General features: G+C 49.2%; 8 protein-coding genes and 1 pseudogene across 10 annotated transcripts; 6 read left to right on the top strand and 3 right to left on the bottom strand.

The window, feature by feature from the left end:
- Positions 1-9,870: 9,870 nt before the first annotated feature.
- On the bottom strand, positions 9,871-14,793 carry LOC101759829 (heterogeneous nuclear ribonucleoprotein Q). Of its 2 annotated transcripts, none has more exons than XM_004978567.4 (9): positions 14,649-14,793; positions 12,929-13,309; positions 12,744-12,851; positions 12,016-12,156; positions 11,756-11,932; positions 11,454-11,658; positions 11,050-11,369; positions 10,859-10,938; positions 9,871-10,325 (listed from the first exon to the last, which is right to left on the bottom strand). In XM_004978567.4, exons 2-9 carry the CDS (start codon positions 13,280-13,282, stop codon positions 10,145-10,147), a joined length of 1,566 nt encoding a protein of 521 aa, XP_004978624.1. In that variant the 5' UTR covers positions 13,283-13,309; positions 14,649-14,793; the 3' UTR covers positions 9,871-10,144. The 2 variants fall into 2 exon arrangements, with proteins under 2 accessions (XP_004978624.1, XP_004978623.1); XM_004978566.4 differs by having other exon boundaries at positions 12,929-13,613; positions 14,649-14,784.
- A 973-nt stretch (positions 14,794-15,766) lies between these two features.
- Positions 15,767-17,158, bottom strand: LOC101759423 (probable sugar phosphate/phosphate translocator At5g25400). Its single transcript, XM_004978564.2, has one exon. It carries the CDS (start codon positions 17,083-17,085, stop codon positions 15,922-15,924), a length of 1,164 nt encoding a protein of 387 aa, XP_004978621.1. The 5' UTR covers positions 17,086-17,158; the 3' UTR covers positions 15,767-15,921.
- A 1,133-nt stretch (positions 17,159-18,291) lies between these two features.
- Positions 18,292-20,980, top strand: LOC101759021 (50S ribosomal protein L24). The gene is made up of 5 exons (XM_004978563.3): positions 18,292-18,482; positions 18,584-18,679; positions 19,732-19,835; positions 19,936-20,072; positions 20,631-20,980. Exons 1-5 carry the CDS (start codon positions 18,423-18,425, stop codon positions 20,711-20,713), a joined length of 480 nt encoding a protein of 159 aa, XP_004978620.1. The 5' UTR covers positions 18,292-18,422; the 3' UTR covers positions 20,714-20,980.
- Positions 20,981-24,909: 3,929 nt separating this feature from the next.
- Positions 24,910-26,896, top strand: LOC101777256 (probable indole-3-acetic acid-amido synthetase GH3.8). The gene is made up of 2 exons (XM_004980094.3): positions 24,910-25,384; positions 25,459-26,896. Exons 1-2 carry the CDS (start codon positions 25,005-25,007, stop codon positions 26,894-26,896), a joined length of 1,818 nt encoding a protein of 605 aa, XP_004980151.1. The 5' UTR covers positions 24,910-25,004.
- A 402-nt stretch (positions 26,897-27,298) lies between these two features.
- Positions 27,299-29,393, top strand: LOC101776849 (annotated as a pseudogene).
- A 4,590-nt stretch (positions 29,394-33,983) lies between these two features.
- On the bottom strand, positions 33,984-35,519 carry LOC101776445 (atherin). Its single transcript, XM_004980093.1, has one exon. It carries the CDS (start codon positions 35,517-35,519, stop codon positions 33,984-33,986), a length of 1,536 nt encoding a protein of 511 aa, XP_004980150.1.
- A 13,551-nt stretch (positions 35,520-49,070) lies between these two features.
- On the top strand, positions 49,071-51,601 carry LOC101758612 (phosphoglycerate mutase-like protein 4). The gene is made up of 6 exons (XM_004978562.2): positions 49,071-49,503; positions 49,925-49,975; positions 50,078-50,188; positions 50,278-50,436; positions 50,787-50,862; positions 51,074-51,601. Exons 1-6 carry the CDS (start codon positions 49,201-49,203, stop codon positions 51,301-51,303), a joined length of 930 nt encoding a protein of 309 aa, XP_004978619.1. The 5' UTR covers positions 49,071-49,200; the 3' UTR covers positions 51,304-51,601.
- Positions 51,602-51,629: 28 nt separating this feature from the next.
- On the top strand, positions 51,630-54,145 carry LOC101757916 (phosphoglycerate mutase-like protein 4). 2 transcript variants are annotated; one of them, XM_022829595.1, is made up of 8 exons: positions 51,630-51,769; positions 52,069-52,452; positions 52,570-52,620; positions 52,696-52,812; positions 52,913-53,038; positions 53,160-53,235; positions 53,346-53,595; positions 53,831-54,145. In XM_022829595.1, the coding sequence occupies exons 2-7, from the start codon at positions 52,360-52,362 to the stop codon at positions 53,549-53,551; spliced, it is 669 nt and encodes a 222-aa protein (XP_022685330.1). In that variant the 5' UTR covers positions 51,630-51,769; positions 52,069-52,359; the 3' UTR covers positions 53,552-53,595; positions 53,831-54,145. The 2 variants fall into 2 exon arrangements, with proteins under 2 accessions (XP_022685330.1, XP_004978618.1); XM_004978561.4 differs by lacking the exon at positions 53,831-54,145 and having other exon boundaries at positions 53,346-53,768.
- A 3,898-nt stretch (positions 54,146-58,043) lies between these two features.
- Positions 58,044-59,704, top strand: LOC101775634 (phosphoglycerate mutase-like protein 4). The gene is made up of 6 exons (XM_004980092.3): positions 58,044-58,403; positions 58,521-58,571; positions 58,647-58,763; positions 58,849-58,974; positions 59,096-59,171; positions 59,282-59,704. The coding sequence occupies exons 1-6, from the start codon at positions 58,311-58,313 to the stop codon at positions 59,485-59,487; spliced, it is 669 nt and encodes a 222-aa protein (XP_004980149.1). The 5' UTR covers positions 58,044-58,310; the 3' UTR covers positions 59,488-59,704.
- The last annotated feature ends 651 nt before the right edge of the window (positions 59,705-60,355 follow it).

Below are 60,355 nucleotides of genomic sequence, written 5' to 3'. Positions count from 1 at the left end.
GCCAACATTGGTGACCCTCTTCTTATCAAAAAACTTTGGTACCCACAAGACAGACTTGTTGCATACATCCCTGAGAACACATGTGATCCCGCGTGCAGCCATTAGTGGTGTAGATGACAGCCAAGGGAAAATGGTTGGGTGGTATGTAAAACAAAGACAGCTTTGTCGAAACATTTGAAGGATGGGCGAAAACAAGTGTTACGGGCAGACCAAAGGCTGGAGGAATTCTTGTTGGTGTCATAGCTGTGGAGACACAAACCATGATGCAGCTTATCCCTGCTGATCCAGCCCAGCTTGATTCCCATGAGCGATCCGTTCCTCGGTTTTCACAAGTGTGGTTTCCCCCCCCCCCCCCCCCCCCCCCCCCCACACCCCACCAGAATCTAGTGCAAAAGCACCAATGCTTCACAGAGCTGGGTGCTGAGTTGCCGCAGCCCGCTGCTAGCTGATGATCACCAACTCACCCCTGTCAATCTGTTATCGATTCTTGCAACCTACAGTTGTCATCTTAAGCTAAGGTGGGATGGATCGACAGTAGACACATTACACTCCACAAACAATAGAAATTAGAAGCAGGTTAAATTCAGAGTAAACTCATTATCCGCCAGAATTCAATTCCTCGCCGCACTGAACACACCTAGTGATCAAACAGACACAAAAGGTAGTCCATAGCAGCGAGCACAGCACAACTATTCTTGAAGCCTGATGAATAAAGTGCATCACAAGCTACATCTGCGGTTTGCAGTATTATTGGTTCTACATCTGTTTGTTACAGACGAGTAGTAAAAATAAACACTAGTGGAAAGAACAGTTTCCAGCATTCGCAGGGTAGGCAGCCGGGGTACTGCAAATTGCAAAAGAGGCATTCTTTGTGCTAGGTTCTAACTTCTAAGCGCTAACAGCAGCGTTTGCAAACATCAGTACGGACGGTGCCGGGCCCTGTAGCTGTTGTTTTTTTGAACGGAAAGGGCACGAGAGTGTGCCTATTCATTGATATAGAGGGGATACAACCGTCGGAGCGGTCTAGTGATTAAAAGAAACGGAAGGAAAGGGAGGAAAAAACGAAAAAGAAAAGAAACGGCAAAACGGCGTATGGGGTCGTAGCGTTGTGATTACGGTAACAGGGCCGCTAGGTCTCTCGCTCCCGCTGTGATCCACATATTGGCTGAGGATTTTATCTTTGCCAGTAGTTGCGTTGTCGATGAGCCCTTGTGGCGGAAGACACGTGAGTTTCGTTCAATCCATAGCTCCCACATAACCAGCAGGGTTAGGCTTCTATACGCTTTGCGTGGGGTCCCTGGTGTTGAGTTGATGCCAAGCCACCAGTCAATGGCCTTTGTGAGTTGGTTCCATTGCTCCGGTTGCAGGTTACCTTGTGATAGCCATTGGCCTATGAGTTTCCAAATCTGCTTTGTGTATCTGCATTCAGCTAGTAGGTGATGCGCTGTCTCCATCGTGCAGCGGCATAGGGTGCAGGTGGGAGTATAGTCCCAGCCCCGCTGTGCTAGTCTGTCCGAAGTCCAAACCCTATTTTGGAGGATGAGCCAGGCGAAAATTTTGCATTTTGCCGGTGCCCAAGATTGCCACACTGTTGCCAGATCTGGCGTTCTGATGGTCCCTAGTAATTGGGCCCTGTATGCTGAAGCTGAGGTGTATTGACCGCTGTTGGTGAATTTCCATGTAATTGCGTCCTCTTGGTCCGGATTGAGCTGGTATCGCTGGATTAGGGGCCATAATGTGACGAATTCGCGGAGAAGAGAGGTTGTGAAGCCTGTTCTGTGCTGTAAGTCTCTAATCCAGCTGTTATGGTGGAAGGCCTCCCGTACTGTTTTCTTTTTCCTTTTGGTTTTCGCGTAGAGATGTGGAGCGATGTCCTTTGGGCGTCTCCCTGCGACCCATGCATCTAGCCAGAAGCGTGTGTTGGCTCCATTGCCGAGTGTGATCGTCGTACATGCCGCAAAAAGGAGTCTATCTTTTTCGTCACAGGGTGTATCTGTTCCAATCCACTTCTTTTCCGGGGAAGCCCATGCATGCCATAGCCATCTCAGTCGAAGCGCTCTTGCAAACTTGTGAAGGTCGAGGATTCCGACGCCGCCGTGTTTTTTCGGAAGAGTTGTCCTCTTCCAGTTGATTTTGCATTTGCCTCCAGTAAGTTCTTTGTCCCCTGCCCATAGGAAGCGTTTCCTAATTTTATCAATGTCTTCTAGTACCTCCTTGGGCGTTCTTAGGGCCGTCAGCGTGTAGATGGGTTGTGAGGATAGCACAGATTTGGTGAGACATAATCTGCCAGCATGCGTGAGATTTCTGCCCTTCCATTTTGAGAGTTTGCTCGCCACCTTGTCGATCAGAGGCTGGAAGTCGATGCGATGTAGGCGGTCGACCGTTAGTGGGAGGCCAAGGTATTTTATCGGGAAGTTCCTCCTTGCAACCGGGAGGTCACTGAGCAGCTCCTGGAAGGTATCGTTTGAGCAGCTGATCGGTGTGACACTCGTTTTTTGGATGTTCGTTTTGAGTCCCGTCGCTTCTCCGAACTTTTGGAGGAGAGTCTTCAAGTTTGTGATGTCCCGTATGGAAGGTTTGACAAAGATCACGGCGTCATCGGCGTACATGGATGTTCTCATAACTGTTGCACGGTTGTTGAGTTTTTGAAGCAGTTTCGTCTCCGTGGCCGCTGATAGCAGATATTGTAGAGGGTCGATTGCAAGGATGAAGAGGAGCGGCGAGAGAGGGTCGCCCTGGCGGAGTCCTCTCCCATGTTGTATGTGGTCGAGCGGAAATCCATTGAGGGAGACTCGTGATGTTGACGTAGTGAGGATTGCCGCGATCCAGTCTCTCCATTTTGGTGGGAAGCCTCTGTGTTGCATCAGGGTGAGGAGGTAGTCCCAGCGTACCGAGTCGAAAGCCTTGGATATGTCAAGCTTCATGAGCAAGGTCGGTTGCTTACGTCTGTGGAAGCGGCGTGCTAGGTGCTGGACGTATAAGAAGTTATCGTGGATGCTTCGTCCTTTTATGAAGGCGCTTTGGCAAGGTGAGACAAGTTTGTGCATGAGAGGAGCTAGTCGCAGAGCCAGGGTCTTTGTTATAATCTTCGCTATGGCATGTATGAGGCTAATGGGTCTGTAGTCTGCGATGCACTCCGCCCCTTCTTTTTTGGGTATTAGGATAATTGTGGCTTTATTGAGGAGGTTGAGATCGGCGCAGCGCGAGTTAAAAAAGGAGGATACCGCCGCCATAAGGTCATTTTTGATAGTCTCCCAACAGGTGGTGAAGAAGAGGCCTGTGAAGCCATCTGGTCCGGGCGCTTTGTTTTTTGGCATCTGGGAGACGGCCTGTCGGATCTCCTCTTCAGTGAAGGGGTTGTCGAGCGTTGATAGGTCGACTGTCGGGAGAGCAAGGGCTGGCCAGTTGAGGTCGAGCGTCCGACGTGGCGGATCCTGCATGACCTTTTGGAAATGATCTTGAACGATCTGTAGTTTGTCATTATGGTTAAGTGCCCAGCCGTTGTTGTCGCGACGTAACTTCTGAATGTAGTTTTTTCTTCTTCTGCCATTAGCTTTAAGGTGGAAAAATCTTGTGTTGGCATCTCCTTCTTTGAGATAAGTTACTCTGGAACATTGCTTTTTCCTGGCTTTCTCTATGACGGTCCACCCCATGAGCCTCTGTTTCAGTTTGCCCCGTAGTAGTGTTTCTGCCGAAGATAACGCGCGTGAATCCTGGGCCTCGTCTAGGCGTAGAATCACCTCCTGAGCCATGTGTATCTTCATTCGTGTATCTGAAAGCATTGATCTGCTCCAGTGTCGTAGCGCCTGCGACGTGATATAAAGTTTATGTCCCAGTCTATGGAAAGGTTCCGTGTGATGGGTCGGTGTATTCCAGGCCGTGGAAACAATTTTTTGGAAATGTGGCAGCCGTACCCAGAAATTTTCAAATTTGAAGGTTGCAGGTCGTCGTATATCAGCGTGGTTAGTTAGTAGCAGGGGGCAGTGATCCGAGTGGGATGAAGATAACGCGTGTAACAGGCTGTTGTCGAATCGGAGATCCCAATTTTGATTACAGAAGACACGGTCTAGGCGGACTAAAGTTGGCGTTCTTCGTTCGTTACTCCACGTGTATCTCCTGTTTTGCAGGTTGATTTCCTTTAAGCCGCAGTAATTGATGGTGTTTCTGAAGCTATTCATGAGCCGCCGGTTGATGTTCGTATTATTTTTATCTCTTGCCCGGTAGATTAAATTGAAGTCCCCAAGGATTATCCACTTGGTGTCGTCGGAGGGTTTAAGAGATCGCATGTGTCGTAGAAAGGATTCTTTCTCATGACGTCGTGCCGGGCCGTATACCGTAGTGAGTGTAAAGGTGGTCATGCAATGACGAATGGTGACCTCTGCCGTTATGGAGAAACGGCCAGTGGTTATGTTTTGAAGCTGTACTGCCGTATCATCCCAGAGAAGGAGGATTCCTCCTCTCGTACTTGCCGCCGGCTTGTATGCGAAGTTGTCTAATTTGTAGGTGCCCAGAAAGGAGGCCAGACTCGAGTCGATGGATTGTAGTTTAGTTTCTTGCAAGCATGCAATTTGGCACGGTGTCGATCTCATGAAGTCGTGCACTGTTAGACAGCGGGCTGGTGCGTTTAGGCCCCGTATGTTCCATGATAGGATAGCCAGATTGTCGTATGTCATGGGGCAGGTGTTGGGCGCGCGGGGTGTAGGTCATAACGGTGATCGTCGCAAGTTAAAACGGTATCATATGTGTAGACAGGTTCGATGACGGTTGTTGGCGTGCGAATGACGTGGGCGGTCGGTCCTCCTAGCTTTAGGGAAGTGCGCAGGTTCGTGGTACATGGAAATGCCCGAAGGTCGACGCCAGCAGGGCATGGAAATGTAGGAGCCCGAAGGTCGCAGCCAGCAGGGCGTGGAAAGGTAGAAGCCCGAAGGTCGCAGCCAGCAGGGCTTTGCAGTACAGATACAAATAAGAGGATAACTGTCATGTAGTAACGATAGTCGCAGGAAGATGTTCTTTTCAAGCCCATTAATCAAGCTGTGGCTCCGCCGCGGCCGTGCCCGCGTGGTGCAGGAGCGCATCTTCTATCATGCCCGCCCCATCGTCGTCCAATCCAAAGATGGTCGTCAGAGCTGCCACAACGGTCTCCGGGAGAGGGCCCTGAAACATGGATAGGAAGTCGCGAAGGACCTCGTCAATGGGGGTTAGCTCTTCGTTGGTTAAACCCAGTTTCTTGCATAGGTTTCTTTGTGCCTTTTCGGTCGCCGGCATGGTTGGCTTCTTTGCGAGTCGTGCACTTCTTCGGACAGCCTTCATATCGAAGGTGCGACGCTGTCGTTGGTGACGCATTCCGGGTTCCTGGAGTAGTGATGGGGGTGGGATACGGAAGAGGGAATCCATCACTCTCAGGTCATGATCCCCCTCCCTTACATTGCACGGTGGATCTCTCTGGGCGCTGAGGGGAGTGAGGCCCAAGTCAGTGGGCCTTCCCTGGCTCATCTCCTGGCAGGCCGCGTGGGCAGATTGTCCGGACCCCGGGCCGGCCTGTGACGCCCCATGGGCCGATGAGGGAGTTGCTCCGGCCAGGGCGAAGTGGGCCGTGGGCACCCCCTTCCCCGTGTCACCAAGGTAGCTGTCGCGCGGCCCAGGGGAGAAGAAGGCCCGATGGCCCAGCTGTGTCGGTGAGGAAGGTGGCCCAGGTAAGGCGAGGTGGCCCGCGGAGCCCCCCCCAGCATCCGGCCATCGGAGCGGCTGGAGCTCAGCCCAGGCGACGTGGGCCGCTGGCCCAGCTGAGGGGTCTGCTGCAACGCTGCCACAGGGGAGAGCAGCCCTACCATGGAGCCGGCGGCGCGGTCAATGGCCGTGGCGTCAGGTACCTCCTCGACGTCCGCCGCAGATGGCGCTGGAAGGAGTGCCACCCGCTGCAGCGCTGCCCCGGTGAACAGCGGACCGTCGTTGAAGACGGCGTCGCGGGCCATCGTGGATCGCCTCTGCTTGGTGCCGACGAACATGGCGTCGAGGGCTTGTTCAACTTCCGCCACCGTCGGCGGTGGTGGCGCCGGGAGCAGCGCCGCCCGCAGAGTGTCGAAGACTCGGGGCAGAGGTATCGTTGCGGACCAGGCCTTTTCCCCGGAGGAGTTGTCCTCGAAGTCGAGACGGTCGGCGATGGCGGAGAATTTGCGGATGAAATCGCCGGCGTCAGTTCCCCTGTTTCTGCCCTTCAAAGCAAAACCATTAGTTGGTGATGTTACCTGGACGTTCCCCGTCAGCGCCGACGCTTGAGCTTGGAATAGGGCCCGCAGGTGAGACGGGCTGAAGGTGCTCTGTTCCCGGGCGTGGTGATGTCCTTGCGGCGGCGCGTAGTTGCGGCGGGGCGGGGATCTGGTGCGTTCACGGCATCCCGAGGCTGCGCAGCCCCAATAGGCGTCGCCAAACTTGCGCCCGTGACCCGGGTGGTTGTAGTCGTGGTGCACGTCGTCGTCGTCGTCGTCGTCCTCCCCACGCCGTGGCGGCCAGGTGAAGCCCTGCTTACAGGTCGACTGGTCCGCCCGGTGCTTGGTGCGGTTCCTGTCGACTTGGCGATGTTGTCGTTCCCGCCCTTGGCCGCCGACAGCCGCGCCTCCGTCGCCGGGAGTTCCGCGGCCGCCGCCTGCGGCCCCGGAGGAGCCGGCTCCTCCGCGGCGGTAGGCAGGCAATCTTCCATCTTCATGGTCGTCGCGGTTCCGTTGCTCAGGTTCCCGCGGCGGTCGCGGCAGCCGAGCCGGGAACCGAGAGCGCGCGTCCGGAGGGGCGCCATCCACCAACCCATAGCGCCATTCGTACCAGCGACGAATTGGGGTGATGTTCTCCGGGTTGTTGACGGCGTGCTCCAGGTTGCGCGCCGCCGCCGTGTAATCTTCCAGGAGGGGCATGTGTATGAACACTTCATAGCGTGCTCCTTGCTGCCAAGAAGTGGGGGGAGGTTCGACCGAAACAGAGAAAGCAGATGATTTGGTCGCCGGACTGTGGACGAAGGCGAGCCATACCTTCTTCGGGATTTCGCTGGGGTCGACCGTCCATGCCCAGAGCTCGATGTGGCGTGAGTCCGCCGGCTGGACGAGGTCGGTGACGATGTGCTGGAGCGCGCATTTGTTGCCGATGACGCGCTCGACGATCTCCGGCGTCCAAGCATGGCTCGGGATTCCGTCGAGGCAGAGCCGTACTCTGTAGAAGATGCGGAAGCCGAGAGCGTGGGTGAGGCTACGCCATGGTCGGAGGCAGATGTCGATGCCTCCACCGGTGAAGCGTCCGCGTCGCCGTGCCTCCGCCGCCTGGGTCTCATTGTCGAAGCGGATGAGGTATGGCTCCGGTTGGTGTAGGGTGACGCTGACCTCGCCATGGCGTAGCCGAAGTTCCCTGCTGAGCAGCCCCGCGATGTCCCGTGCGCCGGCACCCGGCGGCAGATGCAGCGCCCATGGGACGAGGGCGCAGGCCTCCCAATCTCGAGCGTCGTGGGCGAGGTGGAAGGAGTCGGAGACGAAGACCGTCTCGACCTCCGGGCGCGTATGCGGGTCACCGATGGCCATCGCGTTGGAGGTCTTGCGGCTTGACGGCGGGAGAGGAGCAGCCGAGGAGGGTGGAAAGCACGGCGCTTTGGAGGCCGGGGCGTTGCGCGAGTTGGTGGATGGGCGAGGCACAGCAAGGGTGGGGCGGTGGCTGATGGAGGCGCGGTGGCGGGGTGCTGCGGAAGTAGCGGTCTTTTCCTTGCAATCTCTCTCCTTGTGGCCGGAGCGCCGGCAGCGGAAGCAGCGCACCGGGTCACGGCATAGTGCGGCCCGGTGGTCGGGTGCGAGGCAGATGAAGCAGCGTCCCTTTGTCGCGCGGTTGAAGTTGAGGAGAGCAGCGGTGGGTGGCTTCCTTGAAGAGGCCTTGTACTGACGGTCACCTCCGCCATCCCGTCGCGGCAGCTCGGGCGGCGCGCACAGCCGCGTCCTGCGGCGCGTCACCGGCTGCCACTCCCGAGACGGCTGACGCGGCTGGATCTCCGGTGGCGTGGCGCGTTTGATTCGGGTAGCGGCTGACGTCGTGGAGGATTGAAGGCGCCGTATTGCCGTCGTGTCGCCGTAGTTACTGCTTCCGCCTCTGGCAGGGGGGAGGGAGCCTTCAATGTAGCGCCGGGCGAGCGGAGTGGGAGGGGAATTGAATCTCCCCCCCCTGACCGCCTCCGCGTAGGATGGTCTTTTGCCAGGTTGGCTCTCTGGTAGCAGATCCGTGGTCGGGGGTCGAAGATCCGGTGGGGAGATGCGCAGATCCGGTGATTCCGGCACCCAATCGTCGCCGACGGGCGCCGGCCTGCCATGGCGGGGTGGCGGAGGCGGGGATGGGGAGAAGAACTGCTCCCAGGACGAGCGGGCGCGCGGGGAGGTAGGTGGTAGGGGGCACAGCGGCTTGGGGTCTTGGCGGCAGGGGGGTGGGGGTCCGCGGCGGAGGTGCAGGGGTGGGCGGTGGTCGGTCAGCGCCGGCGCAGGGCGGAGCGGCGGGGAGGGGGCGAGGTAGGGGGCCATCGAAAGTCTGCAGAGCCCTGTAGCTGTTGTTTGCTATTACTACCGTGGTTGCTTGAGATTAGGAGTTGTTTGTGAACGGATGGTGGTATGGGAGAATGGAGACTGAATATTCGGGGCTTGTGGTCAGGATTGCTCTTTTCATGTTGCTCAAGCTGTGATTTTCTTGAACTCATCTTTTGTGCTAATCACCTGTTGATTATTGAACTAATCTTGTTGTGCTCTTTTCTATGGAAAATCACCTGTTTCATCTTTTTTGCTAATCACCTGTCAGACTCTAAACTGATTGCCATGGCAATTTGCTTGAAATGAGTAAGTAAACTAAAAGACAGTCTGCCTTAACAATGGTAATACGAACTGAAAATGTAGTTTGTTTTGACAGTGCCCAAGCAACGAAAGTCTAAAAGCAATTCAAATTGGACTCCACCGCCACAGGAACACTCAAAGCAAACTCCAATGTATCCTTCCACTGCATTTGCGAACTGTATTCGAAGTCAGAAAATAGCTCCACTCAAAGCAAACTCCAATGTATCTTCCTTTGGCTCCCGAGGCATGGAGGCTGGTTTGTGCAGCCGTCATCAGCGGCCATGTCGGCTGATGGCCACCATCGACGGGAGGAGAAGCTCGCTGTTGGCAGGCGAAGCGGAGGCTGTGCTCGCCACCGACGGCTTCTGCGCGAAAAGAACGGGCGCAGCATGGTTTCGCAGGACGCGTGCAGAGGATTCTGGCTCGGAGGAGTGGAGGACCAGAGCCTTGATCTGCTTACGGATCGAGGTTTGATGAACAGGACCAGCGTACATGATGGCAAGAGGCCTCCACGGCAAGTCTCTCTTCCTCTACGCCCTCGAACCACCGCCTGGAATCCTCTTTGTGTCAAACAGAGAGCCCGCTCCGGCTCCGGCTGTGCCGTGCCCGTGCAGCGGGATGCCGACGTGCCCCCGTCAACACTTCTCCTCTCCCTCTGCAGAATCTTTTTCCTTTTTGAATAAAGCTAAGGCCTCTGCAGAATCTACTGGAGAAACACCGATGCTTTCAGTAAGCTGATTGGTGAGTTTTGCCGCTGCCAGCTGATCTAGGGGGCCGTCCTAGTCTACTCTACCGATTATTGCAACCTGCTTGGCGTTCACCCAAGAAGAACCTGGGCGGCCGTCCTAGTACACCGAACATTTCTCACCGCACTGAACACCCAAGAAGAACCTAGTCTTGCAACCTGCTTGGCGTTCACAGCTAAAGGTGGGGATGGATTGACACATTCCAGTCCAGACAGTAGCAACAGGTTAAATTCAGAGTCAGGTCACCAGAATTCAATTCCTCACCGCACTGAACACGCCGAGAGTGATCAAACAGACACAAATGTAGACCATAGCAGTGAGCACAGCAAAACTGTTCTTGAAGCCTGATGGATAGCATCCCAAGCTACATCTACGGTTTGCAGTATTATTGGTTCTACAGCGGTTCGTTACAGACCGAGGAAAATAAACGCTAGTGCAAACTACAAAGTACAGTCTCCAGCTATTAGGTGGTAGCCATCCAGATCCAGGTACTGCAACAGAGGCATTCTTTTGTCCTAGGTTCTAACTTCTAAACGCTAACAGCAACCTTTGCAAACATCAGTATGGACGGTGTCGGCCCCTGCGGCTGTTGTTGCTACTAGTACTACCGCGGTCATCTCCTCTCTGCCGCCTTCCACCAGAGCCGGATCCACCACCACTGCTACCACCATAACGATGACCACCTTGCTGTGATGGAGGCGAAGCCACATGCACAGTTTGCTGCCCTGCAGCCTGTGGTCTGCCAAACACCAAGGAAACTATGAATCGACAATGGACTTATCACTGCAGCAGTTCAAAGGGCTGCTCTTAATATGGAAGGTGAAGGAACAAAATAAAGGGTTATGTTAGGATATAATATAACAATCTCATTTCATCACATTATTGGACCATTGCAAATTTTGCAAAATAACTTTATTCTACAATAGAGATTCTTTTCATTTAAATACTCCAGGTCTATGCATGTTGTCAAATTCAAGAGCTGCAAATACTAAACAAATTACATGTGTTTTAACACAGGGGCTCTCAAGCACTACTTTTATCATGTACTGAAAAAATGGATGTTATGTGCACATTGATCAAAACCGTTTCTTCTCTGTAACCTAATGTATGAACTGGCTGACAAGTGTTTCAACAATGGATTTGCGGCAACAAGTAACATTACAAGACAACAATGTAATCCAGATGCAGTAGGAGTTGGAATTGCATTAGTTCAGTTGAATGTATGATGTATGACCTTTGTAGAAGAATACTTAGGATAGAGCGAATACTTACACATATACAAGACGGCCATCTGGTAGAACCATTGGGATCATTGTTGAACCTGAAGGAGCACCTGGAGCATACAAAATTGGCTGCAGAGGTGCAAAGAATGCCAAGCATACACAACAGTTAGAAGGCTATCACCTCTTGTATGTGTAATCTATCTCATGCAGCGGCCAGTCATAGCAGATGATGGCATGTACCTGTGCAGCAGGAGCAGGAAGCACACCATAAGCACCAGCCAATCCATTTCCAAGTCGATTATAAGCACCTGCCAATCCATTTCCAAGTCGATTATAAGCACCTGCCAGTCCATTTCCAAGTGGATTATAAGCGCCTGCCAGTCCATTTCCAAGTGGATTATAAGCGCCTGCCAGTCCATTTCCAAGTGGATTATAGGCCCCCGACAGTCCATATCCAAGTGGGGTATAACTTGGCAGCAATGGACCTGCTTTTGTATTAGGTACTGATATAGTATCATCCTTCTTGTCTGCTTTTGCAAGTGAACAATCCAGTAGCTGACCTGATAGAGAAATAACCCATGACCTTTTGGATACATGAAGCAAAATTGACCAGCTATAGAAGGATGTTAGAGAAGAAAACTCACCATCAAGTTCATATCTCTCGGTGTTCTTCAGAGCCTTAATAGCCATGTACCGTTCCTTAAAGTGAACAAAACCGTACCGATTTTCATGACCAGCTTTTGCAGGAGGAAGAACAACTTTTGTAATTTCTCCAAGGTGCTCAAACAGCGTTCTCAGCTGCTCTTCAGTAACAGTCTTGGGCAGGTTTTTGACATAAAGAGATTTAACCTGAAGACAAAAAATGCACATCCATACACAACATCATTATAGAAGAAAACATTTTGAAGTAATATTTTGTCATGTGGTGCTCAAAACTCGAAAGGACCTGCTTCGCAGTAGAGGCAGATTCACCACTATTCTTAGTATCTGCCCAATTGACAGTAGGAGCATTTGTATCTAGTTTGAATTCTGGGGTAGACATCTTCTGCCTGGCATACTCTGCACATGCCTGGTTGTAGTATTCAATAAAGCCATAGCCCTTATGGCAATCTGAACGTGGTGCCTATGACAAAGATACATTCAGTGTAAAACAACTGTAATGATGCATGCTGAAGTTATTGAACTATCATAGTATTGTATCCATACCTTCGGGAGATTGACTTTTAAAACTCCAGGACCAACTTCTTCCACTGCATTTTTGAAATCATCCTGTGTCCAATCTTGGGGTATATTCCCAATAAATAGCCTGTTCTTTGCCTGGGACGAAGAAACCTTTATCTTCTTTCCCTGTTACAAGAACCATAATAATATGGTATATTTCGTATCAATATACAAGATATATGAGTTAATCAGGTGCAACAAGGATTCAGAAAGTACTAGTGTGTATTCATACGTCGTTTGGGTTGCAAAACCAGGTTTGTATAATATGGTGCCGGAAACACTTTAGAAAGGACCCCCAATAAATTATTGTTGAAAACATAATATACTGCCATCCACAATTCTGATTTCTAAAAGTATGACTGAACACAGGGGTTTGCAATTAATCACAAGGTTTTGTATTTTAAACTCGACAGTGGGACTGCTGCAAACTTTTTTAAAAATAGCAAGCAGATGTAATTGTAATCATATAACCTTGTACTTCGCTAAATGTAAATAAATCACTGGTGAACTAACATGAAGATAATATAAAAAGTTTGCATCCACCAGTGAAGATTGACTCTGAGTTCAGTCTAAAAAGTTTGTAAAAAAGTTGCGAACTAACATGAAGATTGCAGCAGTAAAGAAAGTTTGCAAACTGATAGTATAAAAACTTAAAGTTTGCATCACTGGTGGACTAACATGAAGATTGACTCTGAGTTCAAGTGAAGACAAACCTTTAGGTCTTTATTGTTCAGCTTTTGGATGGCCTTTAAAGCCAGTTCTTTAGTTCTGAAATTAACAAAAGCATACAGCTTGTTATCCCCCTTTCCTCGTATTCGCACCTGCAGGAAAAACAGACTCTGAATAGCAGAAGAAGACAAATGCAGAAGCTAACCCATAGAAAGTAGGCAGTACTCACTTCCACAACTTCTCCAACCGACTCAAATAGTTTTTTGAGATCTTCAGAAGATACATCTGAGATGCCCCCAACATACACTTCAGATCCATGAGGAGGAAGAGCAAGAAGCTCAGCATGCTTCTCTTTTTCTTCCTCATCCTTCTGATCTACCATTTTACTCTCATGCTTAGCATCAACTTCACACACAACTTCAGATTTTTCCTCCTCCTCTTCCTCCTCATCCTCCTCTACCTCTTCATACTCAACCTCCTCCTCAATTTCTTCATACTCAACTTCCTCTTCATCTACCTCATCAGGATCATCGAACTCCAAATGGTCTTCTTGTCTGAGAGCATTTTCTGTGCTCCTTGGCATCTTTCAAAGCTCAAAGTTTCAAGAAAACTTTGGAAAGAGCACAGGAACCAACAATATTGGGGGAGCAAAGTGATGATGAATGGATAGGGAAAAAAACAACAGAAACAGCTAGAACAAAATATATGTAATAATCTCGAAATGGATTCAGCCATGGGTATCCAAATGGAATATGGAACCACAAAGCAAGTGACTGTTGAGGAACAAATGCAGAAATAGCAGTATCCTCAGATAGGCAGTACGGAAGGTTATCAAGAATATGATAGCACCGTCAACAAGAGTATGTTAAAGAGGACAGGCAAAGAAGATGCTATCTGAAGTATAATTGAGCGGGCTGGTGTAATTGCAAGGTATCAATATTCCATTAAATGAATGGAAGGGTAGGAAAAGGAACAGGAAAAAACAAAATAAGAATTAGAGAACAATGTACATAATGTGTGAATCTAAAATAAAATCTGAACCCAAGTAAATAGCTAAGCAGTTAAGAATAAGAGTGACTAAACAGTAAACATGGAGAACATGGAGATAAATACCCTCTGAAGACTGAACAAAAGAATCAAAACATCATACAACTGAACAAAGTTAATACTGCTTCATGCTTGGCCCTAACATACAAGACATTAACTACTTATTGTCTTAAAATTTTACTTTATGCATTCTGAAATAACTCATGTGTTGCCGATAGATGTACACTGAGTCATATGATGGACAAAATTTCCTTCTGAGCATAGACAATACAGTCTCTAAACCATCATTGCTCCTCAGATCTAACTGAAAGCTTAGTTATGTGATTGTATCTAAAATATGTTGCCCATTTGGGTCAACAAAAAAATGTTGCCCAAATATGTTAAGATCAACCTTGTCCTTGCATAGAAGACAAGTATGATTAAAAAAATATAAGCCATCCACCAGCAAATTACATGTGCCATTCTGTAGGTATGAAGCTGGACTGAATCTAGTGTTTTCATAAGAAACAGGATAGAGCCACTAGTACTGACAGAACTTAAAAAAAAGGGGTGGAACATCTAGTGTGCTCCCCTTGCTTTCTGATTAGAATTTAAAGGCTGCCTCCTACGTATCTAGGCATCTAGTACATGATTAGCAATATCTAGTGTGCTCCCCTTAGCGGCTTGGCCCCTTGGAGGATGGGATCGTCGGGAGAGGGATCATTGGATCAACGTTCAATGGGGAACGCGAATCAGCACTCTAACGTTTCGCAATCAAGTAACTGAATCTAGTGGAAAGCAGAGATTCTGACACACCCTAATTTCTCCCGCTCCCCGCAGCACAATCACTTGCAAACAAGGATAGAAGCTAATCGGACAGCAAAAAACGGGTGGGCTTTGATCGGAGGGACTCGAGTTCTTACCTCAGAGTGATCCGAAGCTGCCCGCGGCAAGCTTGGAGATCGGAAAGCCAACGGAGAAACTACCCTAGCCGGAGGAGAACGACGCAATGCGGCGGCAATGGGACGAGGACGGAACCCAAGTCGAGCGAGGCTCAGTTTTGCACTCCGCCCCCTCGGTTGCCTAATTCGTTTCGTTTCCGTCCCTGACGCGTGCGCCGTCCGATCCGTCTCTGGCAGCCCGCCGCCGTTGGTTGTGGGGTCATTGAGGCTCCTGGTCAACTCTACAGCCTCTGCTTCTGCTGCTCCGCCTGGGCCTTCCCGCCCAGCCGCGGCGCGACACGCCGGCACACCAAGCGGAGGGGGGCCGTGCAGAGAAGCGGAGGGGCTGTGCAGCCACGGAGGGACGCGGCGGCGCGGAGGGATCCGGAGGGGCGGCACGGCGGCCGGAGTGCGGCGCCTCCGAGGCGCGCGGGCTGCGAAAGGCAAGGGGCTGCAGCTGCTCTCCTCCCACCGCTGCCCAAAAAGCCGGTCTCTTGCATTCCATGAATTGAAGAATCGCAGAACGTAAAAAGATTGAATCTGATCGCCAACGAGTTCACGCTTTCAGAATTCAGACACCACACTAGATGAACTGGCAGAATTCATGCTCCTAACTTAAAACGTATGGTGTTTCAAAACAAAAAAAAAACTTAAAAGAAGGGACATGGAATTATGGAACAGAAAAGTCCATTTCAACCGAACCATATGCATAATATTTTAGGCCATTTTTTGGCTCTCCTCGGGTGAGCTTTGAGCCTTTGAGCGAAGATGAAGGAACTTGAGTGATTGGTCGACTGGGAGCATATAGTTAGGGACGGCTTACCTGCCTGCCTAGCAACTCACAATGCATCACTTCACTGTAACACGTTTAGATGCTGTATCTTTTTGTTCCTTTTCAGCTGGTGCCACTTTGAGTAAACCTAAAGATTTTGTACCCTGTGACTTGTAGCACAACAATAGCCATTCTTTTCATGACGAGAAGGCATCCAGACCGCCAGACTAGTTTGGTAGTAACCAACAGTTCGATGATACATGTATCATCTAAATGATATGATTCTATGAAATAAAAGATATCAAATGCTAACAAGTAACAAACATACTTCCGAATCATTTATCCTTTGCATTTCCTGTACTTAAGAACCGCAAAACTTATACAGCATAAATCGATCATGAACTAAATCAAAGTTTCAGACGTCCTATAGCTGAGATGAATAAAATGCAGTGCACAACAGAATCATTTTTCAGTGAATGCGTTTCAGTTTTTGTGGTCACCGCCGCTGCCGTCCTTCTCCGGCAGCAGCCGCGTGGCCGCCTCCGCGTCATCCGGCTTGGGCACCGCTGTGGCTGCCGCCTTCCTCTCGGCCTCCTTGGCCTTGAGCCCCTGCAGCTTGGCATGGTTGTAGTAGGCGACGCCGAGGAAGGCGATGCCGTAGCCGACGAGGTTGACGGGCGTGACGGTGTCCTTGATCACCGTCCACGAGAAGGCGATGAGCAGCCAGTCCTTGACGACACCGGCCACGTTCATGGTCAGCGCCGACGTCTTCCCCACCAGCAGGAACACGGCCAGGTTCAGCGCGAAGGCGCAGAGCGAGTTGGTCCCGAACACGAACACGTCGGGGCGCGCGAGCCCCGCCGCCGACGCCGCGGCGGCGCGCAGCCTGGGCAGCTCGACGGCGTACCACGGCACGGTGAGGAAGGCGAGGCAGCAGGGCGCGATGTAGTAGAGCGAGGTGATGGGGTTGAGGGACATGCCCCTGGAGGTGAGCAGGATCTGGATGAGCACGAGCCGCGTGGCCTCGGCGGCGACGGCGGCGAGCTGGAGCGTGACGCCGAACACGTCGAAGCGGGCCTCCCCGTACGCGGCGACGGCGACGCCAGCGGAGATCCCGAGCATGTTGAGCATGGAGGCGCGGCGGAAGGAGTCGGTGCGGAAGGCGACGGCGAGGGAGTAGACGGCGACGGGCATGAGCGCCTTGAGCATCTGGATGAAGGAGACGGAGAGGTAGATGTAGGCGGAGTTGGAGAACCAGAGCGAGAGCGCGTAGAGCGCGCCGATGGGGACGACGGAGGCGGCGTAGAGGCGCGGCGTCATGGGCGGCGAGGTGGGCACGTCGACGACGCGGAGCACGCGGACGAGCGCCGCGGCGAGGGTGGCGCAGAAGGCCATGTGGATCATGGTGAGCGAGATGGGGAAGGGCCAGCCGTACATCTTGGGGTCCAGGATGTACTTGTTGTACACGATCACCGAGAAGCTGAGGCTGACCCAGATGCCCACGTACGCGTACGACAGCATCACGGACCTGAGCACCGACGGCGGCGGCTCTGGCGAAGGCGCTCGCGCCGTGGAGGTAGACGTCGACGACGAGGACACCTCCATGGCGGCCTTGGCCACCGGCGCGGTGTCGTCGCCGGCGCCCATGGGGAACTGGATGTGGCTTGAGCGGGGAGTTTGGTGAAGCTGCTTGGTGCAGAGCAGAGCTATGAATAGTAGCTTAGTGATGCGCTCGTTGACATTTAAGCTTGGAAACTGGGAGTAGGGAAGCTGGTGCGCATGGTCGATCGTCGTCGGTGCACGGGATGGGACCATGGAGTTCTTTACGTACGCTGTGCTTCAACTGTTGACGAAGTTGCTTGAAACTCGGAGATCTTCAGCAATGGTGAAGAATTTGTCAACAGTTTCCATTTACACATCTGGCATCTCCAAGGGGAATTCCATTTAAAGATCTCCGTATAAAGCCAATAATTTTATTGTACGAGACACTGGTACTGCTTGTGATCACACGGCAGTTCCATTCAACATCTCGATAGAAATGGCTGGATTGCTGTAAACTCCAGACAGAAGGGCTGATTCTGAATTTACTGCCAGCTGTTGACCTGTTCTAGTGTAGGACCCGAGGATGATGAGATCAGACTCAAATGGAGAGACTTTAGCCACCGTCTAGTACAGTGTAACCGACGTCGAAGCAAACTTTTTGGGATTCGGAGAAGAACACTTGTTATGAAGAGAGACGGAGCATCGACACACTCGGACCTGGGGTTCAGAGCTGCACAGTGAGAAGAGAAGAATCCAAGCGTAGGAATGCGTAATTCTAAACTCGCTTGCAATGAGGTCCGGTAGTCTGACATAGACTGTTTTTTTTTTCAGTGGCGTCAATGCGGCTATATTTTCGAAGTGCTAGAAAACAATTTGTTTTTCACCGACTACGTCAAACCGCAAGCAGTTGAGTAATGGTGCTGGATGATGCTTGAAAAAAAATTAGATGTTCTAAAGCATTTGGAAAAAGAGGAGCGTAGCTGTCGGCCTTCTCTTTTGTTACTGAAGCTGGGCCTTTTCTCTGTCCTAATTCACCTTTTGTGTTAATACACCTTTGTACACAGATGGGATTTGATATGACCACTTTGGAATTTAATTCTGAAAATTATGGATATCACTATCTTCTAAGTTCATAAAAGATGCAGCATTTTTGCAAACTTTAATTTGCAAGTAAAATTGTAGCATAGGCGAAATTTGTCAAACGTGTGGACTGAAGTCAATTTGGGCTTAGCCCAAGGATAGCAGGCCAGGCAATCCTTCCCAAACAGCAGCAGCAGCCCAAGCTTCCTCTTCACTAGCCCGGCCCAATCACGCTCTCAGCAGTCAGCCCCAGCGCCCCGCGCCGCCACTCGCTCTTCTTCCATCCCTCGCCGGCCGCCGCCTCCGTCACCGGCCGCCGCAGCCCCAAACCCGCGGGAGAGAGGAGGCGGCTTCAAGGAAAGATGGGGTGGAAGGCTGCGGAGAAGCTCATCAGGCACTGGAAGATACTCCGCGGTGACAACGTAATCTCTCTCGTTCTGCAGCCCATCCCCCAGTTAGTCTTTTCAGTCCTACTATCTTCTCATTGCGAGATCTCCCATTCTCCTTTTTTTTTCACTGCCAGGTGATGATCATCAGAGGCAAGGACAAGGGGGAGACCGGGCTCATCAAGCGGGTCATTCGGTCCCAGAATCGCGTCATCGTCGAGGGCAAGAACTTGGTAATTTGTTGTTCCATGCTCTTTCCCCAGTTAATTAACTCGGGCGTGGAATCAGTTTAGAAGATATGTGTGGCATCCTACAACTGTGGGTTAAATTGGACTCAACACAGTTACTTAGTATAATTGGTATTTAGGTTTTTGCAGACTGGCCGTGTCTATTCAATTAAGGCCCCCTAGATAACATTGTGCTCTATCCGTTCCGTCCAAATTCCCAAACCATTATAGTTGAAAGGTGGCCCATCGTAAATTTTATGTAAATTCTTCAGACTTCAGAGTTCAAGCTAGTGTTGGTACTGTGCTCTTGGTTGAAAAAAGTGACGTTAGTAGTTAGATGATGCCCAGTTTTTGTCCTTGTTGTGCTGCTTTGAGGCTGATAACATGAGTTTTACTTGTGAATAATGTAGCTCTTCCTCCAAACTGCCACAGTTCCATTATGGCGCAAAGAAAGTAGTTGTGCGCATTCATTTATCTATAGGTGGATGTTGGCCATTAGCTTTACAAATTGGTTAAATGAAAGAATAGCAGTGACACTCAAGGGGAACAAGCATACCAATATCTCCTGTTTATATGTTTTGTCAAGCATAATTTCTTTCAGTATAGCAAATCATTATCATGTTGCATATACTGCAATGCCTCTTTACATGCTTTACTGTTTTTCTTTGGGACATGTCTGCCACTCTGCCTACCATATCAACAGTTACATACTGGCGTAAGACCATCTGAATTTGTAGCTGAATTAACATGCAATAAGACCATAAGTTCATGACCAATAGATGTTCAATAACTCAACTAGTTATAATGTGGTAGCTGAGGGCTTTATTTTGCAGAATCTGCTGTGTTGAATACCAGACAGGAACAAAAAAATATGCAGTTTTTCTCATCTGTCTAAAATCATTATGTATTTACTTAAAATTTGGTGCACACTCGGTGTTTATTTATTCTGGGTACTGTTAACTGCAACCAGCAAGTAACATGGTTTCATTGTCTTGTGCCTTTTCGTGTCCTCTTGCGCACTAGGAATTACATAGATAGTTGTGCTTTCATCATTTCAGGTTAAGAAACACATTAAGCAAGGGGAAGGGCACACAGGTGGTATTTTCTCAATAGAAGCTCCACTTCATGTTTCGAATATCCAAGTAGTTGATCCTGTGACTGGGTATGGATATGATACCTGACCATGTTTTAGTACCTACAGAGATATTGCTTTTATTAACTTCTCATTATAAAATCATTTGTCAACACGATATTTACCACAGGAAACCATGTAAAATTGGATATAAGTATTTGGAAGATGGGACCAAAGTCAGATTCGCCAGAGGAATGAATGCATCTGGTGCTGTGATACCCCGGCCAGAAATTCTGAAGGAGAGAAAAAAGCCGAGACCCACATCACGTATGTCTCATAATTTTCTTTTAGCACTCATTATATGGCGATCCACAGCATGCATGTCTCATAAACACATCTTGTATTCTCACTTTACGGTGCCTTTCAGTACAACATTAATTACCTAAAGAAAGGTGTGAACTAATTAGCACTTCTTATGCTGCAGTACTTAATACTGATATTAACTGGCTGCATCTAGTGTTTTCTCCATTTCTCGACTCCCATCTGTTTGTTTAGAATTTTTCAGCACTCTGGTGTTGTTGAGATGCGATACATATTGGGTACCTTCTCTGTGCTGGAAGGAGAATTGTAGTTCAACAGAGTATGGGGCAAATAGACTCTGATATTGTTCTGTTTTGAGCACCAGTTATGATTTAACTCCAGAGATGATATTAGTTGCATAAGTAAACGAATAAGTAGGTCAAATCAGTAGTAAACAGGTTCATCAAACATTTTGCCATATACTCTTTTTTGTCGTCTCAAATACATTCTTTGGCTATCTGGTATGTCTCTCGTGCACATTTGTTGATGAGAAGTTGCTCTGATTGTTTCCTTCCAATCACACAGCTGGCCCAAAGGATACACCAATTGAGCTTGTGCTGGAGAAGACCTACGATGAGAAAGCTGGGGTTGGTATGCCTGATCTATAGATGCCATGGTTGTTGTGCTGAGTTTAGTATTTGTCAGGTCCTAGTTAAGGTGTTAGGGGTTCGATGACTGTTACAGTTGTACTGTGCTTCCCTATAATAATCATGTATTAAAAATCGAAAGAGTCATTGTGGGCATGCATGTTGTCTTTCTTTTGTCCGAGTATTCGGTTCTGCAGAAATGCATTCTTGGATGAGAAATGGCAAAGATCTGTATCTTCTTAATGATATATCCAGTGATGATGAACTGGCTCTTGGTGAATGCTGTTATACGTATGGGTGCTTTTGGTACCATCTGTTGTCTCAAAATGCAGTGCTTTTAGGGTTCTTGATGAGGTGGTTCTGGTGATTTTACCCTTCAACGCTTTTGCAGCTTGTACTTGTCAACATATGCATGAGACGTTGATGCCATATGTTGTCTCAAAATGCATGAGATATCCAGTGATGAACAGAGATGGAAAGTGAACTTGGAAAGACATGGATCCATTTAAACAATTTGGAACTATAGCTTGTCAGCACATATAAAAATGCATCAAACAACAAGCAGCACTTGTACTAGTTTACAGTGTTGGTCTGTGTGCTTTCTGAAATTTGAACCATATATTGTCTCATTATTATGCGGCACTTTAAGGGTGCTTCGTGTAGTGTTCTTGGAGGTTTTGCAGGTTTTTCTTGTCATGGTAAATAACACTAATGAACACAGATTGGACAACTTGGCAAGACCTTGATCCGCAGAAACAAATTTCGAATCATCGCTTGCAAAACATAACAGCAAGCAGCTCTTGCACTACCACAAGATTGCCCAAATTGAATTAAACACACAACGTTGTCACATTCAGAAAGGATAACATTAGTTTCATCCGCAGAAAGATTTACAAGTGTTGCCATCCTATTCCTGATCTGGAATCAGTAACTGTATGGAGCGAGCTCTTCCGCTGCTGCTACTGCTCTTGCATGTCTAAGCAAGAAAAGTCTTCTTACGAAACCTGGATCGCTTCCTGGAGCTCCATAAAAGACTCTTCCATGTCGACAGGAAGCGACTTGAGGCACTCCTCGAAGGCGGCATCTGGAAGCGACATGATGTGATCGATGCCGAAACCTTCATGAAGCGCAGCAGGGGACTCCTTGGACGCCGGATCAGGCAAGCCGTCTGCCATCGTTGAGCTCTCAGAGTTGGCAGCCGCTTGCTCTGCTTCGGCTGTCGGCACGTAACGGATCGCGCATGCTCTGCTTCGTCTGCACGGGCGGCTGAGGCCGGTACCGGTGCGCCGGTGCTTGCACTGGCATGTGGTAGGCACGTAACATTGGAGGAAGGGGAATCGGCGGCGGCATCTGCGCAAGTGGACACGGTGGTGCGATTGCTGGCGAGTGACTCGGCGGCGCTGCAAAGGTCGGAAATGGCGGCGGAGGCTGAGCTGAAGCGGTGGTGTGAAGCACGTACAACCGCGGCGGCGCGAAGTATGCCGTGCAACCGGCCAGCTGAGCGACCGGAGGGGTCGGGGCGACGGCACCCCGCATCCGCTTGGGGCACGGCGGCTCGGAAACCTGCGGCGGTGCCGGCCTCTTGGGCGCCGCCTGCGTCATGACGACGGCGGGCAGCGGTGCAGGCTGCGCGAAGAACGCCGCAGATTCTTGGCGCGCGGCGGAGTTCTTAGCAGCCCTGGGGGACACGTAGATCTTGCAGAGCACGAACTGCCTGTCGCCGGCGGCGGGCTCCTCCGAGCAGCACGTGGAGAACTCGTCCATGAGCCAGTCCGTGAGCACGCCGCGCTTCTTGTACCGGAACTTCTTGATCTCGCCGACGACCTCGGCCTGATCCGCGCCGCCCCTGACGGCCTTGGTGCTCTGCAGGTTCCAGGATCCGGGCCCGGCGACGCGCGCGCCCTTCTTGCAGGAGGTGAAGAAGAACCGGTTTCCGGTCTTGGGCAGCGGGCGGAACTGGGCGGCGAGGTCGCCGGGCTCGCAGGCGTAGACATCGGCGTGGTGTACGACGGGGCACACGGCGTCGTGCAGCGGCGCGCCGGCGATGCGGCGCGCTGCGGGACGGGAGTGGTCGAGTGGAGGTCGGATTCCCGCCGGCGCCAGCTGTGTGTCCGACTTTGAATTTCCTGTTTTGGTTTCCAAAGTTTCCTCCCGAAAAATCGCCAGATGTGTGCCCACTTTGAATTTCCGGTTTTGCTTTCCCGTTTTCGAGTCGGATTCCCTCGCGGGGCTTGCCTCTGTGTCGGTTCATACCCTTAGCATCTGAAGAATCATGCGTTAATTCACAGCTTCTCTGTTCATGTCTAATGCAGAAAACGCTAACTATTGAGAACAAATTGTCGTGTTACGTTCAGTTAAAGCAAACTAGCACCTCAATAAAAATAAAAACTCTGCAGTTGCCTGAAAAGGTCAATAGAATGAACAAGAGCTACTTATATTAGGTTCAGTGGAAAGAAACTGACACCTTGTGCAATTTTTGTTCGAACAAGTTATGGATTAGGATTAGCTGTACTAGTCCATCAACCCGTGCTGCCGCACGGGCTAATGTTTTTAGAAGCTATTGTATTTGAAAATTATTTAGAAATTAAACTCCTAGCTAATAATCAAAATTGATTACTTACTACTCTCTTATTTTTTTCAAATCGTCAACATAATACTATATAACCTATCTTTGTCCAGTTGTGATTGATTTTTAATTAATAATTACTCTATGCACTTTTTCATCCATATTCATACTTTTTCTATTTTGTATCACACCTCCAATCCTCCATACATTATATTTAGCATACAAATCAATATTTTTCATCGATTCCTTACATACATGTATAAATAGTCTAAATGGTGACACTCATCATGTGTATATACTTTAACTTAGTATTTTTATATTAACAATGACATAAATAGGTAATTTAGAATCATATATTAGTTTACTTTTTGACATTTTTGTATGATGCATATAAAGATAATTAGATTAAGATTTAGGTGTTTAATTTAGGTTATTTTTAATAACAACATACGTGGGTAATATAGATAAAATTTTAGAATGACATTTTAAGTCATGCTTTATAATGATATGTATTAGTAAATTGGATGAAGATTATGGGGTTACTTTAGCTTATTTTTTATAATAGCTGAGCACGGTAATTTAGATATAGGTTTAGAGCTCATTTTTGAATATTTTCACAATGACAGTGGTGGGTAACTTTTTAGAAAATATAATAGATCAATGGCTATGATTATTAGAGTTTACAGGATTGGTATTTGATGTTTTTAATTTTTATGAGAATTTGTCTCTTTTTTCTAGCTTGTCATAGAAATCTATATTCTCATCACTTCCTCTATATCTGTATAAATGATGACACACATCACGCGTATAGATCTTAATTATTATATCATATACCAATAGTGCAAGATATAGATGATTTAGAATCATATATTGTTGTATGTTTTTAATTAAGGTTATTTGATTCAAAGCATAGGGTTATCATGTTATTTTTAATAATGGCATGTGTGGGTAATATAGATGCAAATTTAACGGGTTACTTTAAGTTTTTAAGTAATATTGGTGGACAATTCGGTTGCAAATTAGAGGGTTATTTTAAATATTATTTATAATGGTATAAGTGGGTAATTTTGATGAAGATTAGGGGTTACTTTAGCTGATTTTATATAATGGCAGATGTGGGTAATTTATATATAGATTTAGGGGTTACTTTAGGTGATTTTATATAATTGGTTCCTCCTGTAAGGCTACCGGGAGGACAAACATGCATTGCATGGCTACTGAAATTAGATGGGATACAAATGAAATGGCAAGCTCTGAATTCATAGGTGGCATTGGCATCGATGGCTGGAATGAGCAATTGTGAAGCACTGGTTCAAATGAAATGGCAAGCTACATTTGAAAATGCATAAAATTTGCAGGTTTCAGACTGCAAGAAAAGTGAGCCGCGGCGCGGATGGGTATTTGAAATCCCCTAAATGTATGGGTGGATTTTTGCAACTTTTCCTTTTATTGATCACCATCACGATCAATCGATCATTAGACGACCAAAATGAGTGTTGTACTGTACAATACTCCAACAGCACCCCGCGTGTTGTCATCAGCATCTCGTGCTCCACACAGACACCGAATGTCAACCACAGCTGCTGCACCTGGTGGGATGACAACCCTCGATTTGCATCCCAACCCTGCAGACACCACACAGCTGCTAGGATTGACCGATTGAGCCAGCCAAAGGCAGCGGCGACGACCGGCAAGTCGACCCCCGGCGCGGCGACCCGTACCCCAGCCTCGTCACCGGCGAAAGAGATGGACACCGACAAGCTTCGCTTCATCGAGGAGGTGACCACCAACGCGGACGCCATGCAGGAGCGCGTCCTGGGGGAGATCCTCGCCCGCAACGCCGAGACAGAGTACCTCGCCAGCAAGTGCGGCCTCGCCGGCGCCACCGACCGCGCCACCTTCCGGGCCAAGGTTCCCATGGTGGAGTACGAGGACCTCCTGCCGTACATCCGCCGCATCGCCAACGGCGACCGCTCGCCCATCCTCACGGGGCCGGGGCACCCCGTCACCGAGTTCTTCACCAGCTCCGGCACGTCGGGCGGCGAGCGCAAGCTGATACCTACCGTCGAGGATGAGCGCCACCGCAGCCTGCTGCTGGGCAGCCTCGCTATGCCTGTCATCAACCAGTAAGCTCTCTTTAATTTGTTGGTACTAGCAGAGCAGCTGCAGTAATCGTGTGGCCATGGTGCGTGGCGTGCAGGTACGTGCCTGGGCTCGACAAGGGGAGGGGTCTCTACTTCCACTTCGTGAACTTGGAGACGAAGACGCCGGGAGGCCTGCTCGCGCAGCCCGTCCTGACGAGCTTGTTCAAGAGCGACCACTTCAAGAAGCTCCCTTTATCCGGCGCCCTCACGAGCCCCGTGGCGGCCATCCTCTGCCCGAACGCGTTCCAGAGCATGTACGCGCAGATGCTGTGCGGCCTGTGCCATCGCCACGATGTGGTGCGCGTCGGCGCCACGTTTGCATCCGGCGTCGTCCGGGCCATCACCTTCTTTCTCGACAACTGGGAAAAGCTCGCCGCCGACATCGACGCCGGCACACTCGCCGACCGCATCACTGACCCGTCGGTGCGCGAGGCAGTCGCCGGCGTCCTCCGACCGGACCCCGAGCTTGCCCGGTTCATCCGCGCCGAGGGCTACGAGGGCGGTGGGGCGGGCATTATCGCACGCATCTGGCCCAACACCAAGTACCTCGACACAATCGTCACCGGCTCCATGGCGCAGTACGTCCCGACCCTGAATCACTACAGCGGTGGCTTGCCGATCTTCTCCACCTTGTACGCGTCCTCGGAGTGCGCCTTCGGCGTCAACCTCTCCCCGATGTGCGACCCGTCGGAGGTGTCCTACACCATCATGCCCTTCATGGCATACTTCGAGTTCCTCCCCGTCGACGGCGAGGCGCGTGGCGACGCGAGCCAGCTCGTGGAGCTCGCCCACGTGGAGGCCGGGCGCGAGTACGAGCTGGTGATCACCACCTACACGGGGCTGAACCGGTACCGCGTCGGCGACGTGCTCCGCGTGACGGGGTTCCACAACGCGGCGCCGCGGTTCCGGTTCGTGCGCCGCAAGGGCGTGTTGCTGTCCGTGGACGCCGACAAGACCGACCAGGCCGACCTGCAGCGCGCGGTGGAGCGCGCGGCCGCGCTGCTCCGCCGGCATGGCGGCGCGATCGTGGTGGACTACACCAGCCGGGCCTGCACCAAGAGCTTCCCGGGACACTACGTCATCTACTGGGAGCTGCTAAAGGCCAAGGGAGCCCAGAGCGGCGGCGGCGCTGCTGTGGACGGCGACGTGCTGGATCGGTGCTGCCTGGAGATGGAGGAGGCGCTGAACTGGGTGTACCGGGAGGGCCGGGTCGCGCTTTGCTCGATCGGGCCGCTGGAGATCCGGGTCGTCCGGTCGGGCACCTTCCAGGAGCTCGCGGACTTGGCCGTCTCCCGTGGCGCGTCCGCCGGGCAGTACAAGGTCCCCCGGTGCGTGACAGCGCCGCGAATCGTGGAGCTGCTCGACTCGCGCGTCGTCTCCAGCCACTTGAGCCCGGCATTGCCGGACTGGGCACCAGAAATGCTAAGCTTCTCTCCAAAGGAGAAGGAAGTTGGCAAAGCCCAAGCGCGTGCAGCTACGCTTCCGTTCATGTGAATCGATCAGTGTAGCAATAATTTGTGTCCTTGTGCCTGTACGAGTACAAGTTGTGTAGTTTGTCATGGTGATTGGGTCATCATGCACCTGTTTATTTGTTGATTGCAGCAATCAACATTTGCATCTTTATTTGTTGATTGGGTCATCATGGTGTTTGGCTGCATGTAGATGGCGAAGTGGAGCACGTAGGATCGCCAACGGGAAATCCAAATAATGCACCGTGCGTCCAGCACGTTAACAATATAAAAAAAACTAGTCCCAGTGCGGCATCTAGTCCCATGCCTAACCATTTCGCTATTAAAAAAAAAAACTAGTCCTACTCCTACCCCAGCATCTTAATTCCCATACCATTTCTTGTCCTTCTCCGGACATTCAGTGCAGGCAGCTCCACCTTTTACTCAAATGGCGGAAATGACCGACGACAACGCGTCGACCAGCCCAGCATCGTCGCCGGCAACTAGTGCGGCGAGGCCGATCGACTCCGAGAAGCTTCATTTCATCGAGGAGATGACCGCCGATGTGGACGCCGTGCAGGAGCGCGTGCTGGCCGAGATCCTCGCCCGCAACGCCGACGCCGATCGAGTACCTCGCCAGCAACTGCGGCCTCGCCGCCGCCACCGACCGCGCCACTTTCCGGGCCAAGGTGCCCATGGTGACCTACGAGGACCTGGATCCGTACATCCGGCGCATTGCCAACGGCTTAGTGCCTTTGCTCGCGGCAACAAACTTTGACACGCTTATTTGACGGATTTGGGCGCCCGCAAGTTGCAAGATATTTTTCTGGTTGGTCATTCAAACAGGCCATGGACAACTGACAGACTACAAGCAAGAGATTGGCCGAACCAATCAACGTGCCCCCTCTGCAGAAGTCGACCTGAAATGGCGATACACCTCTTTGCACCGGAGGGAATAGGCGCAACATGATGGTGACCTCCACGAGTGGTGGACAAGAATGGCAGGATCAGCTAGCAGCTCGCGCAAAGACCTGTGCTCCTTAACCATGTTAACCTCTTGGGTAATTTAGAAGGAAAGAAGGAAAGAAATGTAAGGATTTTTGATCGAAAAGAAACAAAAAATGACAACATTTTCTTCGGAGTTAGAGATGACCTGGATAGCTGGACAATGGCGTAGCCATTCTTGCCGTCCGGACCTAACACGTCCTGCGCCGTGTAATTGCTGTGTTTTCTTTGTTCTTTTATTAGCCTAAAGGTTGTAAAATTCTCCTATCTGAAATGTCTTTCTTTTTAATATAATTAGCAGCTCAAAAAAAAGTGCGGCCTCGTCGGGCGCCGCGTCCCGGGCAAGGACGCAGGGTGCCCATGGTGACCTACGAGGACCTGGAGCCGTTCATCCGGCTCGTTGCCGACGGCGACCGCTCTGTGTCCGAGTTCCTCACCAGCTCCAGCACGTCGGGCGGCCAACGCAAGCTGATGCCCATAGTCGACGATGAGCTCAGCCGCAGGCAGCAGTTGATGAGCCTCGTGATGCCTGTCATAAACCAGTAAGTTACCGTGCATGGTTTTATCAAGACGCCAGGTGGTCTGATTGCACGGCCAGCCCTGACGGCGAGCTACTACAAGGGCGCCCACCACCTCAATTTCGCCAGCGTGGCGCGTACGGTAATTACACGCCCCGATGGACGCCATGCTCTGCGAGGACGCGTTCTGGAGCATGTACGCGCAGATGGTGTGCGGCCTCTGCCAGCGCCGCGCCGTCCTGCGCATAGGCGCCGCGTTCGCCTCCGTTCTCCTCCGTGTTATTATCCGCTTCTTCCAGCAGCACTGGGAGCAGCTCGCCGCCGATATCGAGGCCGGTGAGCTCAGCCCCTGCGTCGTCTCCGACACGTCGGTGCGCGAGGCCGTGGCCGGCATCTCAAGGCGCGAGGCGGTGCGCGAGGCGATGAGAACCAGCTCGTGGAGCTCGTGCACGTGGAGGCTGGACACGAGTACGAGGTCGTGATCACCAGCTACTCCGGGCTGAACCGGTACCGCGTCGGCGACGTCCTCCGCGTGACGGGGTTCCACAACGCCGCGCCGGAGTTCCGGTTCGTGCGCCGCGGGAACGTGCTGCTGTGCATCGGCTCCGACAAGACCGACGAGGCCGAGGTGCAGCGCGCATCCGCGCCGCTGCTCCGCCGGCGGCATGGCGGCGCGTCCGTGCTGGACTACACCAGCCAGGCGTACACCGAGAGCATCCCAGTGCGCTACGTGATCTACTGGGAGATGATGCAGATGCTGTCCGGCAAGGGGGTAGAAGCCATAGCCACATTGCAAGGAGACGCTCGGCATGTGCTGCCTTGAGATGGAGGAGGCCCTGAACGCCGTGTACATGGCAGTGCCGGGTCGCTGACGGCTCCATCGGGCCGCTCGAGATGAGGGTCGTCCGGCCAGGCACCTTCCAGGAGCTCATGGACTATGCCGTCTCTCGTGGCGCGCCCCTTGCACAATACAAAGACGGTGGGCAATCACATCCTCAAGGTACCTTTTGGCCTTGGTGAGTGACAACTTCCTGAGGGCAAACGCTGTCTCACGGGTGTTCTGCAAGTATTACAGACAGCATTAACAAAACCCAGCATTAATAATGTGTGTGTTTATATGGATGAGCACAACTAAGGGGGTGTTTGGTTCTTTTGCTTATTTTTAGCACGTGTCACATCGAATGTTTAGATACTAATTAGGAGTATTAAACGTAGACTATTTACAAAACCCATTACATAGATGGAGGCTAAACGGCGAGATGAATCTATTAAGCCTAATTAATCCATCATTAGCAAATGTTTACTGTAGCAACACTGTCAAATCATGGACTAATTAGGCTTAATAGATTCGTTATTTATTAAAAAGCTCTGTCCCTCATCCTTTGATAGGTATGAGTTTCTACCGTCACAAGGGGCCTCTGGTGGGATTGCCATAATCTGGAAATCGTCTGTGTTATATGGGGAATTAATTTTCATGAATCAGTTTGCTATCTCAGTTAAGTTATCTTCAAATCTTACTAATTGGGAATGGGTTCTAACAAACATTTATGGTCCTTGCACTGCGGAGGGAAAAATAGCCTTCATTCAATGGTTCAAGCACATCCAAATGCCTGATGATTACGACTGGTTGGTAGTGGGGGACTTCAATCTCATACGTGATCCTTCAAATAGAAATAAACCAGGTGGTAATTACAGTGACATGTTCATGTTCAATGATGCCATTAACACTCTGGGTTTAGTGGAAATTCCTCTAAAATCCAAGCAATTCACTTGGTCCAACAAGCAACAAATACCCTTGTTGGAACGACTAGACTGGTTCTTTACTTCTGCTTCTTGGACTCTCAGTCACCCAAACACATCAGCCTACTCTTTGGCGATGGAAACATCAGATCATTCACCCTGTGTCATTCATGTCAGGACAGATATCCCAAAGGGCAAGATTTTTAGATTTGAAAATTATTGGTGGAACATGATCAGTTCATGGATATTGTCTCACATGGTTGGTCAGTCCCGGTTCAAGAATCTGACAAGGCAAAAACTATCACTCAAAAATTCAAGAATCTTAGAAGGGTTCTAAGAACATGGAATTCTCAACTATCGAACCTCAAGTCTCTTATCTCAAATGTGAAGTTGTCTTTATTTTTTATGGAATTAATTGAAGAATACAGGGACCTAACCCTCATGGAATGGAATTTTAAAGTCATTCTATAGGAACAGTTGCAATGCCTTCTAAAACAGCAGAATATCTATTGGAAACAGAGAGGATCCATTAAATGGGTAAAGTTTGGTGATGAGTCAACAAAATTCTTTCATGCAAATGCAACCATTAAGCATAGAAAAAGTTATATTAGATCCCTAGAGGACACATCTGGAACTCCTCAATACCACCATCAAGTGAAGGAGTCAATTTTATGGGAAGCTTTTAAAGAAAGATTGGGCACCTCCGAGTATAACTCCATGCTCTTTGATCTGCAACAGCTTCTACATCCAGCTAACAACTTAAGCCACCTTGAGGAACCTTTTTCACATGAAGAGATTGACTTTGTAATCAATAACCTCCCAAATGACAAGGCCCCTGGACCGGATGGGTTTAATACCAATTTCATAAAGAGCTGTTGGCACATAATAAAACAAGATTTCTATTCTCTGTGTGAAGATTTTCACTCTGGCATTGTCTGCTTGCGATGCATAAATGGATCATATATCACTCTAATAGCTAAAATTGAGGGTGCAACAAAGGTCACAGATTACAAGCCAATTTATCTCCTAAACATATCCATGAAGCTTATAACAAAGCTTTTGGCCAACAGACTACAAAAGGTAATCCAGTCACTTATTCATGCAAATCAATATGGTTTCATTAAGTCAAGAACCATACAAGATTGCTTAGCCTGGGCGTTTGAGTATCTACATTCATGCCACAAATCGAGAAAAGAGATAGTCATTCTTAAGCTTGATTTTGAGAAGGCCTTTGACAAAATTGAACACAAAGCTATGCTGTCAATCATGCAACAGAAAGATTTCGGAGATAAATGGATCCAGTGGATGGAGCAGATATTTGGATCAGGCACATCCTCCATACTCTTGAATGGTGTTCCTGGGAAAAGGTTCATTTGTAAGAGTGGAGTTCATCAAGGGGATCCTCTATCTCCTCTTTTATTCGTTTTGGGAGCTGACCTCCTGCAATCTATACTTAACCTCTCAAAAGAGCAAGGTCATCTGCACCTCCCTATCTCTTTGGCATACAGTCAAGATTTCCCTATCTTACAGTATGCAGATGACACCCTAATAATTATGGAGGGCTGCCCCAACCAGCTTCTGCACTTGAAACAGCTTCTCCAAAATTTTGCAGTATCCACTGGTCTGAAAGTTAACTTCTCTAAATCAATGATGGTGCCTATTAATATCACAGAAGATAGATTGCAGTTCTTATCATAAACCTTTGGATGTGCTACAGGTGGTTTCCCTTTTACTTACCTAGGGCTACCCCTGGGTCTCACTAAACCCAGGATTGAAGAGTTTCTACCAATGGTATCCAGGTGTGAGAGAAGATTGGTAACCATATCAAATTTTTTATCAGATGCAAGAAGGCTTCAGTTAACAAATTCAATCTTCACAGCTATGCCAATGTTTCATATGTGCACTTTCTTATTACATAAGACAGTGTACAAACAAGTGGATAAGTATAGAAAATGTTGTCTCTGGAGAAAATCTTATATAAATAATAGACAACCACCCAAAGCTGCCTGGGAGCTGGTATGCCTGCCAAAGAAAGAGGGTGGCCTTGGTGTTTTAAACCTGAGAACCCAAAATGAAGCTCTTCTACTCAAATACCTACACAAATTCTTTAACCGAGCAGATATCCTATGGGTTCATCTGATTTGGGAGAAACATTATGCTACTGGTAGATTGCCAGGACAAGTAAGAAAAGGATCTTTTTGGTGAAGAGACATTGTCAAGCTCATGGACAAATTTAAGGGTTTAGCGTCAGTAGCAGTTGGCAATGGACGAACATGTTTACTTTGGCATGATCTGTGGAACAATAAGGTTCCTGCTCAAGCATATCCACAACTTTACTCATTTACTAGAAAGGAAGACATATCTCTCAGGCAGGCTTATGTGCTAACAGATTTACAACAGCTCTTCAACTTGCCTCTAACAAACCTAGCCATGGATCAATTGCTACAATTAGCTGCCGATTTGGATTTTATCTCCATAAATGATGAGCAAGACTGCTGGACATATATTTGGGGCAATCAATATTTTTCCTCATCAAAAGCATATAGAGCACTAACAGGACATCACCATGTTCATCCAGTTTTCCGGTGGCTTTGGAAATCTAAATGCCAAAGCAAACATAAATTCTTTTTCTGGTTGCTTCTCAAAGACAGATTGAGTACAAGGAATGTTCTTCGAAGGAAACATATGGATTTGCCCTCTTACTCCTGTGTCCTATGCACGCATAATAGAGAAGAAACCTTGTTCCATCTTCTCCTTGAGTGTCCTTTTGCTCAGGAATGTTGGATCAATATTAGCCTGTTTGCAAACTTGACAGAAGAGCCCTATAATATCCTCAATAGCTTCAGAATTCAGCTTCAAGTTAAGTTCTTCATGGAAGTCATTATTCTCATGAGTTGGTGTATTTGGATGGAAAGGAATGACTGGATATTCAAAGGAATCACTCCATCAGTCTATAGTGCCATGTTGAGGTTCAAGACTATCTTTACGCAGGTTGTCCTTCGCGTAAAAGAGGAATGGAAGCAATCAATGTTAGAATGGTTAGAGCATATATTGTAATCTTTATGATTTTCCTCTCTTTCTTTGTTTCTTGAGGTAAACTGGATAATTTGTTTGCTCTTCTTTTCTTATATATAATATATAACCAGCAAGGGACTTTCCCCTCCTGTTTCATCAAAAAAAAATTAGGCTTAATAGATTCGTCTCGCCGTTTAGCCTCCACTTATGTAATGGATTTTGTAAATAGTCTACGTTTAGTACTTCTAATTAGTATCTAAACATTCGATGTAACGGGTGCTAAAAATAAGCAAATGTAACCAAAAGGGACCTAAAGTTGACTCAGACCAAACTAACAAATTGAGAAAGAGAAATGTGCCATCATTTACCGAACCAATTGACATGGAATTGTCCAACGCATGGACAGCGCCCACCACCGCCTCGACGCTCACGCCGCCGCCGGCCGGAACGCAGGAAGGGGACGGGAGAGATGGATAGATTCGATTTGCAGCCAAGAGATACCGTTCGTATTTTCAGTTTGATAAGGAACGTAGGGTAAGAGGATTTTATAATGTGTTGCCAAATGCCAATAGCTATTGCACGCAGGTTACAGAATTTGGTAAGACCCTGATCCGCAGAAACAAATTTGGAACCAGAGCTTTCAAAAACATACTATGTATGCTACCACAAGACTGCCCAAACTGAATTCAACACGCAGAGTTGTTACATTTAGGAAGGATAACATTATTTTCATCCGCAGAAAAGTTTACAAATTCCGCAATCCTTCTTCTGGATGGAGCTCTTGTGCAGCTGCTACTGCTCTTGCTGTCGTCAGTCATCAAGCCTTCCCAATCCAGTTGCAACCTGGATCTCTTCCTAACCCATGCCATACTCCCAGGAGAAGCTTTCGTTCTCGAAAGAGCATGCAAAGTGGTCCAGCTCGCATGCCCATATGTCGTCTTGTACTGACTTGCAAAACTCGTCGATGTCGAAATCTTGTGCCGCCGCAGGCGACTCCTCCATGGACGATGGATCAGGCGCGTCTTCAGCCATCGTTGAGCCCTCAGAGTTGGCAGCTGCTTCCTCCTCTGCTTCGGCTGTCAGCACGTTGTCTTCATCCTCAAAGAGCCTTACCAAGTCGCCATTTCCTTCTAGTGACCTGCAAAACTCGTCCATGTCGAAATCTTGTGCCGGACCAGGCGCTGCGACACTTTCCTTCTCTGCTTCGTCTCTCAGTTCGGCAGCTTCAAACGGATCGTCCGTGCCCTGCTTCGTCTGGTCCATCTCGTCCTCACTCACCGTCGAGCCCTCGGCTGTTGGCACGGCGTCGTCCATGCACTTTTCCAACTCGGCCCAGTCGTCATCTTGATCAACAAGCGCTGCAGGGGACTCCTTGGGATCAGGCGCTGCCACCCTTTCCTCCTCTGCTTCGTCTCCCAGCTCAGCGGCTTCAAACGGATCGCGTGTGCTCTGCTTCTTCTGCACGGACGGCTGAGGCGGCTGGCAGTGACGTGCCGGTGCTTGCACTGGCATGTGGCAGGCACGTACCACAGGGAGAGTCGGCGGCGGCGGCATCTGTTGCTGAGGTGGCGAACGCGGGTGCAGTGGTGTGGGCGCCAGCGAGCGACTCAGCGGCGGCGCTGCGAGACGGGTGGGAACTGGCGGCGGCGGAGGCTGAGCTGAAGTGGTGATGTGAGGCACGTACGGCAGTGGTGGCGCAAAGGACGCCGTGCAATAACCCGCCGGCTGCACGACCGGAGGCGTCGGGGCGACGGCACCCCGCATCCGCTTGGGGCACGGCGGCTCGGCACTCTGCGGCGCCGGCCTCTTGGGTGCCGCAGTCTGCGCGATCACGACGGGCGCAGGCGCAGGTGGAGCGAAGAAGGCGGCGGATTCTTGGCGCGCCGCAGAGCCTTGATCGGCCCTGGGGGACACGTAGATGTTGCAGAGCACGAACTGCCTGTCGCCGGCGACGGCGTCCTCCAAGCAGCACGAGTACTCGTCCATGAGCCAGTCCGTGTACTCGCCACCCTTCTTGTACCGGAGCTTCCTGATCTCCCCGACCTTGACACCGGCGTGGTCCACGACGTCCTTGACGCTCTGCGAGTGCCACGATCTGGAGCCGGCGGCGCGCGTGGCCCTGCTGGCCTTCCCCGCCCTCTGCGGCTGCTGCAGCTTGCAGTGGGTGAAGAAGAATCGGTGCCCGGTCCTGGGCAGCGGGCAGAACTGGCGGGCGAGGTCGGCGGGCTCGCAGCCGTAGACGTCGGCGTGGTTGACGACGGGGCGCACGGCCTCGTGCAGCGGCGTGCCGGCGACGAGGCGAGGGAGGTAGTAGGTGGCGGCCTCGAGGGGCGTCGGGTTGAAGCGGAAGCCGCGGGAGAAGATCGTCGGGCCCAGCGCCGCCATCTCCATGACCCTGGGAAAGTGGGATCAGAGCGGCGGCGGTGGCAGAAGGGAGAAGGTGATGGGTGGATGGATGGATGGAGCACCGGAGGGGAGGGTTGCCATGGATTTATAGGCCAGAGGACGCGCAACTGGGGTTGTTCCCGGTTCGGATCGTCGGTCTGTAGTCGACTCGGTTTGGAGTAATCGAATCGGATTGCCTAGTCGACTCGGTTTGGAGCAATCGAATCGGATTGCCTGTCCGGCTGCAGATTGGAATCCGACATTCCGAGTCGCTCCCCTGCCTTGGAGTCGGACTCCGTCACAATGGCGGCAAAGGGAAATTTCCAAGCTTCCGGACGGTCATGGGATGCTCTTGACGTGCATGCTTCTGTGTCACCGCGCCTGCGCGGCGAGGGGCACGGCCTCCGTTTGCGGCCCCTCACGGCGGCCACGTTCACCACCGCCGCCACCCTGTCGCCGCCGACGCCGGCCATCGCCACGCGCACCGCCGTGCCCAGACCCACCGAGCCCCGTGGCACGGGCGGTGGCGCAGGCACTTCTACCGACGTCACCACCCCTGTTGACACCACCGCCGCTCCACCGCCAGAAGGATAGGTCCACCACGTGGCTTGCCACCACGTAGAGGTGGCCGTCCCCGGCGCCGTAGGCGCCCACGACGCAGCCGCCGCCGGGCACCGCCCGCGGCCGCGCCGACCACGCCCACGCGCCTGACGCCACGTGCAGCGCGTCCACCGACCCGGCGCACGCGTGCGCCTCGAGCGCCCGCGGCGCGCCCGGACACCGCCACCCCGCCGGCGACGTAGAACACGCCGCCGGCCCCCGCGCCGGCGCACCCGTACCTCCGCCACGACGCGCCACGCGTCGGCGTCCGGGTCGTACTCCTCGACCGCCGCGGTCCGCGCCGACCCGCCCGCGACGTAGATCCGCGCGCCCACGGCCGCCGCCGCGAACTTCGTCCGCGGGAACAGCGTAGGCGCGCACGCGCGCGCCGCGCCCGTGAGCGCGTCCACCCGCAGGGTGGCGCCGCGGCCGATGAGGTACACGTCGCGGCCCAGCGCGACGGCGCGCGCGTGCGCGAAGGCCGAGGAGGAGGAGCCCGCGCAATGCAGGAGCGGCGTAGGCAGGGGCAGCGCGGCGACCTCGACGTCGGGGCGGGAGGATGCGCCGAGCTGGAGCAGCGCGCGGGCGAATGTGGCCGCGCCGTGGGCGGAGGAGACGGAGACGGCGAGGAGGCAGGGGCGGAGGCGGCCGTGGGCGCGGCGGAGGTGGAGGAAGCCCTCGGAGGCGAGGAGGGTGGCGAAGCGCCAGCAGACGGCGGGGAGCGGCGGGAGCGAGGCGCGGGGCACGCGGGCCAGGCACTCGAGGAGGAGCTCGTCGGGGAGCGCGGAGATGGGGGACTCCTCGGTGTCGGAGGCTGTGTTGGTGTTGGTGGCGGATGCGGCGGAGATTGGGACGGGGACGGCAATGTGGCGGGCGGGGTCGGCGGGGATGCAGGACCTGGCGAACCAGGAGAGGCCGCGAGGGTGGCACTGGCAGCTCTCCGCGGCCATGGCTGCCACTGCCAGATCGGGAGGGAGCTCGCGGCTCACTGACTGGTATCGCAGCTGCTGAACTGCATTGACCTTGCCTGGTTGGGCAATCCACGGGCGACAAGTTTGCTCTGTTTTGCGTGCGAATTTGTTTGGTTCTTCGTTGCGGTTGACTGATTGGACGTGGAGATGGAGGAGCGGGAGGTGGGGGACGTGGCACTGGGCCGCCTCGCACCCGCAGGCTACGGGATCGCGGTGGGTTTTTTTTTCCGCGACCGTGTGTTAGAGCAACTAGTATTAGGGAGAAAAATAGAAAAAAAAATTCGACAGCTCTCCAAAACTTCCCCAATTTATTCGTGACGTAAAAAAATAGCCGGTCACAACGCATATTTTCGCGAACACCGTCATCCCCCAATTGGCCGATTCCCGCACGCGAGTAGCCTCCCGCGCGCTCGAGCAGCCGGACCTTCCCGCGCGCGCAATGGCGGCGGCACCGGCAGGGCGAGGGCCGGCAGCACCAGCAAGGCAAGCACCAGTAACCCCAGGAGACGCCAGCGCCACAACTTTCCCAACTTCCCGTGGGTGGTGGCGCATCTCACCCGTTGCCATCTTCCCTGCGCCCCTGCCTACTGCCCTCCACCGGCCACCGCGATAGCCAGCTGCCGCCCACCGACAGCGCTGCCCTACACCTCTACCTCCCGGAATCCCAGTCTTCCCCGTCGGCGGGCGCGTGACGGAGCAGGTGGCGAGGGGCTTCTCCAGCCGGGAAAACGACTGAAGAACGGCACCACCGACGGAGGAATCTTGCAACATATGTCCCAAGATCTCAGCTTCTCATTCCTCTACACTTCTACTTGTTATGTTGTTCATGCTAGTACAGATGCAGTATGTGAATATTAGCCATTTAAGTCTATTTGATCTAGCAGCACCCGCTTTCATTCTTGAGTGAAATGGATTTTGTTATCGAACTGGTACTAACAGAAGGGTAGGAAACAAGGAATGTCATTATGTACTTCTTAAATTCTGGTAGTCCTAGGCTCCTAGCATTTCAATTTTGCAGGTTCTTGCATTTCAATTAGTGCTCTTTGTCTTGCAGATGCCGGAACCTGATGATTGCATTGAGGCCCAGTCAATGGACACTGAGACTCTGCATGACAATTCCAATTGTGCCAATGGAGATTCATGGTACAGAGCCATCACAGTCGCAGGGCCAAGCTGCTCAAGTGGTCATTGATTCATGTTTATATGGTTTTGCTGTCACACTAAGCATCTCTGTCTCTACGTTTTCTTCGCCTGCAGCCTGCAGGGTGGCTAGCTGGTTCAAGGTTTGGACTTTGGAGGCTTGCAGACATGGAGATATTTTTATAAATGGGAGGCAGGGACAATGATTATTTTTCAGTCGCGAGGGGGAGGGAGGTGGATTTGGGCAGATCAATTAATGAGCCCAATTATGATGACATGACCTGTTTTAAAATATTGGGGCAAGTTATTAGCAATATTTCGTTGGTTGATATGATTTTTAGGAAAAAAAATTTTGGAAGAGCCCCCCAATACATAAGACCGGGACTGCTCCGCTAAAAAAACAGCTCCACTCCACCAACTCTATTTTTTTTAGCTCCATCCCACCAACTATAGCAAAATAGAGAGCTATGTACCTGTTTGGCTATCGGATACAAATTCAGCTCCAGGAAGTGTAGGAACTCGTAGTAATAGTCACTTTTACCTAGGGTGGTTCCCGTGCCACTACAGTACCCATCACTACAGTACTCTAGACAGGAACGAGAGATTTTCTATGATCCTTCCCTGGCTTTCAGGAGAAAAATCAACAAGTTTAAGCAATTTATCTTCGTTCCAATATGTTGTCTCAATTTGCTGTACCATTGCACGTATGCGTGAGGGAATGAACGGGAAAATGGCCTGAAAAGCATATGAATCCTCCCATAAAACGAATCTAGTGCCTTCCTCGATTCTCCAATAAAACAGGTATCACAATCAAAGGCCTACGTATTAAAAAAATGCAACATTGAAGTTTGGACATGTTTGATCCTGCATTGCCTTTACAAAGCTTCATATCATGCCAGCAACATCGGTCAAAGTGGAACCACCAAAGTTATGTTGCACAATTCAAAGAGAAACTTTTACTCGTGGGATTGCATTCCTAACAGCACTGTAGAATAATCTTCACCTGTTCAGTAAAATCTAGCCTCCCAAGCAAACTTACTCCTGCAAAAGACTGATGAAATGATTCAGAGCTGGTCCTGCAATACTTCAAAGAATATTTAAAGAGAAGCAACCAGGAGTGGTTTACCTTCAGGTTTTTCCAAAGCCCAAACACAACAATGAAGAACTGTCATTTGTTAAGCTGTTCTACCATGCCCATGCTCAACTGGTTGTTCACAGTAAGCAGAGTAATTGTTACAGTGGCACTCTGATCAGCCTTCTCACCAGTTCCCTTCCCCACAAAGTGGCATCTCATCTTTAGTAAGCAATTGCATTTTTGAGTGACAGTTTCGATTCGTGCATATGATGTTCAAATCTCAAAAAGCAAGTGCAAATCAATCAAATAACAATCTTATCAGCAAGCATGCAACTACAGGTTTCATCATCACGAACCTTGGGGTACTTGTACTTGCAGAGTGTGTCAAGCAGCATGACGAACTCGCTGGCGTCGGGCTCCCTCCCGACGAACGCCTCCATGTCGTCGAAGGTTCGAATGGCCTGCTGCGTCATACCCGTGGCAACGTACCTCCTCGCCAGCACCGCGAACGTGCGTGGCGAGGTGGCATCGTCGGCCGAGGCGTCCACGACGACCCGCCACGCGGCGTCGAACTGGCGCGCGCGGTCAAGCGCATCCACGACGGCGTCGTAGGCGTCGGCGGGGGTACGCGCGGGAACCATGGACGGGTGGAGGCGCACGGCGTGGAGGAGCAAGAGCGCGAGCTTGGACGCGCCGCGGAGGTGGAGGAGGAGCTGGACGAGGAGGTCCCCCGAGAGAGCGACGCCGCCGCCGGAGATAAGCTGGAGCGGACGACTCGACCGGGTGGAAGGGGTTGTGGTGCACGAGGAGGAGGTGCGCGAGCTCGACGGCGGCGGGGGACGGGGTGACAGGCAAGAGCGCAAGGAGGTGGGGCAGGAAGGCTGTATCGGGAGGGGACGTGGCCGTGCAGAACCCGGCCAGGCCTCCGGCTATGACCTCTTCGAGGTCAGGCTCAGCGCCGGCCAGGGGCTGGCTGCTACCGGCCTGGGCACGGCCGCCCGCCCCCAGGACACGGCCGATCGCGCCCACGCCACGGCCGCTCGCCCCCAGGACACGGCCGCCGCCGGCCAGGCCTTCGGCCAGGGCATCATGGACTTCACGTTCAACGTCGGCCATGGGGTCACTACTTGCGGCCTAGGCACGGCCGCCCCAAGCCTGGCCACCGGCCAGTGCGTCCTCCAGGCCCAAATCAGCGGCGGCCAGGGGGTGCATGCCGTCTGCCAGGCGGCGCCCAGCCATGGGTGTTGGCGGGTGGAATTGCCGGAGGAAGGGGAGATGGCGGCGGCGGAGGAGGCAGAGGCATCGTGAGGGAGAGAGGGCGGCGGCGGAGCAGGATATCGTGAGGGAGGTGTTTTTTTCCTAGGCGGTACGTGTGTAAACAGTGGTATTAGTCGGTAATTTTCAGCAACTCTATGAAATTTTTGGAAAAAAGCTACGTTGAGGAAAAAGAAAGGCGAGGCCGTGGGAGCGAAACCCGACCGGAAACGGGACAGCCCATGCAAGGCCCACAGAGTCACGACGGCCCAGCGCGTTGGAGCACATCTTTGTTTGTTTTCTTTTTTTTTTCTTTCTCCATTTCCATTTTCCAATATTTGCCCTATTTCCAAAAAATTGTAGCTAGCTAGTTACTTACTATTACTCCATACGTCCATAATGTAATATGCATGTTGACCGAGGAAAAATCTCACAAAGTAGATTTGACCCTTGATTTCCACTACAATATAATTTTGATTCATAAAGACTCAATATAATTTCAAAACCGCTCCAAACGCAAAATATATTAGTGTAAATTTATGCATTAAATGTGTCTATAATTTAACTAATTATTGGTCAAGCTTTGACCTGATCAAAATATATCTTACAGATGAAGTATAGATGATTTACATTTCGGAATTTTAGTATTTACTTTTAGTTACATACAAATCCTTGCGTGGAACTTACGGTGGGCATATAATTTGTGTACTCATGCTCTATTGCTCTGCTCCCTCCTCCCCTTCTCCGCCTCCGCCGGCGCCAGCGACTCGAGGGGAAGATATTCCTGTGGCACGTACCGCACATCTTGGTTCGTCTTGTCGATGGTCTGAACCACCATGGATTAGCCTCTGAACCCAAAGGCTAATGTGGCGATTCCAACGCGTGATCTTGGTTACGTGCTTCCGTTGTTCAATGCCAATGTGATCAGATCACGGCTCGGTCAACAGAAGGAACACATAATAAGAAACTAGTTCATTTCAAGATAACATTGCACAATCATCAAATTATCGGTAGGGAACACACAAGCTTGAATATTTGATCGGCATTATTCCGTATCACCACACATTCACAGAGCTCTCACCACTAACTCACAAATCTCAATCATGCAAGAAAACCATAGCAACTGGCCCGACAAGAAGGTCCAGAGCACGCAACGCTGACACCGAGACAGGAACGCACACCAGCTCAGCTCAGGACTTGAGCTCAGTTAATTTCAGGTCCAAACAAACGCCGCAACGGCAACCACGGCGGCGGCGACGCCCAGCAAGTAGCCTGCACCATCAGAAGGGCCCGTCCCCGCCGCGCCGCTGTTCCCGTACTGGGCGCTTGCGGCGCCGAAATGGGTGGCGACGCAGGCGACAAGCAGCAGGAGAGCAGCAACCAGCTGCTTGGAAGCAGACAGTTGGTCCATCCTGCTGGGTTCAGAGCTCAGGTACCCTTGCACGTTCTTGGCGAACGGCAGGCTATATGTAGCCAACCGACGCCGGGGATGACACCCATGAGTCATGACAGCATCAAAACGGCAAATGGAGGGATTGGAAGCATCTCGCTAGCTCGCGACGGTAGCAACAAGAAGCTGGATCTCTCCATGGGTTGAAGCCTTGTTTTAACCGTCAAGTTCTGAACGACAGGTCAGTTTGACCATTTCAATGGAGTTCCCTTTGCCAACATTTGGAGCCTGGCTTTCAAAAAAAAACATTTGGAGCCTGGATCCATTGATCTGGACAGTTGGTTTGTGGCATATTCGTCTGAAATTTTGAAGAAAATGGACAGTTGATGCTCCGGTAGCTACAAAGGTGAGGCCTTGCTTTTTATGTGTCCACACAATCCATTACTGTATGCAGCTTGCTGATTGACAGCGTCAGTTCCAGTTAAAAATTTCCTCTCCCTTTCATGCTCTGGCAATCAACTAGCATGTGTGTGATAATGAACCAATTATTCTCTTTGACACTTAGAAGTGAATGCCAAAGGCGGCAATGCCTGATGCAAACTACTAAGTGTTAGGCACGGGCAATGCCTCATGAGATCCTGCGTCAAATTCTGAAACAAAACACGGGTATAAGACGACATACACACTTAAACCGCTTCGGACGTGCCCCCTCCACTTTTATCCGGGCTTGGGACCGGCATTGGCAGTGTTAGGCACCCCCCTACCCCACACCCTAACACCTACCCCCAAGCATAAACAAGAAAATTAAACAGGAACGAAAAATATCCAATCCACAGTGCTCAAATCACAACAAAATTCATCACGATTAGTTATTAGTACAAACCACATATAGAAGGAGCTATACAAACTGCTAGTATTAAAAATACAACCATCACAGCTAAAACCACTAATCAAACAGCAGTAATTACAAACAGCACAGGCAAGGAGAAAATTATGCCATGGCAGGGAAGACAAACTTGGAATGAGCATATTTCACGTTAGCCAGCATGCGAATGATGATAATCAACGACCAACGGAAACTTGGAATAGCTCAGTAAACTCATAGTGCAATTCGGCACGAGGACATTACAATTTCATTAACAGAAGACACAACAACATTGCATTACTCAACTTCCATAAAAGCGTCAATCTATAGCTGACCTCATACCACTTCAATGCTGCAAAGATGATAAGAGAAAAATTGGAATCAAACAGCTACATCAGGTTTTGCACAAACACACAGACACAACAAAATGCTGCAATTTCAATGCAACAAAATGCATACATAACTCCTCATCATCATCTACTTAATAGTTATTGCACCTGAAGATAACTCTACAGTTAGACAGATAACCATTTTATAGGGGAAATCTGGAAAGACAATTAGAGTGAAACAACACCAAACAACTATAAAAGACAGTACCTAATGAAATTCATTACCATATATTATTATAATCCGTAGACAGCACGGGAAACAGGAGTCTACTGAAGGACACACACAAGGACTTCTAGGTAGGATTCAACTCACAGTTAAAAAGACAAGTGCACACCATTACCAAATAATGTAGTATTTGAACTGCATAATATACAACACAAATGAGTCTATCCAGAAGGAAGGATATTATAGGGACAAGGTCATTAGTATGGATGCACAACTTTAGAAGAAAAATTTCACACCAGTTAAAGAGTAACCAAGATACACACTTCTTATTTCTCACAAAATTGAAGGACCAACAGTAATGATACTATCAGGTAACAGAAACAACTTGTGTTAGGAGGCCGGCATTACTAGTGAAGCAAAGAAAGAATTCAATAATTCCTGTGTTAGGCTATCTTAAGATGAAATGATCAATTAGTTGCTGAGAATTGCTGAATGGAAACAGTTAGTATTGCTGAATGCAAACAATGTCTTGTTTCCTTTGAAATTTAATTCCAGCAATTTGCACACTAAAATAGGGAAACTATGAACTCAAAAATATAATTTGTGCAACTTCAAAACAGTAAACTCCATGATTAATATCATATGTACTGCAGTGTTCACCAAAACTTTGTACAAAACCTCACACAGGGTTTGTCAAAGAAAGTTGAAGAAAGGATCTGAATCACATAATACTTCTAGACTAGAAAACTAGACAATAGAACAGTACTGATATGTCCTAATCTAAACCCTTCCTATGCACCTAAAAACATGTTAAATATAGTTAACAGGAACCTAATTGACCGTGGTTTATTACAGAAATAAAGCAACTAACAGCACAATAAAAAAATCCAAGCATGATATGACATTAAACAGTGGTATAAAAGAACACAACTTACAACTGCATATAACAATAATAAATACGATTAACAATTTAACTCTTAAGAAGAAAAAGAACAGCAGGTGTTTTACAGAGTAGCATACAACACCAAACCCAAGGGTTGGAAACTCAGTTTGGATGTAACACAAATGAAGGATCTCTTATCACAGAACTTAAGGGCCAAAACTTATCACAGAATTTAAGGGCCAAAAATAATGTTTCTTCATAATATAATGATGCACAGCACTCCCGCGTGTTCGAGAAAAAGGGCCAAAAATAATGATATGAGACAGCAAACAACTTAGCAATACAGTTCAAACTGGAAAGGATAATAGGCAAGTTAGTATTAAATAATAGGAAAAAACATCAGCGCACAACTCCAGTTAGATATCTACAGATATGCCTAGCTTGAAATCAGCTAAATTGATGAAACATCTAATAAAAATGAAGCAATCATCCATTTGAACAAAACGAGACAAGTCAGGTTTGTTAGTTCACATGATCACCAAGGCAACCTCAAATAAAAGGTTTTTCACAAACTTGCAAGTATCTTTGATGGAGAGCGAACACCGCTAACAAAGAGTTTAGACTAGCATACTACTCGCTTTTACAGAGATGTCTAAAACTAAGCATGGAACTTAACTAATCCCTACTTGCCCCAAACATTGGCACCATTGCTACTGAATAGAGTTATAGTCACATATACCAGCATAAGCAAATCATTCAGAGAATCCTTCAAAATAGTAATAAAGGGAACAAGATAGAGCAAGATGATTAGGAAAATTTACTAAATCAAACTGGTTTTGCAAACTGGAACATGAATAAATATAAACCATTTTCAGCTGAGACTCATAACAACCAAAAAAACTACGAGCAGACTTTCCTAGAGTCCTCTAATCAAGGAAAGATTCAAGTTCTGACTAGCTTCAGACCAAGAGAAACAAAAGGAAATAGAAGCTAAAAGATTTTGCGACTAAATCAAAACAAAACGATGGATCAATCTGGAAAGAATTGTTCACACTATTAGGTTATCGCCAACAGAACAGGAAAATAGCTAAAAAATTCATATACAATTAACAGACCTAAATGCTTACAAAGATTAAACCCAAAATAGATTGAAATACATTAAAATAATGCACATAACAGTTTAGTTGTTCATTATTAAATGGTGGACACTAATTAAAATAAACCCCTGCAGCCAAGAAATAACTAATATGGCCACAATATGCGTAGATAGACAGCACAAGCAAACTAGTGAAGAAGATTCAATAAAATAGAGTGCTTTATTGCAACGAGAAGATGTATGTTTACTTAAAAACTAAGCAGTTATTTCTACAATACTAAAAGAGATACGATTTCTTAACTGTGCACAGCTAGAGGTATGATTCATTACAATGCATACTATACACATCTTGAGGTATGATTCATTACAACACATATTGCATCAGAATTGTTAAAAGTTGGTTACATAACTCCATAAACAGACCTCAATAAGGACCTAAATATGAATGGAAATTAATGTTTTTTTCCAACTACAGTGTATTTCAAATCTGGATTTTACACTATCTCCGCTGTTTGTTCATTACAGTGCTAGGCGAGGCGCCGTTGCTCCGCCTAGCACCACCTTTTGAAACAGAGTTCAGGTTAGAATTCTATTGCTCCAAGAATTATGCAAAACAACCAGATGTTAATAATACATAGTGGTTACAACAAATCCTTCTATACTGAAATTACACAAATACAACTCCCGACATAGAGAAGATGCTTGGTTAACAGTACACATACAAACATAAGTTACAACAGAAGGAAGCTGGCACTGAAACCGGCACATGGTCCAGTAACTGAAGGAACATAAGATGATAAGAAGCTGAAATCTAGTAGAGTCCGCAAATCCAAGATTCATTCAAAACCATGTGACTGAAGTATCACCAGAGGACTAGGAGATTCAGACCAAAGCACTACACCATAATCTGACAGAAGACCTTAAGGTACCACCAGATAAACACGCATCAGTAGCACATCAGTAGCACATCAGTAAGAAAACCACAACTTAGAGCATACATCCATGGCCCTCAAAGCAAGAATAGTACTTAGAAGAATCTTCCAGCAGATGGCTTCACATGTAGCTAGCACTAAACTACACTGCACAGATATAGCAATTATAAAACCCACATTCTGAATTTCCTTGAAATGAACCTTTCAATTGAGCTGACTATTTGATAATGATAGAACAACAATTTGATAATGATAGAACAACAAGCCACCTTCATGAGTATGTCAATAGTACTGAATCAAAATCTTGTTCTAACAGCCAAATAAAGCATCGCTATGCAACCATGAATCCATGATTCATACAGTGCATGGATCTGTATACACCTCACAACCAGCACCAAATAAGCCGACCAATACTGCTTGCCGAAATAAACAGCAAATTGACACCATATACTTGTAAATTCCAAACACACCTACGCAGCCATATCTTATCATAACTAAACCTTCTGATGAGACTGACTACCATGAGAGGAACATGCCAAATGCAAAAACCGTAGAATTCTGAGCACTCCACTTGCCTCCATATTCCAATAACAAGTATCAGGTACAGTTTCCATCACAAAAATTAGGCGTACGAACAAATTATCCTGATCAGACCAATCATCATGCAAACCAAAGACAGATCCAGACCAAACCCTTCAGGTTATCCTGTTTCGGCCAAGCCAAATTTTCCGTGCTACCCAATTAAAACCGATCTGACCTTGAACAGAAATCGAAATAAAAGAGCTGCAGAACCTTAGATATCAACAAATAGTAATTAGTCACAAATCAACACAAAACTATTTCCCCAAACAGAGGGATCCTGGGGGAAGCAGGGGAATCATCCAACCTAGACCTGGAATCGAACGGATCGAGCACCGCAAAGTACAAGCAACCCAATCTATCCGGCTAGCCCGCGCACCTGATCAACCAATCGACAAAACAAACATGAGATCGAAAATAACTGCGGCTGGCTCACCTACGACTTACCCATCACCAGTTCACCACGACACGATGGAGCAAGCGACTAGGGCCCTGTTTGTACCCGCTTATCCCGCGTATTAGCGGAAATAAGCGATAAACCCACCCCTGCCGCCTGGGCTCGGCCCCCGCCTCCCGCCGAGCCTTTATAGGGGGGGGGGGGCCGAGCCCGTATAGAGGCTCGGCCCCCGCCGCCGGACGCCCCTGCCGCCTGGGCTCGGCCCCCGCCTCCGGCCGAGCCCGTATAGGGGGGGGGGGCCGAGCCCGTATAGAGGCTCGGCCCCCGCCGCCGGACGCCCCTGCCGCCTGGGCTCGGCCCCCGCCTCCGGCCGCCCCTGCCGCCTTGGCTCGGCTCCCGCTATACGGGCAGTTCACCAGTTCACCACGACACGATGGAGCAAGCGACTAGGGGAAGCCCCCCCTATACCATGCCTACCGATTCTATTCCACGGTGAGGAAGAGATCCGGGGGTCGGGTGGCTTTATAGGGAGCACAGGTCGGTAGGTGATCGTCGGTTCCCCGACGGAGTCGGTTCCGCTCCGGCCGAGTTGGGAACGGAGACGATGCTGCGAGGACCGTGGGCGTCCAGACCTGTGGTCCGCTGGCAGCTGGGGCCAGGGGGTTGTCACCACCGCCTCGATTTGGTGGGCCCAGTCTTATCCTCATCATCGCTCAAAACAAAACAGCAGCCGTGACCCGTGAGTGATGAGTCATGATCCTAATCCACAAGCAAAAAAAAAAACGTTGCGTTCCCCGATTGTGACGTTGCCTTACTGGCATTGGTTCAATTTTGCGAAAGGTTTTAACATGAGTTTTTTTTTGAAAGTTTATCATGAGTTTCAGTGACACTAGAAAAACAAAAAGGGTTAATTTGACAGGCCTCCAGCTCCAGCTTCTCCTGTGGCTCTAGTTGGAGCTCTACCAAACAATTTTGTAAAAAACGGCTACCCTTGGAGCACCCACATCACGCTGAACAAATCTGTGTGAACGCTTGCGTGCTCGTGGTAGGCGATGATTCAGTGTGCACATGCATTTGGTTGTTTTCTCTCGACATAGTGTTTGGTTCGTCTTAAGGTAACGTAAACGTAAAAGGAATCATATTACAGTGTATTTGACGGCGGAATGAGTGATTACCCTCTTTGTTTGGCTGTATTATAGTAACGTAATCAGATTACAGTGTGGGCGTTGTATCTGATTATGGTGGAGGAGGAGGGGTAACAAGCTTGTATAGATATTATTTAAGCAAGGGATTCGATTACAGTGTCAAATGATTATAAACCACCGCAATCAAACATATGTAATGGGATTCAGTACCTTCCGTGATCAGATTATGTTACATTTGAGATAACCAAACACCCCTGAACCAAGCACGATTTGTAAGGGAAAGTTTGCGCTTTTAAGGATTTTTATGCTTGCATTGTGGTTAAGTTGGTGGCTGATGCTCTATAGTCGGTAGTCACTGATCGAAAGAAGCTGAATTCTTTGGGTACGCCTGGAAAAAAAAAAAGAAACTCTGTCACGATCATTTCCGTGTCAATTTGTGCATCGAAGCAAATGACCTGTTGCGGGGTCGGCGCTGGCCTGTTCGGCTGTTGGATCACTTTCATGCATGACATGGAATCCATGGACAAAGTGCGGCAATGTCGGGTTACATTGGTGGTTACACTTACACCAGTCTGTGGCGAATTGCTGTTGAAGCTTCCTTTTTCATTACAAAAGAAATGTTGCCGATGGAAAACGTGGTTCTCGTGCTCTTGAGAATTCCATTGCCAAAACCACGTCACGTCACTATCCTTCCCTTGCATCATGCTGAAGAATATGAGCAAAGGCCTGTTTCAAATCGACTAGTTCGGAGGCCAGGAACAGCAGCAGCAGCAGCCAGCAAGCACGATGAGAAGAGAGCGGAGATATGCTAGTGGTAGTTAATCCATCTGTTCCCCCGCAGCATCCCACAAGGCCGCCGGCATCAGGTAGAAGAAGCGGCCAGCGCCAGCGGGGTCGTGCCGGCTTCCTGGAAGCTGCCGTTGACCCCGGAGGAATATCAGGTAGGTATCCTCCTTATCCGCTGCGGCTGCGGCTAGCAGGAGCAGGGGCCGCCACGACCTACGGAGCCATGTCGCCCACCCCGGCGCCCGGCGGCGGCGAGGAGTTCACGGAGGTGGTGGTGGTCCGGCACGGGGAGACCTCCTGGAACGCATCTCGCATCGTCCAGGTCGGTCGGCAGTCCTGAATCTACTTGATTTATGCAGTCTCCAACGAGCTAGCACGACTGATTGCAGGCGATTTGTCCATCCTTTTAGTTCTAAGTTAGAACTTCTAACTGCGTGTTTGGTATGCCAATTATCTCGTCAGTCAGAACACAAAAAATTCGATATCTAAGCTGATTTATGTTTCATTGTCATATCTGCACCTAGAAAATGCCAACCTCGTCTTGAATGTTTGAATCTTGGTTGGTTGAATTTTTGAAGCAGGAAAAAGATGCCCCTTTTGCAGTAAACTGCAGCAAAGCGCTCCTATCAACTAGTACTCGAAATTCTAGATTTCGAAGTTCCTTTCAGCCATTCTTCCATTAACTGTCATTGTTTCAGGGAAACAAAATTTTCTGACTCACACAACTCGAAATCCTTCAACAGGGACAAATGGACCCAGAGCTGAATGAGATCGGTAGACAGCAAGCCGTTGTGGTACGGTTCATTTTTCTCAAACAGCAATTCAGAAATAATTATCGCTTGCAGTTCCATGTCTAGCATTAACATTTTTGTAAAAATTCTGGTGAAACTTGTAAGGTGGCTCGTCGGCTGTCAAAAGAAGCCAAACCAGCTGCCATATATTCCTCTGATTTGAAGCGTGCTTCTGAGACTGCAGAAATTATAGCAAAAGTTTGTGATGTATCAAATGTAAGGGCATTCTGTCTTTTTTTCTTTTCTGAAAAGACACAGAATAAGTGCATTCTATATTTGTCCTTCTCAAAAACAATTTGTTTCAGTTGGTGCTGAATGAGGCACTGAGAGAAAGGCACATGGGATATCTCCAAGGCTTGAAGTGGGACGATGCTGTAAATAAGAATCCAGATGTTTTCAGAGGCTTCGATATTTTTAAAATTACTGAGGGCTCTGATCCTGATAGTAGAAACCAAGAAATACCTGTAAGTTTGCAGCTTTATGCTAAATGGTAACAGGTGTGCTATAATGTCATGGAACCAGTAGCATACATCATTGTACGCATTTAATCTTGTGAAAATGGTACTGAAGATCTGCTAAATAGCTTTGTTCCCCTTTTCACTTACAAATTCAATGCATGATGTATATTTATTCAGATCTTGAATTGACTTAAGCCATGTGAATAACTGTACCAAAATTTTCAACCTGCTGTTGCTAGTTGCAACTGAAGATGTTAGACAGCACAAGTTTCCCTTAGCTACTTGCCTCAATGACAAACCTATGTAATGATGTACTTCACTCTGAAGAGCTTATCAACACTTGTATTCATGTTCAGGGTGGTGGAGAGAGCCTGAATCAGTTAACCGAGCGCTGTGTCTCCTACTTGAATAAGGTTGCCCAGGAACACAAAGGTAATCTACAATCCTCATTCCTAATTATTTGCCTCCCAAATTCCTCTATGGGTAAACAATACCAAACTGAAATTTTGAATTAGGCTAAACAAATCTGAACCTTCTATGTCACATCGCACTGCTGCTTGTAAATACCTGCTCATAGGTAGTTCTGAACTCTGAAGCATTTGGTTCTACTCCAACCCTAATAATGCTGCTACTGCATCGACAGGGGAGCGGGTTGTGGTGGTCTCGCACGGTGCAGCCATACTGGAGCTGTGCCGGCACACCGATCCACCCAACAGCTCCATTCGCAGGAACATTCCCAACACTTCATTGAACGTCTTCCGTGTATCCGGCGTCACTGGGCGGTGGATCCTTGAGAGGTGTGGAGACGTTAGCCATCTCAACGGAAATGGCTTCCTGGAGAACTCATTTGGCGGCGATGGGGCCTCCGCGTAACGCGTGCAGTGATGAGTTCATTCATGGAGATGGAGTCAACACAATCGTCGCCGGCAGGCTCGCGCTAGATGAAGGGATCTCCGTGTTTTTACATTGCCATTTTCTTGGGCGTGTGCTGCTTTGCAGCTGCCTGCTGCTGCTCGGCAGAGAGCGGCGCAGCTGCAGCGGCAGCAGCAGCCGTTCGAACAAGCTTTTTCGTTTGCTTGGCTGAATAGCAATCATCAGCATTCTGGTGATTCCACAAACTAAATAAACCAAGACGAGATTACAGTCAACTATGAGAGATATTAAGAACACAGATGACAAGTGGATGGGGTAATTATATAGCACAATGTAGAAATGGTTGTGATTCCAGAGCCTTCCCGAAGCTGCAAGACCATCCGTCCCTCCCCTCTTCCCTGCAGCGGCTAGCGCCCATCGAGCCATGTCACCTGGCACGGCGTGTCGTCCGTGGGCGGCGACGAAAGTAAGGCCTTGTTTACTTCACTCCCAACTTCCAACTTTGGCACTATGCAAAAAGAAGATTCCCCATCACATCAAACTTGCGGTACATGCATGGATTACTAAATATAGATGAAATTAAAAACTAATTGCACAGTTTTGTTGTACTTTGCGAGACGAATCTTTTGAGCCTAATTAGTCAATGTTTGGACAATAATTCACAAATACAAACGAAATGCTACAGTGTGCTACAGTGCCAGCACAGTAATTTGGCACCTCCCAATTTGGCCAACTAAACAAGGCCTAATTTGGTTCGCCGACCAGCTGCAGGCCACGTAGAACCTGCTGCTTCCAATTTATGACACGTCGGATGGATGGCTTGGCTTGACACGTAGAACCTGCTGTTTCTACGTGGAGATGCCTTGGAGTCCAAGCAACAATCGTACATGGAGATGGCCTCCTGGTGCTGTCGAGGGAAACTCACGGTCTTCGCCGCGGCGTTTTCTATAAAGTCGCCCCTTCCCTCTGCAGGGCAGCTAGATCATACAGCATCAGAGAGGTTCCAGACCATCCATCTCCCCTTCCCTCTGCAGCAGCAACGCGGGCCGATCGATCATGGCACCTGCATCGACGCACGGCGAGCACTTCGCGGAGGTGGTGTTGGTGCGCCATGGGCAGACGGATTGGAACGTCTCCCGCATCATTCAGGTCGCTTCTTGTTCATCCTGTCCTGTCACAGCTTGCTACTTATCGCATCACTTAGCTATGATTCTCCCTCTGCGATGCAATACAACATGTGTTAAGGCTTATTTTAAGTTTCAACAGGGACGGATCGATCAGGAGCTGAACGAAACTGGTAGGCAGCAAGCTGCCAAGGTACGCCATATATACTTTGTGAGATCATGACTTAGAGATTATGTACGTGATTCTGATTTTGTTCAAACCCTCAAGGTTGCCCGTCGTCTGTCGGAAGAAGCCAAGCCAGCTGCCGTCTACTCCTCTGACTTGAAGCGTGCTTCCGAGACTGCGCAAACGATCGCAGCGCATTGCTGCGTATCTGATTCTGATGTATGAACACTCTTTGAATACTAGTATTAGTTTGTGCTAATTTTTCTCGCTTCACGAATTATTGGTGCTCCATATATCATCCGGCTTCTGTTTGTTTCAGCTGGTGATTGATCGGGCACTGACGGAAAGGCACGGGGGATTGTTCCAAGGTTGGACCTTTGACGATGCCAAGAGATCTGAAGCTTACAAGGTTTTCGCACGCGGTGGCAGAGATCAAGAAATACTTGTAACTAATTTCCATTCTCCTCTCAAAGTTGTACTTAGTCTTAGTTGAAGTAAAAGCTAGGCCTAGGCGTGCTTTCCCCCTGTTGGTTGCTATATATTACTCATGATCTCCTTCTGAACAGGGTGGTGGGGAGAGTCTTGATCAACTTTCCGAGCGCTTAGTTCCCCGCTTGAACGCAATCGCCGAGAAGCACAAGGGTAAGCACCGATTCATGTAGTAATTTCTTGTGCTCTCTGTGTGGTCAAAACTTGCACCTGGTGATGAATTTCAAGCTGCAAACTGAAGCTGTCGCGTGTTGCGTTAACAGGTGAGCGGGTGGTCGTCGTCTCCCATGAGGCAGTCATAGAGGAAATCTGCAGGCACGCCGATCCAACGATCTCGGTTGGCAGGAAAATTCCTAACACCTCAATCAGCGTTGTCCATATCTCCGGTTCCGATGGACGCTGGATCCTGGAGAAGTTCGGGGACGCCGGACACCTCATCGGAGATGGCTTCCCGCAGAGTACATTGTAACCGAAAATATGCTGCTCATGTTCATACAGACTGTTAAAGCATAGGTGATACCTTCGTTCCGTCCTCCATTGCTACAATGCTCTCATTTGTCCGTGAGAACTTCTATTTTCAGTCAATCACACTGTAATTTGTGAAATGTATTTTTTTTGAAAGTTAACAGAAGCACTTGATATGTAAATTCGTTCCTTCATGGCTACAATGCTCTCATTTGTCCGTGCGAACTTTTATTTTCAGTGAATCACACTGTAATCTATGAACTGTATTTTTTTTTTTGGAAAGTTAGCAGAAGCACTACCAAGGAGAAGAAGCAGCAGTTCCAATGTGGACCGAGCAACTGAACTAGCCATTCTTCTTTCTTTCTTTCCTTTTTCTCTAAACGCTCCCACACCTCGCGCCGCGGCCGCCGCTCCTGCCCCGCATCACCCCGCTCCCGCGGACGCCGGGATGGAAGGGAAGGCCGCCGAGACGTGCGCTCGCGCCAGGGAGATGCACAGCACGCTCCCGGAGGCGAGGCACTGCAACCGCCTGCTCAGGCTTCTCGTGGAGCGCCTGCGATGGGTGGATGCCCGGAAGCTCTATGACGAAATGCTTGCGGAGGAGGGCGGCGCGGATAACTACAGCACTGCGTGATGGTCAGAGGGATGTGCTTGGAAGGGCGGGTGGAGGAGGGGATGAAGCTGATTGAGGCGAGGTGGGGAGCTGAGTGCATTCCGCACGCCGTGTTCTACAATGTGCCGGCGCGGGGACATTGGGAAGGCATTGCTTTTGTTGGGCGATGTGGACACGAAAGGATTCTTGCCAACTGTGGTGACATATGGTTCTATTGTTAACTGGCTCGGGAGGAAAGGTGATCTGGAGAAGATTGGGAGTTTGCTTGGGGAGATGAGGGTGAGAGGATTGCCCCCCAATGTGCAGATTTATAACACTGTGGCTGACGCATTGCTGCTGTTGGGCGATAAAAAGGCTTTCTCATCAGATGACCGAAACCAAGAAATTCCTGTAACTAACTTCCATTCTCCTCCCAAAGCTACCTTGAATCCTTCTGAATCAGTGACAGTCATTTTTCCTTCTGGTTGCTGTATACTAGTTATCTAATCCGTTCATTTTTTTGGTAGGTTGGTGGGGAGAGTCTTGATCAACTTTCCAAGCGCTGTGTTTCCTACTTGAACATGATAGCTGACAAGCACAAGGGTAAGCAATGATCTGATTCAGATTACTCTTTAGCTTCTCAATTCCTTCGTGCTATCTGTATTCAGTACAATGCAGCAGATAAAACCTAGGTCCAATTTACAGTAGTGCTACTAGCTCCGTCAAAACCTGCACCTGATGATGCATAACTATGGCTGCCAATTCTTCATCAACTCCAAACTCCAAACTGGAACCGTTATTTATGCTGTTGCGCGTGGTTGTGGTCTCCCATGGCGCCGCCGTAGAGGAAATCTGCAGGCACGCCGATCCAACGACGACATTGGTTTGCAGAAGAATCCCCAACACTTCAATCAGCGTGATCCATATTTCCGGTGAGAACGGCCATTGGATCCTCGAGAAGCTCGGGGACGTCGGCAACCTCAATGAAGATGTGGCTTTCTGCAGAGTGCATTTGGCGGCGATGGCAAGAAAACATGCTGCTCTGCTCTTGTTCGTACGGCAATACAATCGGCTACCTCGAGTCCTTGATACGCTTGAACATGCCTCCATTCTTCCATTACTACAATGCTCTCACTTGTCAGTGCAATGATAATGAACTTGTATAGAAATTCCTCTGTGGGTAAACAATACCACACTGAAATTTGAAGCATTGCACTGCTGCTTGTAAATGCCTGCTCATAGGCAGTTGTGAATGTAACTCTGAAGTGTAAAGTGTTTGATTCTACCCTAATAATGCTGGCTTGCTGCTTCTGCATCGGCAGGGGAACGGCTTTGTAGTGCAGCCATACGTGTGTGCGGTGTGCCTATGACACGGGACTGTGTAGAAGCAGTACGCGTGCGGCGGACGGTCTTTGCTATAATTTGTGCAGCAGCAGAGGTACCACGTGAGAATGCTGTGGTATTTATTCTAAATTAAATCAATTTAAAAAAAAACGCCGCTCCGTGCCTGCTTCTTACCCTGCGCCATGCTACCATATGTGCGATCCGCCTTCATTGTGTATATGTTACTGTTCTATGCAATGTTTTCTTTATCAGTAATTCAGTACCTCTATGCCATAAAATCGTTCTGATTCAGCAGGTTTAAAACTTAAAAATAGGAAGCCCATGCTCATACGGAGTACACACCTTTTCCTTTTATGTAAACCAGCTTAATTTAGAATTGTTTGATAATTCAAAGTTTAAACATATAGATAATTTCTTGGCTCATAGTAGGTCGTTTCATCTGTTTCATCTCTTTCTTGATTCTCTGGTTCAAATTTAATTTGATCTTTTTGGATACATAATAGCTAACATGGCCTACCGTTAACACAATGCAGTGTAATTGATGATTGATGCAGGCTTTCAGCAAATAAATTTGATGATTATTACTTACAGTCATTCTCTTTTATTCTATAGAGTCCTTCAGTTAGACATTCAGCAGATTCCGAGGCCTCTCCTAGGAGAAATGTATCAGGGAGTCTAAGTAGCCCTCTCATCAATGTTGGTCTGTTGGCCTGTCAAGAGAGAAATTGGAAACAGGCATGTCTACGACCCTTCATTTTATTCTTTTCTTTTGCCACGAAAGTTCATTGTTTAGTGCGGTAAACAGCTGTGTAATAATTTCTCCGGCCCAATTTTTAATGTAATTTTGGAGTTTCGACGGTGGAAATCACATGTCCACCAACCAAAATTGGATAATTAGGTTATATTGCTCACGTCTTGTTGTCATTGAGCTAGCACCATTTTTGGCATAACCTTTCCTTAATCCGGTGCACATAATTTCATAGACAAATCAACGGGTACAAAAGCTGAAACTACATGGTAATAAATAGAAATAATTATGCAATGTTTTAATCACTGCTGACCTGCGCAAATTAGAAAGTCTTTTGAGTCTCCATATAAATGGGTAGCTTTACCAGGTTACAGATCCCATCGTTTCTTCAAACTAATTAATGATAATAGGATTTAGAAAATTATTGAAGCATAAGCTGAAAATTTGTTTTCATTAGCGCAATCTTCAGTTTGCCCTCTTTTTCTCCAACCTAACCTGAAAAGCATGTCATAAAATGAATGTATTGTTGAGGAAGGTCATATGCAATCAAGCTGTCTGAATGACACATACAGAGTTTGCAAGCACTAGCTGTAAAAATTAAAGCAATCCACAATATTCTCAAAATGCCATTTTACTAAAGGTCTCAACATCAGGAATGATTTGAGACAATGGATTGTCTCACCTCACAACACAGTTAACTCATCACCATCAAGAAATCAAATGGTGTTTCGCAAAAAAAAAAAAGAAAAGGAAAAGAAATCAAATGATCGAAATATCGTAGATAGCGATCTTGAAGCTAATTTTTTGCAGAAATATTCAGTCCGATGCTTGCTTTTGGTATAAGCACCAAGAGTTAGAATTGGGAGACACCAATTTATTGAAGTGGCTGGTTTATCAATTTTTTATAACTCCATGGCCTACATTTACTGGTGCTAGGGTTGAATAAGGCAAGGCTACAAGCTACTACCAAACCTAGTTAAATACAGAAGGGGAAAGAAATAAATCTGAACCAGTAGCAGGCATTAAGAACATCAAAAGACACTAACAATGCCAACTAAAGTGTGCGGCAGTCGTCAGGTAGGGCGGGAGGGTTAGAGAGAGGGGGATGTGGAGAGAATTGGGAGGGAGCGGTGGCTTGGGGCCAAGTGTGTGTTGCTGCGAGGTTGCGGTGGGGTTCTTCGCGAAATGATAGGCAGGTGGTTTTTTTCAAAAGCGACGCACAATCGGAATTTTCTCTTCTTGATGTTGAAATATTATTTAACCAAAGGGGTGTGCCGCAAATAAATTGAACGTGGTTACAGTTGGCGAGGGTCCTCCCTAAACCCGAAGTAGATTAGCGGAGAACTGAAGGTTTTTGCAAAATTCCACATGCCTACGGTATCGCACGATCCGACGTCGGGAAAACAGGGCGACGTGGCCGCGCCAATGGTCGGCGCAGGACCCTGGAGGTCTTGATGGAGAAGAAAGTGGATGGGGCCGGTTAACAGGAGGTCTTGATACAGAAGAAAGTGGATAGCTTCTTTAATTTGGTCCGCCGACCAACTGCAGGTTATATTAGTTGGCCACGTACTTCCTGGAGAAGCCGATCCTCGAATGGCGTTGCCCAAACCTGCTGCTGGAATGGCGTGTTGCCCAAACCTGCTGTTGGAAGTCAACTAGCAGGTCGCCATCTTTCCATCTTCAAAACGTACACGAATTATGCTTGTGATTCCAGAGCCTTCGAGAGCCTTCCGGAAGCTGCTGTTGGAATGGCTGTTGTGGCTCAAACCGTGTTTCTAATTTTTTAGTCAACCCCCCGCCACCGTCGCATGGAGGTGCGCTCGACGGAAATGGCCTTTTCGCCGTGGTCGCGTACATGGAGATGCATTGGAGTCCAAGCAACAATCGTACATGGAGATGGCCTCCTGGTGCTGTCGAGGGAAACTCACGGTCTTCGCCGCGGCGTTTCCTCCCTTGTGCCTCTGGCCTCCATAAAGTCGCCCCTTCCCTCTGCAGGGCAGCTAGATCATACAGCATCAGAGAGGTTCCAGACCATCCATCTCCCCTTCCCTCTGCAGCAGTAACGCGGGCCGATCGATCATGGCACCTGCATCGACGCACGGCGACCACTTCGCGGAGGTGGTGTTGGTGCGCCATGGGCAGACGGATTGGAACGTCTCCCGCATCATTCAGGTCGCTTCTTGTTCATCCTGTCCTGTCACAGCTTGCTACTTATCGCATCACTTAGATATGATTCTCCCTCTGCGATGCAATACAACATGTGTTAAGGCTTATTTTAAGTTTCAACAGGGACGGATCGATCAGGAGCTGAACGAAACTGGTAGGCAGCAAGCTGCCAAGGTACGCCATATATACTTTGTGAGATCATGACTTAGAGATTATGTACGTGATTCTGATTTTGTTCAAACCCTCAAGGTTGCCCGTCGTCTGTCGGAAGAAGCCAAGCCAGCTGCCGTCTACTCCTCTGACTTGAAGCGTGCTTCCCAGACTGCGCAAACGATCGCAGTGCATTGCTGCGTATCTGATTCTGATGTATGAACGTTTTTTGATGTGCTAATTTTTCTCGCTTCACGAATTATTGGTGCTCCATATATCATCCGGCTTCTGTTTGTTTCAGCTGGTGATTGATCGGGCACTGACGGAAAGGCACGGGGGATTGTTCCAAGGTTGGACCTTTGACGATGCCAAGAGATCTGAAGCTTACAAGGTTTTCGCACGCGGTGGCAGAGATCAAGAAATACTTGTAACTAATTTCCATTCTCCTCTCAAAGTTGTACTTAGTCTTAGTTGAAGTAAAAGCTAGGCCTAGGCGTGCTTTCCCCCTGTTGGTTGCTATATATTACTCATGATCTCCTTCTGAACAGGGTGGTGGGGAGAGTCTTGATCAACTTTCCGAGCGCTTAGTTCCCCGCTTGAACGCAATCGCCGAGAAGCACAAGGGTAAGCACCGATTCATGTAGTAATTTCTTGTGCTCTCTGTGTGGTCAAAACTTGCACCTGGTGATGAATTTCAAGCTGCAAACTGAAGCTGTCGCGTGTTGCGTTAACAGGTGAGCGGGTGGTCGTCGTCTCCCATGAGGCAGTCATAGAGGAAATCTGCAGGCACGCCGATCCAACGATCTCGGTTGGCAGGAAAATTCCTAACACCTCAATCAGCGTTGTCCATATCTCCGGTTCCGATGGACGCTGGATCCTGGAGAAGTTCGGGGACGCCGGACACCCCATCGGAGATGGCTTCCCGCAGAGTACATTGTAACCGAAAATATGCTGCTCATGTTCATACAGACTGTTAAAGCATAGGTGATACCTTCGTTCCGTCCTCCATTGCTACAATGCTCTCATTTGTCCGTGAGAACTTCTATTTTCAGTCAATCACACTGTAATTTGTGAAATGTATTTTTTTTGAAAGTTAACAGAAGCACTTGATATGTAAATTCGTTCCTTCATGGCTACAATGCTCTCATTTGTCCGTGCGAACTTTTATTTTCAGTGAATCACACTGTAATCTATGAACTGTATTTTTTTTTTTGGAAAGTTAGCAGAAGCACTACCAAGGAGAAGAAGCAGCAGTTCCAATGTGGACCGAGCAACTGAACTAGCCATTCTTCTTTCTTTCTTTCCTTTTTCTCTAAACGCTCCCACACCTCGCGCCGCGGCCGCCGCTCCTGCCCCGCATCACCCCGCTCCCGCGGACGCCGGGATGGAAGGGAAGGCCGCCGAGACGTGCGCTCGCGCCAGGGAGATGCACAGCACGCTCCCGGAGGCGAGGCACTGCAACCGCCTGCTCAGGCTTCTCGTGGAGCGCCTGCGATGGGTGGATGCCCGGAAGCTCTATGACGAAATGCTTGCGGAGGAGGGCGGCGCGGATAACTACAGCACCTGCGTGATGGTCAGAGGGATGTGCTTGGAAGGGCGGGTGGAGGAGGGGATGAAGCTGATTGAGGCGAGGTGGGGAGCTGAGTGCATTCCGCACGCCGTGTTCTACAATGTGCCGGCGCGGGGACATTGGGAAGGCATTGCTTTTGTTGGGCGATGTGGACACGAAAGGATTCTTGCCAACTGTGGTGACATATGGTTCTATTGTTAACTGGCTCGGGAGGAAAGGTGATCTGGAGAAGATTGGG

This window comes from Setaria italica, chromosome VIII (assembly GCF_000263155.2).
Source record: "Setaria italica strain Yugu1 chromosome VIII, Setaria_italica_v2.0, whole genome shotgun sequence".
NCBI lineage: Eukaryota > Viridiplantae > Streptophyta > Magnoliopsida > Poales > Poaceae > Setaria > Setaria italica.
The sequence above is the reverse complement of the archived record's forward strand: the minus strand, read 5'-3'. Positions and strand labels throughout refer to the sequence as shown.

Bases quoted from the DNA above. Each gene is read 5' to 3' on its own strand.
- LOC101759829 (XM_004978567.4), bottom strand. From the start codon at position 13,282: ATGCCAAGGAGCACAGAAAATGCTCTCAGACAAGAAGACCATTTGGAG. The intron at 11,933-12,015 runs GTATGGATACAA...TCTTTGTCATAG, and splicing joins TAAAAGTCAATCTCCCGAAG to GCACCACGTTCAGATTGCCA. The intron at 10,939-11,049 runs GTACATGCCATC...GCACCTCTGCAG, and splicing joins TTCCTGCTCCTGCTGCACAG to CCAATTTTGTATGCTCCAGG.
- LOC101759423 (XM_004978564.2), bottom strand. From the start codon at position 17,085: ATGGGCGCCGGCGACGACACCGCGCCGGTGGCCAAGGCCGCCATGGAG.
- LOC101759021 (XM_004978563.3), top strand. From the start codon at position 18,423: ATGGGGTGGAAGGCTGCGGAGAAGCTCATCAGGCACTGGAAGATACTC. The intron at 19,836-19,935 runs GTATGGATATGA...TATTTACCACAG, and splicing joins GTAGTTGATCCTGTGACTGG to GAAACCATGTAAAATTGGAT. The intron at 20,073-20,630 runs GTATGTCTCATA...CCAATCACACAG, and splicing joins AAAGCCGAGACCCACATCAC to CTGGCCCAAAGGATACACCA.
- LOC101777256 (XM_004980094.3), top strand. From the start codon at position 25,005: ATGGACACCGACAAGCTTCGCTTCATCGAGGAGGTGACCACCAACGCG. The intron at 25,385-25,458 runs GTAAGCTCTCTT...CGTGGCGTGCAG, and splicing joins GCTATGCCTGTCATCAACCA to GTACGTGCCTGGGCTCGACA.
- LOC101776445 (XM_004980093.1), bottom strand. From the start codon at position 35,519: ATGGAGATGGCGGCGCTGGGCCCGACGATCTTCTCCCGCGGCTTCCGC.
- LOC101758612 (XM_004978562.2), top strand. From the start codon at position 49,201: ATGCTAGTGGTAGTTAATCCATCTGTTCCCCCGCAGCATCCCACAAGG. The intron at 49,504-49,924 runs GTCGGTCGGCAG...ATCCTTCAACAG, and splicing joins ACGCATCTCGCATCGTCCAG to GGACAAATGGACCCAGAGCT. The intron at 49,976-50,077 runs GTACGGTTCATT...GAAACTTGTAAG, and splicing joins GTAGACAGCAAGCCGTTGTG to GTGGCTCGTCGGCTGTCAAA.
- LOC101757916 (XM_022829595.1), top strand. From the start codon at position 52,360: ATGGCACCTGCATCGACGCACGGCGAGCACTTCGCGGAGGTGGTGTTG. The intron at 52,453-52,569 runs GTCGCTTCTTGT...AAGTTTCAACAG, and splicing joins ACGTCTCCCGCATCATTCAG to GGACGGATCGATCAGGAGCT. The intron at 53,236-53,345 runs GTAAGCACCGAT...TTGCGTTAACAG, and splicing joins AATCGCCGAGAAGCACAAGG to GTGAGCGGGTGGTCGTCGTC.
- LOC101775634 (XM_004980092.3), top strand. From the start codon at position 58,311: ATGGCACCTGCATCGACGCACGGCGACCACTTCGCGGAGGTGGTGTTG. The intron at 58,572-58,646 runs GTACGCCATATA...CAAACCCTCAAG, and splicing joins GTAGGCAGCAAGCTGCCAAG to GTTGCCCGTCGTCTGTCGGA. The intron at 58,975-59,095 runs GTAACTAATTTC...CCTTCTGAACAG, and splicing joins GCAGAGATCAAGAAATACTT to GGTGGTGGGGAGAGTCTTGA.